Source organism: Lactuca saligna, chromosome 1 (assembly GCF_052625555.1).
Source record: "Lactuca saligna cultivar CGN05327 chromosome 1, ASM5262555v1, whole genome shotgun sequence".
NCBI classification, from domain to species: Eukaryota; Viridiplantae; Streptophyta; class Magnoliopsida; order Asterales; family Asteraceae; genus Lactuca; species Lactuca saligna.
In genome coordinates this window covers 134,725,046-134,797,134 of record NC_136417.1, presented here as the reverse complement: position 1 = coordinate 134,797,134, position 72,089 = coordinate 134,725,046, and the positions used below count along the sequence as shown (strand labels likewise).

Below are 72,089 nucleotides of genomic sequence, written 5' to 3'. Positions count from 1 at the left end.
GCAGTAAACTAAGTGTTTACGGCCGTAAACTCTCACCCACATCCAACTTAATTACTTTGAAGGCCAAGGATTACTCACAAGTGATTCAACTAATTTTTACAAGGCTTAGGGTGAGTTTAAGGCTTCAAATGGCATCCATCTAGGAGTTTACATCCCTGGAGCATATGCTCTGGCCGTAAACTCTCAATTAGAGTGTTTATGATATGTTTAAGGCCCCTAAATGATTTTTGGTTGGTTCCATAATTTATTCCAAGGCCTAAGGGGTGTGTAAGTTGCATTTTAACACCCAAAATAGGAGTTTACCATCCATTTATATGAGTTTACGGCCCAAGCATGTTCTTGATGCGTGTATGGGCTTGATTTAGTGAGTAGGGTAGTGTTTAGGTAAATTAAGAGAGAATAGCAACCACAAATGATATGTGAATGGAAAGAAATAGATAGATTAGTATAGTAACAACTCAAGACCTATTAAGTTGTATACCGATGAAAACCATCCAAGACCTATTGGATTGAGTTCGTATCAAGTCAAGAACACGTCCCAACAAGATAATTTGAGAATTATAACAATAATTCAAAGTGAAAATAATGGTTCTTTGATTAAAATTCGTGCCTTACTTTTTCCATGCATAATTTGGCTTTATATGAAGCCTTTATTACAAATTTGGTGGTTACAAGCCAACCAACCAATTATTCATTAAAACTAGTAAATAGAAATTAAGGTAACTCTTGAAAGAACACAAAAAAAACATCCATGAGACTTGTGAATGAAAAAAAAACGGCTATGCTTGCTTAAGGAGCCATAAGAAGCATTAAGGAGTCATCATAAGCATTAAAGTGTAACCCTAATCCACCAAAGAGTGTCAAAAACGGCTAGGAGGCTTTCTGAAGCAAATAGTAACGTTTTTAGCACTTATGAAGCCTTAAAAATGTTGCCCTAGTCTTCATGCAACCTTAATTCAATTTGTGGGTTACCATGCACAACCCAACCATTGAGCCCAAACCACCTTCCAGCCCACTAGTAATCACTAATCCATCACATTTTGGGCTTTCATGATCCATGCATGGATCATCCCCTCCCCCTTTGAAAGGAATTGACCTCAATTCATCAAGTCCATCATCATCAAGATAAGGTGAAAGATCTCCCACATTAAAGGTAGCATGCACTCCATGGTCTCCTCCTAAATCTACCTTGTAAGCATTATCATTGACACGCGACACCACTTTATAAGGACCTTCGGCTCTTGGCATTAACTTGTTTTTCCTATTGTTAGGAAAACGTTCTTTCCTCATATGCACCCACACCAAGTCACCATCTTGAAAGACACATGGTTTCCTATGCCTGTTTGACTTTTGTTTATACAACTCATTCACAGCTTCAATCTTCTCACGAACTTGTTGGTGTAGTTTCATCATGGCCTTCAACTTGTCATTAGCATCCTTGTGAACCAATTCATCCTTTGGCAATGGAATCAAATCCAAAGGCATGTAAGGATTCACACCATACACCACCTCAAAAGGAGAGTGACCTGTAGCATAAGTAGGAGAACGATTATAGGCAAATTCAGCATGTGCAAGTTTGATGTCCCAATCTTTTTGAGTTTTGCTAACCAGCCCTCTCAACAAAGCACCCAAAGTTCTATTAGTAACCTCCGTTTGCCCATCCGTTTGTGGATGATGGGATGTACTAAAAAGTAACTTAGTACCCACTTTCCTCCATAAAGTGTTCCAAAAGTAACTTAGAAATTTGGAATCCCTATCAGAAACAATTGTTTTAGGAATACCATGCAAACGAACCACCTCTTTAAAATACAAATCAGCCACATTAGATGCATCATTGGTTTTATGACATGGCACAAAGTGAGCCATTTTTGAAAACCTATCCACCACCACCATAATGGAATCCTTCCCCCTTTGAGTTCTAGGCAAAGCCATAATGAAATCCATGGACACATCTTCCCAAGGACGAATAGGAACCGGCAAAGGAGTGTAAACACCATGCTTGAAAGTTGTTTTCGCCATATGACATGTAACACACTTGCCGACTATGTTGGTTACATCCCCCAACATCTTCGGCCAAAAGAAATGTTCTTTAAGCACCTGCAAAGTTTTGGTAATGCCAAAATGACCAGCCAAACCACCGCCATGAGCTTCACGAATCAACAACTCCCGTATTGCATGTTTTGGGACACAAAGGCGATTGCCTTTGAATAGAAAGCCATCTTGAATCACAAATTCACCATTAGGACCACCTGCACATTTCAAAAACATATCTCCAAAGTCCATATCAGATTGATAATGGTCCTTTAGAGTTTCAAATCCCAAGAAACGAACATCCAAAGTCACCAATAATGAGTAACGCCTCGAGAGTGCATCAATCACCACATTGCTTTTGCCATCCTCGTATTTGCATGAAAAATGAAAGGATTGCAAGAACTCCACCCACTTTGCATGTCTTGTGCTCAACTTTTGTTGCCCATTGATGTACTTCAAGGATTCATGATCAGAATGCAAAATAAAATGATTTGCACGCAAATAATGACTCCAATGATCTAAAGCACGAACAATAGCATAAAACTCCTTATCATAAGTGCAATAATTCAAACGAGCACCACCCAACTTTTCAGAAAAATAAGCAATAGGACGTTTGGATTGGATCAAAACAGCCCCAATACCAACTCCACTTGCATCACACTCCACTTCAAATGGTTGAGAAAAATCTGGAAGAGCTAAAATAAGAGCATCACACAATAATGCCTTGAGTTTCTCAAATGCCTTTTGAGCTTCTTCTCCCCATGCAAAGACTCCTTTCTTCAAACAACCTGTCATGGGACTTGCAATGGTGCTAAAATCACGAACAAATCTTCTATAGAAAGAAGCAAGACCATGAAATGATCTAACTTCAGAAATGTTAGTAGGAATAAGCCATGACTTGATTGCTTCAGTTTTGGATGGGTCTATGGACACACCAGTTTTTGAAACCACAAAACCCAAAAATGCCACTTCTTCCACTAAAAACGAACATTTTTCTTGCTTTCCATAGAGTTTTTGAGCTCTAAGCATCTCGAAAACCTGTTTTAAGTGCACCAAATGATCCTCCAAGCTCTTGCTATATACCAAGATATCATCAAGGTACACAACCACAAACCTGCCCAAAAAAGATTTTAGCACTTCATTCATTAGTCGCATGAAAGTGCTAGGTGTGTTAGTTAGACCGAAAGGCATCATGGTCCATTCATACAAGCCATGTTTAGTTTTAAAGGCTGTTTTCCATTCATCCCCTTCACGCATACGAATTTGATGGTAACCACTTCTCAAATCAATTTTTGAGAACACAATAGAACCATGCAACTCGTCCAACAAATCATCAACTCTAGGAATAGGAAATCGGTATTTTATGGTGATGTTATTAACAGCCCTACTATCAACACACATCCTCCACGAACCATCTTTTTTTGGAACCAACAAAACTGTAACATCACAAGGACTTAGGTTTTCACGAACATAACCCATTTTCATGAGTTCATCAATTTGTTTTCGCAACTCTTTTGTCACCTCCGGATTACATCTATAGGCAGCTTTATTAGGCAAAGGAGCACCCGGAATAAGGTCAATTTGGTGTTCGATACCGCGGACTGGAGGCAAACCCGGTGGTAATTCGCTTGGAAACACATCTTGAAACTCCAAAAGCAAATCAGCAATAGTGTTTTCTCCATGCACCATCTTCTCCACCTTTGCATGCTCTTTGGCCACAAGCATGTAAATAACATCACCTTTGTCAAGAACTTGCTCCACCTCCCTTTCACTAGCAAACATAGAAAGATTAGGTTTTTTTTTACTTGTTTAGAAATCATGGACCTTATGGCCGTTGGGGACATGGGTTTTAACACAATTTTTTTATTATTGTGTTTCAACTCATATTCATTGCTCCTCCCTCTATGTAACACGTCCCTATCAAATTGCCAAGGATGCCCCAACAAAATATGACATGCATCCATAGGAATAACATCACACAACACTTCATCTTCATAAGACCCCATCGTTAAACCAACTCTAACCTGTTTTGTCACCTTTATTTTGCTTCCATCATCCAACCAATGAAGAACATATGGTTTTGGGTGGTTTGTTGTAGACAAACCCAATTTGGTCACCATTTCATTAGAAGCAACATTAGTACAACTTCCACCATCAATAATAAAACTACACCACTTATCTCAAACCAAACATTTGGTGTGAAACAATTGGCCTCGTTGATCCACATCAGCCACGGTTTGAACCCCTTGAGTTTTAAACACTTAAAGCTAGTGTTGGAGACCCTTAGATCCGAAAAGCTATACGCGAAATTTTCCAAATGTGAATTCTGGATATGAAAGGTAACTTTCCTCGGTCACGTGGTAAGCGAGGAGGGTATTCATGTAGATCCTTCCAAGATCAAAGCAATAGAGAATTGGTCGGCACCGAAAACACCCACAGAAATTCGTCAATTCTTGGGTCTCGCCGGCTACTATCGACGATTCATTCAGAATTTTTCAAAAATAGCCAAACCTTTAACCACTCTAACACAGAAAGGTGTACCCTTTTGTTGGAGTGATAAACAAGAAACTGCATTCCAAACGTTGAAGAAAGCCCTATGCAGCGCGCCTGTTCTGTCTCTGCCCAAAGGGACAGAGGACTTCGTTGTCTACTGCGATGCGTCTAATCAAGGTTTAGGTTGTGTGCTTATGCAAAGAGGAAAGGTGATTGCCTACGCCTCTAGACAGCTGAAAGCACACGAGGTTAACTATACTACACATGACTTGGAACTAGGAGCAGTAGTCTTTGCATTGAAGATTTGGAGACATTATCTCTACGGAACCAAGTGCACAATCTTCACTGATCACAAGAGCCTGCAGCACATCTTTAATCAGAAAGACTTAAACATGAGGCAACGACGATGGATAGAATTACTCAGTGATTATGAGTGCGAAATCCGTTACCACCCCGGCGAGGCCAATGTGGTAGCAGATGCCCTTAGCCGAAAGGATAGTGCAGGCCACAAAGTGAAGAACCAGACGATGACCATCCATTCCAACCTACCCATGCAAATCCGAGAAGCCCAGTTAGTAGCCCTCAAATCTGAGAACATATCGAATGAAGTCTTGAGAGGAATGGAAAAGAAACTTGAGATCAGAGGTGACGGAGCTCACTGTTTCATGGATCGAATCTGGATTCCCAAGTCTGGAGGATTCAGGGAAATAGTCATGGAGGAAGCACACAGAACCAAATACTCTGTTCACCCAGGTTCGGACAAGATGTACCTGGATCTTAAGAAACAATACTGGTGGCCAAACATGAAAGCTGAGATAGCTACATTCGTGGGCAAGTGTCTGACTTGCGCCAAAGTCAAAGTCGAACATCAGAAACCCTCATGTCTGCTCCAACAACCCGAGATCCCCGAGTGGAAATGCGAGATGATTACCATGGACTTCATCACCAAACTACCCAAGTGTTCTAGTGGGTACGATACCATTTGGGTAATTATCGATCGTTTAACAAAATCCGCTCACTTCATTCCGATCAAAGAATCGTACAAAATGGAGAGACTCTCGTGAATCTACATTCAGGAAGTAGTACGTTTACACGGTGTACCTGTATCCATTATCTCTGATCAAGATAGCAGGTTTACCTCCAGATTTAGGCAATCCCTTCAGAAAGCCCTTGGAACCAAACTAGATATGAGCATGGCGTATCATCCTCAGACCGATGGACAGAGTGAGAGAACAATCCAAACCCTGGAGGACATGCTTAGGACATGTGTCATTGACTTTCGAAAGTCGTGGGACACACATCTATCCTTAATCGAATTCTCATACAACAACAGTTACCACACCAGCATTAGGGCTGCTCCGTTTGAAGCCCTATACGGTCGTAAGTGCAGATCCCCTCTGTGTTGGGCCGAGGTGGGGGATACACAGTTAGCCAGGAGTCGAGTCCCCGACAGTGCTGTCACTGGTCCTGAAATCATCCGCGAAACCACCGAAAAGATCATTCAAATCCGTAACCGACTGAAAGCCTCACGTGATCGTTAAAAGAGTTACGCTGATAGTTGTTGGAAACCACTAGAATTCCAGGTTGGAGACCGTGTACTGTTAAAAGTCTCGCCCTGAAAAGGCTCTGTACGCTTTGGTAAGCGTGGGAAACTTAATCCAAGGTACATTGGACCCTTTGTGATCCTCTCCAAGATCGGTCCAGTTGCCTATAAACTTCATTTACCTCACGAACTCAGTAACATTCATCCTGTCTTCCATGTTTCCAATCTCAAAAAGTGCGTATCCGATGAAAGCCTAACAATTCCCTTAGACGAGATCGAGATCAATGAAAACCTCAACTTTGTGGAAGAACCGATCGAAATCATGGATCGAGAAGTCAAACGTACAAAACAAAGTCGCATCCCGTTATTGAAGGTTCGCTAGAATGCCAAGCTGGGACCGGAATTGACTTGGGAACGGGAAGATTCAATGAAACAGATATATCCACAACTCTTTTCTGATCCATGATTTGTATCTTGTCTTATGTTCTAAACTTTGAATTTCGGGATGAAATTCCCTTTAACGGGGGGATAATGTAACAACCCGAAATTTCCGTATCATTTATTGTAACTCTTTCGTAGTACAATTCGCGCAACCAATCGTCATTCCAAATTCGATTTCCGATCTTCCGTATAATTAAGTCATTAATTAGTACACATTTAAAATGACTTAATGGGTGTCTTAATACAATTAGAAATCATTTTAACATCCAATTCTAGTGATCGGAATATTTCTAGAAATTTACCGTATCGGGTTACGGTAACTCAATCGGGTACGACCAAAAGCCTCGTCTAACGCCGGTATCGGGTAGAATTCCACCGTGTCCAAAACTTAAACACTATATAAACGCGTTTAAGCCTTCATTTGAAGCCTTTGGTCAATTTCTCATTTAACACTCACAACCTCTCTCCTCAACCCAAAAATCAAGATCCAAAACAAAGATTTAAGGCTTGAAATCAAAGAGGTAACACCCCTAACTTGTTATTCAACCTATTTAGCCTTCAAATTTGTGTTTAAATTGTGTTTTGGGACCAAGAACATGAGTTTACGGCCAAGGAACTAGCTTGGGCCGTAAACTCCTAACAATGGGGTTTTTAAGCCCTAAAACCCTTCCTAAAGCATTGTTGGACATTAGTTATGACTTAATGGCTTAATGGAAAGGACTTATAGCATGTAAAACATTGATTTTGAGGGACAAAAGTGAGTTTACGGCCAAGACACATTCTTGGGCCATAAACTCATATTCAAGGGGTTTTTTAGCTAATTAACCCGTCCAAATCATAGTTGGGACTTAGATATGACCTAAAGGCTTGCTAATCTAGAATCGGAACACCTTAAACATGATTTTTGGGGGACAAAAGAGAGTTTACGGCCAAGACATATTCTTGGGCCGTAAACTCCTCTTAAAAGGGGATTTAAAGCCTTAAAACATGTCCAAATGCCTTGAAACTCAACCAATGGCCTTGTGGTAAAATCTAGATGCATCTAAAAATAGTTTAAGGGTTTAAAACACATAAAAAATGTCACTTATAAGAGTTTACGGCCTAGGAGCATACTCTTGGCCGTAAACTCATAAAACTATGTTAATACTGCATCAAATACTCAAATGGCTTGTATAAATTTCTAGAATCACATGTGATTGTTTTAAGCATCAAAAACTATCTTTTTCATGGGAATAGTAGAGTTTACGGCCTTAGAACATGCCTGTAGGCCGTAAACTCCAAAAAGTATGTAAAATGATGTTTTAAATTCATAACAAGGCTTGGAAAATTAACTAAAATCACATGTGATTGTCCTTTGAAGCTCAAATGAAATTTCCATGGCCATAGGTGAGTTTACGGCCGTAAACTCTTATGGTATGGCCGTAAACTACCTTTTTAGTGTTATAATATCATGCAATCCATTCCAAGGCATTTTAGAAATCCATTCCAACAATCCCCATGTCCATTTAAGCCATTAAACACCCAAAATCACACCCACATGAGTTTACGGCTGTAAACTCATGTATGTGTGTGTTCAATGGCTGTAAACTCTTTAAAATGTTTACTTTTGGGGAGTAAACTCAAGTCCCAAGTCCCTAGTGCCATTACACGTCCAAAGATGTCACCCGGGTCACTCCGAACGCTCGTTTTGAAGTGTTTAACTTCATTGGAGTGTAATGTTCCATATGATTACTGAATGTATCCCTAATTGTATATATATGGACATTATTTCATTTTACTTAGGGACATCGCGAGTAATCAAACCCCGAACCAACGTCTAGTATTCAAAACCGACGCATTTCCGAGTCCGGTGAGTTCATACCCCTACCCTTTTTCACTGTTTTCGTTGTTTTCAGGGGGGAACACAAGCAAATTACAAGGGAATTCTTGTACTCAAAACATGTTTTCAAATGTGTGTTTCATATTTCATATGCTTTCATAACTGATTACCTCAACTGATAACAGATTGAACATACAGATCACGTAACCTGTATTTGTGAAATAGGCCTTTAAACTGTTATGTTTTACATATATTTCACAAATAGTTTTCCACACTTTATCAGTTAAAAGTATGACATTAAACATTTGAACATAATACCTGAACACGGTTTTGTCCTCGGTAACACTCTACACTCATACGCGAGTGGAGGACTATCATATTATTACTAGTAAATTTGTTAATCCTGTATGATTGGAGACACGTCCTCGGAGAACACTCCACCGAGATACGCGAGTGGAGGACTACACCCATAACCAGAATCTCTGGTATTTAGAGTGACTTGAGTGTATAGATCTATACGGGGCTGACTACCCCACACCCGGCTGCTAGCTACAGCCGAACCGAAATGGTTCAAGGGTGACGAAAGTCATAAGTATGTGGACTTCTTATTGCCACATGTGGACTACTTATTGCCACAGGTATTAGTCTATTGTATGGTTATGGAACTCGCAATTAGGATAACAGAAATTTACTTATAGTAATAATGAACCACTTGATACATCTTTTACATCTTTCACGTACTGTAACTAACATTCAAGAAAGTACGGGATTCTCATGGGGAAAACATGGAACCTAATCACGATTACATCTTTAACATCGTTTACATTAGAAACCAACATGCAGGAAAGTATGGGGCTTTCCTGGGTAACACTTACATAACTAGAAAGAGTAACAAACTGGATAACATTACATCTTTTACAATTTGTAACATACAATAAGGAAAGTATGGGACTTTCCTGGTAACACATGATAAGTAACCAGAACAGTTTAACAAGTCAGATAACCAACTATACATTTTCACATGAATAAACATGTTTTCAGTGTACAAACTTACTATACTTTACATTTGTGAAACAATAACCAACTATTAAGAAAATATGGGATTTTCTTGGTGCATATAACATTTCAGAAACAGAAAGGAAACTCGAAACATTTTCACAAACAAAAACCGCTTATGAACTCACCAGCTTTATGTTGATTTTCAAACCACTTGTGTTCTCAGGTCAGCGTTAGAACAGGTACTCGAAGATCCTTTTTGCTTGAAGACGGTGTACATGAAGATCCGTTTCTTTTGCTTATATATATATATATATATATATATATATTGTATCACAACTGTACAAACTTTACTTTTGAAACAACTGTAAAACTTTATTATGTAATGTATGGTTGCTTTACTTTACTTACTATGTGCATTGGATTTGATACTCAACATGGTAGTCAACCCCGGAAATGTTTTCCGCCTTCGGTTTTCAGGGTGTGACAAAATTGAATAGACTTCTATGGTGGAACTGAAGAATTAAACAATGCTCATCAAAGCTTTGCGAAATTGCATAAACTTCAAATGTGGAACTCAAGCATGAAGTAATGCTCATCAAAGCTTTCCTTAATTTGCAAAGACTTCTATTGTAGAACTCAAGAATTAAACAATCCTCATCAAAGCTTTGCTTAAATTGCATAGAATTCTATTATGGAACTCAAGAATAAAACAATCCTCATCAAGACTTTGTATAAATTGCATAGACTTGTAATGTGGAACTCAAGAATTAAACAATGCTCATCAAATCTTTGCAAAATTGCATAGACTTCTATTGTGGAAGTCAAGAATTAAACAATGCTCACAACAGCTTTGCTTAAATTGCATAGACTTCTATTGTAGAACTTAAGAGATAAACAATGCTCATCAAAGCTTTGCTAAATTGCATAGACTTCTATTTTAGAACTCAAGAATGAAACAATGGTCATAAAAGCTTTGCTGATTGGATACACTTCTATTATGGAACTGAAGAATTAAATACTGCTCCTCAATGCTCTGCTAAATTGCAAAGACTACTTTTATTGTGGAACTAAAGAATTAAACAATGCTCATCAAAGCTTTTCTAAATTGCATAGACTTCTAATGTGGAACTCAAGAATTAAACAATGCTCATCAAAGATTTACTTAAACTGCATAGACTTCTATTGTGGAACTCAAGAATAAAACAATGCACATCAAACCTTTGTGAAATTACGAAGACTACTTATATTGTGGAACTCTAGAATCAAACAATGCTCATCAAATCTATGCTAAATTGCATAGACTTCTAATGCGGAACTCAAGAATGAAACAAAGCCCATCAAAGGTATGCTTAAATTGCATGACTTTTATAGTGGAACTCAAGAATTATACAATGCTCATCAATGCTTTGCTAAACTGCGAAGACAACTTCTATTGTGGAACTCAAGAATTAAACAATGCTCATCAAAGCTTTGTTAAATTTGATACGTGTATGAGCTTGATTTGATGAGTAGGGTAGTGTTTAGGTAAATTAAGAGAGAATAACAACCACAAATGATATGTGAACGAAAAGAAATGGATAGATTAGTAACAACTCAAGACCTATTAAGTTGTATACCGGTGAAAACAATCCAAGACTTATTGGATTGAGTTCGTATCAAGTCAAGAACACGTCCCAACAAGATAATTTGTGAATTATAACAATAATTCTAAGTGAACAAAGGTTTTGTTTCTTAAAAATTCGTCTCTTACATTTCCATGGATAAACATGGCTTTATATGAAGCCTTTATTACAAAGTTGTTGGTTACAAGCCAACTAACCAACTACTCATTAAAACTAGTAAATGAAATTTAAGGAAACTCTTGAAATAACACAAAAAAAACATCTACCACACTTAAGAATGACAAAAAAAACCTCCATGTCTTCAATTAGTCTTCAATTGCTAGTAATTGGTTATGAGAAGATGTAGAGTGTAACTCCCAAGGATTAAAGAGAACCATCAATGATAAGAGTGTGACTCCCAAAGTTTAAAGAGATCCATCAATGATAATAGTGTAACTCCCAAAGTTTAAAGAGAGTCATCAATGATACCCTTCCAAATGCTTCCATAATCACCCTAGCTTTGAGTCCATCAATAAATGAAGTCTTGGATTTATTAAACTTTTATTAATTTAATTATGAAAACCCTAATCCATCAACTATGTCACCATGCATACCCCATAGGCCATTAATCCCAAACAACTTTCGAGCCCAATATTAAGCTACCCATAACCTTTTGGGCCTTTATTATCCATATACGGATCATTCCCTCCTTCTTCGAAAGGAATTGTCCTCAATTCAGTAAGAACCAAATTATGTTGTTCCCCCATACGAACCTTCCCTGACAGCAAGTCTTGAAAACAATTTTTTATTGCATAATGTCACATTTTCTTTACTCCAACTTGGTCTTTTATCCACATACACATGTTCTTCTTCAAATAACTCACCAAATTCAATCCTAACCGTATCTACGATTGGTGGATGAAAAACCACTTCCGTACATTCCCATGAACTTGAACCTGCAAATTAACCTTGCAATAATTTAAATGGTTAATTGTAGTCATTTTAAAGAATGGGTCATGGTTTGTATTTGTAAGTTGATGAGCAGTACGCCTCAATATCATGGTTTCCCAATTTAAGGCACACCAAAAGAATATGAGTCCAAACTTCATGAGCATCCTCCCATGTAAATACTTGGGACTTAGATCTTCATATTGATTAATTCTTTCTTCTTTGCTCGTAGAAAGATGGTTTGTAGAAAGATGGATACCATCGTTCGTCTTTCTTTCACCACAAACTTCAAGCCTTCGCTCTTGGTGTTTTTGAACAACGAATGAAGAATTAATTAAGATATCTTTTGTTGTGGACAACACAAAAAATTGGCATACGAATTGTCACACAATGTCTTTTTTCGTGACTGATTGCTACCACCATGAACACATCTTGTTTTGGAAATCATCATATCGTCTTTTGGAGGGTACAAAATTCTGCCATCATCCAAAAATAATTGGTCTTGCTGTTTTTGAGTCTTGAGTGAAAAGTCTACATCTCTAATTGCACAAAACTTTTTATCAAAAGTAATATGCATGTCTTTTTTCTCCTTTTGATTAATTAACGAAGACAAAACAAAAACAACACTATCAAGATCATAATTAGTAAAATCCAACCTCTCACCATACTTCTTCTTGTCACTAAGGCCTTCAAAATGCAAAATATAAGCATTCCATGGCATCCAAAGTGTAAAAATTTCCCACACATTGAAACGAAAATAAAGATGAAAAATGGAAATCCCCCACACTTTAGAAAAGGAATTGTGTTCATAAAAGATATGAGAACCTGAATTTTTGTGGCACTTATAGTCATTGGTTCTCAAGGTTGTGAGCTCTCGGAATGATTTTAGTTGTTCAACAAAAATCACCATTTCTTCAACAATTTTGTGCATATCAACAAAATTGATTTCTTCCACAATTGCCTCAACAATTTCATCTCCGATCACAAAATTAGTTCCTTCTTCAATTTCTTCAATAAATTCCTCTTCAACCACGAAATTTATTCTTTCACAAAATTTCCCTTCTCCATCGGTGTCGTAGATGGGACCAGAATCTTCTACCTCCTCTTCTTTATCATATAGCTTACGCAACATTTTTGTACAACAACTGAATTCAAAACAAGAACTTAGTTACACCCAATCGGAACTAGGCTCTGATACCACTTATGATACGTGTATGAGCTTGATTTGATGAGTAGGCTAGTGTTTAGGTAAATTAAGAGAGAATAACAACCACAAATGATATGTGAACGAAAAGAAATGGATAGATTAGTAACAACTCAAGACCTATTAAGTTGTATACCGGTGAAAACAATCCAAGACTTATTGGATTGAGTTCGTATCAAGTCAAGAACACGTCCCAACAAGATAATTTGTGAATTATAACAATAATTCTAAGTGAACAAAGGTTTTGTTTCTTAAAAATTCGTCTCTTACATTTCCATGGATAAACATGGCTTTATATGAAGCCTTTATTACAAAGTTGGTGGTTACAAGCCAACTAACCAACTACTCATTAAAACTAGTAAATGAAATTTAAGGAAACTCTTGAAATAACACAAAAAAACATCTACCACACTTAAGAATGACAAAAAAACATCCATGTCTTCAATTAGTCTTCAATTGCTAGTAATTGGTTATGAGAAGATGTAGAGTGTAACTCCCAAGGATTAAAGAGAACCATCAATGATAAGAGTGTAACTCCTAAAGTTTAAAGAGATCCATCAATGATAATAGTGTAACTCCCAAAGTTTAAAGAGAGCCATCAATGATACCCTTCCAAATGCTTCCATAATTACCCTAGCTTTGAATCCATCAATAAATGAAGTCTTGGAGTTATTAAACTTTTATTAATTTAATTATGAAAACCCTAATCCATCAACTATGTCACCATGCATACCCCATAGGCCATTAATCCCAAACAACTTTCGAGCCCAATATTAAGCTACCCATAACCTTTTGGGCCTTCATTATCCATATACGGATCAAAATTGCACAGACTTCTTATGTGGAACTCAAGAATGAAACAATGCTCATCAAAGCTTTGCCAAATTTGCATACACTTCTATTGTGGAACTTAAGAATTAAACAATGCTCTTAAAAGCTTTGCTAAATTGCAAAGACTACTACTATTGTGGAACTCAAGAATTAAACAATGCTCATCGATGCGTTGCTAAATTGCATAGACTTCCAATGTGGAAACCAAGAATGAAACAATGCTCATCAATGCTTTGCTGAATTGAATAGACTTCTATTGTGAAACTTAAGAATCAAACATTGCTCATCAAAGCATTGCTTAAATTGCATAGACTTCTATTGTGGAATTCAAGAATCAAACAATGCTCATCAAAGCTTGGCTTAAGTTGAATAGACTTCTATTGTGGAACTTAAGAATTAAACAATGCTCATCAATGCTTTGCTAAATTGCATAGACTTCCAATGTGGAAACCAATAATGAAACAATGCTCATGTAAGCTTTGCTAAATTTGTGACAACCCAAAATTTTCCTTTGTATAAACTCCGCAATCAAGCACATCAAAGATTTGCCAAATTCACCTCAAAACATTTTTGGCCAGATTTAAGCCCGTTCGAGTATTTTATTTTATATTCGTCAAGGAAACAAAAAATAAGGAAGTATATTTTAGAGTTTACCGTATATCACGTAAGTCGCGAAACTCCAAAAGTTTGGAATTTACGGATGTAAAAATGGAGTTTACGGCATAAACCCCAAAGAGTATAAATATGACACTTAGTCATTTTTAGCTCATTTTTCACTTCCCACTTCAAGAACACCAAGAATTCTCTCTCAACTATCATAAAATCATTCCGTCAAATCTGCCAAAATGTAAGTGTTTTCTTCCTAGATTCGTTCATATAACACTTAATCTAGTGTTTTTACACGATTTCATTCATGAAATCTTGTCTTTTTCTTAGATCTTCAAGTGTTCATCAAGAACACCAAGAACACACACTAGTGTTCTTGGCCAAAATCGATCATTCAAGCTCCTAGATCGTAAGTATACTTGCCCTAGCTTCTTGTATGCTTAGTATGAACTTGTTTACACTCGAAAAGCATCAAAATCCACATGTTCATATGTGTTTACGGTTTGGGAAGACCTCCCAAAACTGGAAACACCTTCACAGGGTCTTTAAGTGCCCTTAACACCTTCCAATGCTTGTATAAATGACTAGAACCTTGCATGCTTAACCTAGAAACACCAAAACACAAAGGAAATGGGAAAACATGACTTCACGGCCGTAAACCCATGTGCTTATGACTATAAACTCCCAAGGAGTGGTCCAAGGACCGCAAACTCAAATGGAAGGTCATTTCGAGGCCCAATCAGTTCCTAAGCCCTTGATTCGAGTCTAGCATAATTGCTTGAGTGGTATAAACACCCAATCGCACCACTTCCATGAGTTTACGACCGTAAACTCATGGGGGGAGTGGTATAGAAAGTGTAAACATCTGTAACACCGTAAATTTCAAGGCAAAATGTTTGTTTAATTAATCAAATTATTATTAAATCACTTGTTTAAAATCTCATACACATTTGAATTACAAAAACATAGTTCCATTTTCGCTTAGTAGAAAACCAGGATCCTCCAGAATACAACTCTTTCTTTGGTGTGTACAATCGAGCCGGTGCCATCCCGCGTTACTGAAAGAACCTGAAACAACATAACATAAAACACTGTAAGCACGAAGCTTAGTGAGTTCCCCAATATACACCTTACGCACATACGCCTTTCTAGGCCCTGACCTTCCGGTCCACTGCACAATGCCTTCCGGCCCATGAGATAATCGCCTTCCGGCCCATAACGTGTTGCCTTCCGGCCCATAGTACATTGCCTTCCGGCCCATAACATATTGCCTTCCGGCCCATAACATATTGCCTTTCGGCCCATAACATATTGCCTTCCGGCCCAAAAACATATACGGCACATAATACATTTACTCTAACACATAAAGCACATATATCATATATCATACCTGACCTTTCTGTCACATAACACTTTGCCTTCCGGCACATATAAACATGTATATCACGCGTAGCAACTAACTTTCCATTTATAGCATATATACATAACACATAACATATTCGACCTTCCGGTCACACAATCAAACCCTTCCGGGTACAGTATAGTGAGAAGACTCACCTCGCGGATACTGGAAGTTAGCAACTCCTGAAATCCCTTGCACTTGATCCGCCGAGCTACAAGCTCCCTATAACATCATATATCTCTTATTAATAATTCTATCTTCCACGTTAACTGACCCTAAGAAATCACACAGGTCAACTCTGGTCAACGGTCCACGGTCATCTCGACTGGACTCGGCGAGTACCCTGGCAACTCGGCAAGTCCCAGTGAATCCTCAAGCTACTCGCCGAGTCTGCTCATCTGACTCGGCGAGTCCATGCCATGCAGTCGATCAAACTGCTTCCTGAGATAAATATTGTCCCGAAATACACAGGCATGGGACCCTCTGGACCTCTAAAGGTCCTAATACAAGGCTATAGTCGTTTGGGAAACAAGGGTAACCATCAATCTAACCACAAAAGGGTTCCATAAACCCTAAATCCATGCACACATTCACAATACAGGAAATAATCCAAAAGGTTACCTGAATCACGTACTCTCTATGTCCCCAAGCCTCAAAACGTGATTCCCTTGCTGTCCCATTAGCCAAAACCTTCTCCTTCTTGGACAATAACTTCTTCAAATCACCAATGATCTTCAATCCTTGCTCTGGATGCCCACAACCGATTTAGGGTTCTTCTCAGTCGGCCAAAAGATAGACAATGACGGCATAAGATCCCTTATATACGTCCCAAACTGAATGGTGATCCATGCATGGATCATGAAAGCCCAAAATGTGATGGATTAGTGATTACTAGTGGGCTAGAAGGTGGTTTGGGCTCAATGGTTGGGTTGTGCATGGTAACCCACAAATTGAATTAAGGTTGCATGAAGACTAGGGCAACATTTTTAAGGCTTCATAAGTGCTAAAAACGTTACTATTTGCTTCATAAAGCCTCCTAGCCGTTTTTGACACTCTTTGGTGGATTAGGGTTACACTTTAATGCTTATAATGACTCCTTAATGCTTCTTATGGCTCCTTAAGCAAGCATAGCCGTTTTTTTTCATTCACAAGTCTCATGGACGTTTTTTTTTGTGTTCTTTCAAGAGTTACCTTAATTTCTATTTACTAGTTTTAATGAATAATTGGTTGGTTGGCTTGTAACCACCAAATTTGTAATAAAGGCTTCATATAAAGCCAAATTATGCATGGAAAAAGCAATACACGAATTTTAATCAAAGAACCATTATTTTCACCTTGAATTATTGTTATAATTCTCAAATTATCTTGTTGGGACGTGTTCTTGACTTGATACGAACTCAATCCAATAGGTCTTGGATTGTTTTCATCGGTATACAACTTAATAGGTCTTGAGTTGTTACTATACTAATCTATCTATTTCTTTCCATTCACATATCATTTGTGGTTGCTATTCTCTCTTAATTTACCTAAACACTACCCTACTCACTAAATCAAGCCCATACACGCATCATAAGTGGTATCAGAGCGCAGAATGGATTTTGATGATCCAGAGTTCCTACAAAATCTTCGAGAAGCATTAAGAAACATCCAAGAAGGTGGAAATCGAAGGCAACCCCGCCGTGGTGAACATAGGGTTGTGGAAGAATTCAAGGTGTCTGAATTGCCTGACTTTGTTGGTGGAACTGATCCTGAACGCTACTTGGAGTGGGAAAGGAAGATTGAAAGAATGTTCGAGTTCAAAGAAGTGGATGATGAAAAAAGCTGCAAGTATGCCATTCTCAAGCTAAGTGGTGGTGCTTCATTGTGGTTTGAAGGGCTTAAGGCCAAGAGAACCCGTGAAGGCAAAGAAAAAATTTGTTCTTGGCTTTCTCTAAAACGAAAGCTAAGAAAGAGATATGTTCCTTCTACTCATAGAATTGCCACTTACAAGAAGATTGCTGATTTGAGGCAAGGAAAAATGAGTGTTGGAGAATACATTGATGAATTTGAGAAGTTGTCCTTGATGGGGGATATTGAAGAAATTGAAGAACAAAAAATGACTCGTTTTCTAAAAGGGTTGAACTACAACATTGCCAATGTTGTGGAGTTGTATCCTTATGCTGATTTTGGAACTCTTTGTGGTTTGTGTTTGAAGTTGGAGGGGCAAGCCAAAGCACGTTATGGTGGGAGTTCAAGTTCAAGTCTCGAAAATCCCAAGTCAAAGTCGTGGTCCAAGCCCGAGTCTAGCAATAGACAAAATTCTGTTTCTACTCCTTCTGGTTCTAGTAGTGTTCCCGTTGCTCCTAAACTTACTAGTGGTACCAAAGAAACTAGTTTGGCGAAAATTAGATGTTTCAAGTGTCAAGGTTTTGGTCATTACCAAAATGCTTGTCCAAACAAAAGGGTGGTGACTTTAAGGGAGGCCATTGAATGTCGTGATGAGTTGGAGGAAGAAGAGAGGTTGGCGGGTATTTTTTATGATACACAACAAGAAGAGGAAGCAGAGGAGGAGGTAGAGTATGAAGCACCGGTGTATGATACAGTTTTGGTGCTTAGAACCCTTAAAACTCAAGGGGTTCAAACCGTGGCTGATATGGATCAACGAGACCAATTGTTTCACACCAAATGTTTGGTTAGTGACAAGTGGTGTAGTTTGATTATTGATGGTGGAAGTTGTACTAATGTTGCTTCTAATGAAATGGTGACCAAATTGGGTTTGTCTACAACAAACCACCCAAAACCATATGTTCTTCATTGGTTGGATGATGGAAGCAAAATAAAGGTGACAAAACAGGTTAGAGTTGGTCTAACTATGGGGTCTTATGAAGATGAAGTGTTGTGTGATGTTATTCCTATGGATGCATGTCATATTTTGTTGGGGCGTCCTTGGCAATTTGATAGGGATGTGTTACATAGAGGGAGGAGCAATGAATATGAGTTGAAACACAATAATAAAAAAATTGTGTTAAAACCCATGTCCCCAACGGCCATAAGGTCCATGAATTCTAAACAAGTAAAAAAACCTAATCTTTCTATGTTTGCTAGTGAAAGGGAGGTGGAGCAAGTTCTTGACAAAGGTGATGTTATCTACATGCTTGTGGCCAAAGAGCATGCAAAGGTGGAGAAGATGGTGCATGGAGAAAACACTATTGCTGATTTGCTTTTGGAGTTTCAAGATGTGTTTCCAAGCGAATTACCACCGGGTTTGCCTCCAATCCGTGGTATCGAACACCAAATTGACCTTATTCCGGGTGCTCCTTTGCCCAATAAAGCTGCCTATAGATGTAATCCGGAGGTGACAAAAGAGTTGCAAAAACAAATTGATGAACTCATGAAAATGGGTTATGTTCGTGAAAGCCTAAGTCCTTGTGCTGTTCCAGTTTTGTTGGTTCCAAAAAAAGATGGTTCTTGGAGGATGTGTGTTGATAGTAGGGCCGTTAATAACATCACCATAAAATACCGATTTCCTATTCCTAGAGTTGATGATTTGTTGGACGAGTTGCATGGTTCTATTGTGTTCTCAAAAATTGATTTGAGAAGTGGTTACCATCAAATTCGTATGCGTGAAGGGGATGAATGGAAAACAGCCTTTAAAACTAAACATGGCTTGTATGAATGGACCGTAATGCCTTTCGGTCTAACTAACGCACCTAGCACTTTCATGCGACTAATGAATGAAGTGCTAAAATCTTTTTTGGGCAGGTTTGTGGTTGTGTACCTTGATGATATCTTGGTATATAGCAAGAGCTTGGAGGATCATTTGGTGCACTTAAAACAGGTTTTCAAGACGCTTAGAGCTCAAAAACTCAATGGAAAGCAAGAAAAATGTTCGTTTTTAGTGGAAGAAGTGGCATTTTTGGGTTTTGTGGTTTCAAAAAATGGCGTGTCCGTAGACCCATCCAAGACTGAAGCAATCAAGTCATGGACTATTCCTACTAATATTTCTGAAGTTAGATCATTTCATGGTCTTGCTTCTTTCTATAGAAGATTTGTTCGTGATTTTAGCACCATTGCAAGTCCCATAACAGGTTGTTTGAAGAAAGGAGTCTTTGCATGGGGAGAAGAAGCTCAAAAGGCATTTGAGAAACTCAAGGCATTGTTGTGTGATGCTCCTATTTTGGCTCTTCCTGATTTTTCTCAACCATTTGAAGTGGAGTGTGATGCAAGTGGAGTTGGTATTGGGGCTGTTTTGATCCAATCCAAACGTCCTATTGCTTATTTTTCTGAAAAGTTGGGTGGTGCTCGTTTGAATTATTGCACTTATGATAAGGAGTTTTATGCTATTGTTCGTGCTTTAGATCATTGGAGTCATTATTTGCGTGCAAATCATTTTATTTTGCATTCTGATCATGAATCCTTGAAGTACATCAATGGGCAACAAAAGTTGAGCACAAGACATGCAAAGTGGGTGGAGTTCTTGCAATCCTTTCATTTCTCATGCAAATACAAGGATGGTAAAAGCAATGTGGTGGCTGATGCACTCTCGAGGCGTTACTCATTGTTGGTGACTTTGGATGTTCGTTTCTTGGGATTTGAAACTCTAAAGGACCATTATCAATCTGATATGGACTTTAGAGATATGTTTTTGAAATGTGCAGGTGGTCCTAATGGTGAATTTGTAATTCAAGATGGCTTTCTATTCAAAGGCAATCGCCTTTGTGTCCCAAAACATGCAATACGGGAGTTGTTGATTCGTGAAGCTCATGGCGGTGGTTTGGCTGGTCATTTTGGCATTACCAAAACTTTGCAGGTGCTTAAAGAACATTTTTTTTGGCCGAAGATGTTGGGGGATGTAACCAACATAGTGGGCAAGTGTGTTACATGTCATATGGCGAAAACAACTTTCAAGCATGGTGTTTACACTCCTTTGCCGGTTCCTATTTGTCCTTGGGAAGATGTGTCCATGGATTTCATTATGGCTTTGCCTAGAACTCAAAGGGGGAAGGATTCCATTATGGTGGTGGTGGATAGGTTTTCAAAAATGGCTCACTTTGTGCCATGTCATAAAACCAATGATGCATCTAATGTGGCTGATTTGTATTTTAAAGAGGTGGTTCGTTTGCATGGTATTCCTAAAACAATTGTTTCTGATAGGGATTCCAAATTTCTAAGTTACTTTTGGAACACTTTATGGAGGAAAGTGGGTACTAAGTTACTTTTTAGTACATCCCATCATCCACAAACGGATGGGCAAACGGAGGTTACTAATAGAACTTTGGGTGCTTTGTTGAGAGGGTTGGTTAGCAAAACTCAAAAAGATTGGGACATCAAACTTGCACATGCTGAATTTGCCTATAATCGTTCTCCTACTTATGCTACAGGTCACTCTCCTTTTGAGGTGGTGTATGGTGTGAATCCTTACATGCCTTTGGATTTGATTCCATTACCAAAGGATGAATTGGTTCACAAGGATGCTAATGACAAGTTGAAGGCCATGATGAAACTACACCAACAAGTTCGTGAGAAGATTGAAGCTGTGAATGAGATGTACAAACAGAAGTCAAACAAGCATAGGAAACCACGTGTCTTTCAAGATGGTGACTTGGTGTGGGTGCATATGAGGAAAGAACGTTTTCCTAACAAAAGGAAAAACAAGTTAATGCCAAGAGCCGAAGGTCCTTATAAAGTGGTGTCGCGTGTCAATGATAATGCTTACAAGGTAGATTTAGGAGGAGACCATGGAGTGCATGCTACCTTTAATGTGGGAGATCTTTCACCTTATCTTGATGATGATGGACTTGATGAATTGAGGTCAATTCCTTTCAAAGGGGGAAGGGATGATCCATGCATGGATCATGAAAGCCCAAAATGTGATGGATTAGTGATTACTAGTGGGCTAGAAGGTGGTTTGGGCTCAATGGTTGGGTTGTGCATGGTAACCCACAAATTGAATTAAGGTTGCATGAAGACTAGGGCAACATTTTTAAGGCTTCATAAGTGCTAAAAATGTTACTATTTGCTTCATAAAGCCTCCTAGCCGTTTTTGACACTCTTTGGTGGATTAGGGTTACACTTTAATGCTTATAATGACTCCTTAATGCTTCTTATGGCTCCTTAAGCAAGCATAGCCGTTTTTTTTTCATTCACAAGTCTCATGGACGTTTTTTTTTTGTGTTCTTTCAAGAGTTACCTTAATTTCTATTTACTAGTTTTAATGAATAATTGGTTGGTTGGCTTGTAACCACCAAATTTGTAATAAAGGCTTCATATAAAGCCAAATTATGCATGGAAAAAGCAATACACGAATTTTAATCAAAGAACCATTATTTTCACCTTGAATTATTGTTATAATTCTCAAATTATCTTGTTGGGACGTGTTCTTGACTTGATACGAACTCAATCCAATAGGTCTTGGATTGTTTTCATCGGTATACAACTTAATAGGTCTTGAGTTGTTACTATACTAATCTATCTATTTCTTTCCATTCACATATCATTTGTGGTTGCTATTCTCTCTTAATTTACCTAAACACTACCCTACTCACTAAATCAAGCCCATACACGCATCAAATGGCTAGGGTTTTCCGCTGAACAGCGTCGACTCGCCGAGTCCATAACTGGACTCGTCGAGTCCAGTCGCGAACCCGCGACCAGATCTGCGATCCTACTCGGCGAGTCAAGCTCCAACTCGCCGAGTCCCCCCTTTAAGACACCCCAAAATGTGATTTAACAATACTTTGAGATTTCGGGCTGTTACAATTCTCCCCCACTAGAATCAGACTTCGCCCTCGAAGTCTCACTCTGAAAATAGACCTGGATGCTACTCCCGCATCTCACGTTCCGGCTCCCCTAGTCACTACCGATCTCTTCCGAGGTTGCCACTGAACCAATACCAGAGGTACCTCCTTGTTCCTCAGAACCTTGATCTTCCGATCCCTAACGGCCACTGGCCTCCCAGCGTAACTCATGCTCACATCCACCTAATTGTTCTCTAGTGGAACCACTGCTGACTCATCGGCTATACACTTTTTCAAATGCGACATATGAAAAGTGTCATGGATCCATCCCAATTCCGTTGGCAGCTCCAAACGGTAGGCCACCCGTCCTACCCTCGCATTTTCACTAAAAGGTCCAACATATCGGGGCCCCAATTTGCCCCTCTTCCTAAATCGAATCACCCCTTTCCAAGGAGAGACCGTCAGAAGCACGAAGTCGCCGACCTGAAACACATGCTCGTAACGGCGTCTGTCTGCATAACCTTCTTGTCAACTCTAGACGATCATTAACCTCTGATTAACCTGCTGCATCTGCACTGTCGACTAAAGCACGGCCTCAGTGCTGTCCACCACTCCCTGCAACCGAGAATTACCCAAGATGCAACTCTGCTCTAAATCTCAATGATCACTCGACCCATAAGGGTTATGAAACCCTGAATCACCGGGTCCCCGATCCAAAGCCCACTATATCCATTACGGGATGACTGAGAGACCCATTCTCACTCTCAGAGCAACTCTCACGAGTTCTCCTCTTGCAATCATGTACACATGCTGCACTAGCCCCCAACATACCTTTCTCTTCCCTTACCTAGGGAAATCCGCTTGACTACCTTGTCACCACTCCATATATCGCACCCGTTCTGGATCTGCTCGCAGGGACTCTCGGGTCCATGCGTTACCTCTCCTCAGCAAATGTGGATCCAACACCACCTCCTATGCAACAGCTCAAAGGGCGGCGTACTAATGCACTAATGATGGCTGTTGATATGGGACAACTCAACCAAGGATCAACACGTACTGCGGCTTCCTCCGAAATCTAATGCACATGCCCGAATCATGACTTCGAGCATCTGGATCGTTTACTCTCTCTAAAGTGTCCTCAGATGTCATCATGGTAAGCTCATTTCCATATTCCTCTTCAAGACTGGGTACCAGATCAACTTTTGGCTCCACGTCTGAGCCCCCAACGGTCACCCATATCACGATCCAAATATCCCACTAACTTTCTCCCCGTGACCACTATCCCGACCCAGTGACACGTAAGTCACAAAATCCTCTTTTCCTCATGCGAGAAAATACAATCCAACCGAGGATCATCTCAACTCTAATCTCTGGTTTCTGCTGCGCGTATTCCTTGCGTATCTCACCGCATCTCCCGACAGAGACGGAGACCCCCGTCTCACCCCCGACCCAATATCCAGGTTCCAAGACTCAATACTAGACTACTCAAACCTAAAACTCTTCCACATCATACACTGCTCGAAAAACATTCAAACATCGAAAATTCTCTTGCCATCTAGTGAGTACTGCGACTCCATGCAGTATCACAACACCCTCTAAATAGTGAGTACTACGACTCGAATATCCACCCCAGACTCTGGAGACAATCAACATAACAACTGCCCATCTCTGCGAATATCCACTCTCTCAAATAATCTCCCTGAATACCCATACTCGAAGGGCTCCCACTAGATCCACAGATACTTGATATGCCACACGTCGATTCAATTCAGGATTCACGAGTAACTCCGAAATAGAGATATCATACCTGAATAGCCCAGAATACTGCCACAACCACTGATCTCCTGCCCCAAGTATCATGTAGATACAATAATACATCTCCTCGGAATCCCATAAATAGATCTACATTTTCCCACATTACAACTCCGATGCATATAATTTCCCGATTGGAATACGAGAAAACGCTGACGCTACGAAATATGCTGGAAATTCTCCGAAACCCTTCTTCCGACGCTCAAAATCCAAACAAGGATGCGCATACCAACCCACACATTCTCTATCTACTTGTAACGACACCAAACACTTGCCATGGATACATTCGTTCTCCTCCTCGAGTACTTCCCGCATTAACTCACTCTGACCCTCTTCCTCGATCACCGACACCTCTGGTCTCATGGTTTCTTACGGCATATCTCTATACTTCACTTATAACCACTCTTGACAAATCCTTGCTTTCTTACATACTGCACCCGGTTCTCCCCCACTAGGGTTCGAACCATCACCAATTAGCACACACCCAACCCACAACTACTTTTCACCAGCGAAATCGTACCTGCTCCAGGAAAGTGTTACGCAACACCCGATAATTCCCCCTTAAGAAGTCAATCAACCCCCTATACTCTGAACCTCTGATGAACTCCTCAAGAACTTCTCATCACGACTGCTTCTAATCGTTCCAAATCTCATACCAATCCAACACTAAGCATCTCAACTGCTCAATAACATCACTGGCTCATAGACTGCACCGCAATCATCGTTCCTCTCACCTCAACTCATCAACCAATGCTCCAACACCGGAATTGTTCCAAGGACAGGGACCCACTCTCAACATAGACGAAAACTCTTTGCACTGCAAAACTTGGCTGAATTCCCCGCTGCTACCACTATAACGCATCCTACTATTCTCACTTAGGTGTGGCGTGGTCTTCGACTACCTCAGTCCCAACTGACTGTCTGCTCACGATAAATCACTGCCTCGCGGCACACCTGCTACCTGATACCCTGAGGGAAAACATTGTCGATAACTACCTGCAGGGTGTACTCCCAAATCCACAACTGACACATCAAGCCCCTCCTGTATTGCTCACGAACATAAATGGCACCACCCTCCTAGAAGATGGCCTCTCCCTTATTGCCTGATTGTTTGACTCATCCGAAGTTTTCCTCTGTCTTTAACTTCTTACCAAAATACTCTGATAGACACTCGCCTTTCCCCTCGGGGAACGCCTCCCCATACTCAATCGTGGTCTACAGGCCTAAAACCCATAGCGTCCGATCTCCACCTCATCGATCATGACCCGATAGCAAGATAGTCACAAGCATCATCCGCTACGAACCCTGGTACTCATCCCATGATGTCCCTTCTCAATCTATTCCGGTGTATAGTACCCGAACCATAACATTACTCCTCAATCTGCTCCGATGTATGGTACTCGAACCATAACATCTATCCTCAATCTGTTCCGATGTATGATACCCTGACCATAACATCACTCCGCAATCCGCTCCGATGTATGGTACTCGAACCACAGCATCTATCCTCAATCTGTTCCGATGTATGGTACCCTGACCATAACATCACTCCGCAATCCGCTTCGATGTATGGTACTCGAACCACAACATCTATCCTCAATCTGTTCCGATGTATGGTACCCTGACCATAACATCACTCCGCATTCCGTTCCTTAGGACCTTCAGAATGCTCCTTGTATCAAGTATGGGTCCTCTGCTTTCAGTAGTACGGGCCCATACTACCTTCCACATCTACCCATACTTTCCACACGGACCATCCCAGAGTTCCTAAGTAGCTGATCGACCTGCTCTTTTACCAATCCATCGTGCGTACTCGCTCCCCAGCGAAATCCTCTACTCTATCAGCGCACTCATCTGGCTAGGTTTACTCCCTAGTCCCTTCCGCCATCCTCCCACTTCTTTGCTATCAGCTGCTGAAGAGCTCCTAATGATGCCAACCATCTACCTCCTGAGTATCGTCATACTCACTTAGTAGCTGACTCCCATCATCGAGAATTCCACAAAGCACAAAGCAAGCAGCATTCGAGCATCGAAGAATACATAGGACTCCCTATCTGTGATAGCTCCACCTTCTCGGCTCATCCTCGGAAGTACCACTGAACTCTGTAGCTCTACCCCTCGTGCGTCCTAACTGGATACTCTCGCTCATCACATATTCAAAAGCATAACGCACATATGACAACAAATCCTAGGCTAAGGCATCACAAATCAGGCCATTCTAGTCCTAAGATATGAAATACCTAACCTATCTCTAGCATGCAATAATATCTCATAAAGTGCATAATAGATATTTCATAACACAAAAGTAAGGGTATTTTGGGAAATCACCGTTTGGCTCTGGCTGATTGTACACACTGCTCTTTCTTGCTTTCTCTTTGAACTCTTATCCACTTTTAGAAAACTATTTATTTGAAAACTTTTTCTTATTTCCTCAGTTTGAGTCCAGATTTACCCGAAGGCGCATCCGGATCCCTCAAACCAAGGCTCTGATACCAATTTGTAACACCGTAAATTTCAAGGCAAAATGTTCGTTTAATTAATCAAATTATTATTAAATCACTTGTTTAAAATCTCATACACATTTGAATTACAAAAACATAGTTCCATTTTCGCTTAGTAGAAAACCAGGATCCTCCAAAATACAACTCTTTCTTTGGTGTGTACAATCGAGCCGGTGCCATCCCGCGTTACTGAAAGAACCTGAAACAACATAACATAAAACACTGTAAGCACGAAGCTTAGTGAGTTCCCCAATATACACCTTACGCACATACGCCTTTCCAGGCCCTGACCTTCCGGTCCACTGCACAATGCCTTCCGGCCCATGAGATAATCGCCTTCCGGCCCATAGTACATTGCCTTCCGGCCCATAACATATTGCCTTCCAGCCCATAACATATTGCCTTCCGGCCCATAACATATTGCCTTCCGGCCCAAAAACATATACGGCACATAATACATTTACTCTAACACATAAAGCACATATATCATATATCATACCTGACCTTTCTGTCACATAACACTTTGCCTTCCGGCCCATATAAACATGTATATCACGCGTAGCAACTAACTTTCCATTTATAGCATATATACATAACACATAACATATTCGACCTTCCGGTCACACAATCAAACCCTTCCGGGTACAGTATAGTGAGAAGACTCACCTCGCGGATACTGGAAGTTAGCAACTCCTGAAATCCCTTGCACTTGATCCGCCAAGCTACAAGCTCCGTATAACATCATATATCTCTTATTAATAATTCTATCTTCCACGTTAACTGACCCTAAGAAATCACACAGGTCAACTCTGGTCAACGGTCCACGGTCATCTCGACTGGACTCGGCGAGTACCCTGGCGACTCGGCGAGTCTAGTCGTCCTCACAAATTCCTGGATGTTCCCTTTCTACTCGTCGAGTATCTCTCTTGACTCGACGAGTTCCTCGTGGAAGAATCGCGGGGCCACCCCGACTCCACTCGCCGAGTCTGAAGAACAACTCGGTGAGTCCTAGTGAATCCTCAAGCTACTCGCCGAGTCTGCTCATCTGACTCGGCGAGTCCATGCCATGCAGTCGATCAAACTGCTTCCTGAGATAAATATTGTCCCGAAATACACAGGCATGAGACCCTCTGGACCTCTAAAGGTCCTAATACAAGGCTATAGTCGTTTGGGAAACAAGGGTAACAATCAATCTAACCACAAAAGGGTTGCATAAACCCTAAATCCATGCACACATTCACAATACAGGAAATAATCCGAAAGGTTACCTGAATCACGTACTCTCTGTGTCCCCAAGCCTCAAAACGTGATTCCCTTGCTGTCCCATTAGCCAAAACCTTCTCCTTCTTGGACAATAACTTCTTCAAATCACCAATGATCTTCAATCCTTGCTCTGGATGCCCACAACCGATTTAGGGTTCTTCTCAGTCGGCCAAAAGACAGACAATGACGGCATAAGATCCCTTATATACGTCCCAAACTGAACGGCTAGGGTTTTCCGCTGAACAGCGTCGACTCGCCGAGTCCATAACTGGACTCATCGAGTCCAGTCGCGAACCCGCGACCAGATCTGCGATCCTACTCAGCGAGTCAAGCTCCAACTCGCAGAGTCCCCCCTTTAAGACACCCCAAAATGTGATTTAACAATACTTTGAGATTTCGGGCTGTTACAACATCCTTAAGGGCCACCATTTGAGGAGTAAACTCCAATTTGAGGCCATACTCTCTTTATATGCAACCCTTGGTACTCCTAACACTTGTAACAAAGTGTTTTCATGCTTTAGGATGTCCTTACTTGCATAATTATTTGTTAAATGACTAATTTGATACTTAAATGTATCATTACATGTTAAATAGGATTCGTGTGTGTGTTCAAGTCCTCACTTGACACTTAGCATCCTATATTGTCCGTTCATCCGAGTCACCCACGTCAGGTGAGTTCATACCCCTGAATTAACCTTTTAAATGATTTTAAATGCTTTTATGGTGGGGGGAATACAAGTTGAACTATAGAGTTATTATATCAATCACGTGTGATTAATAACTGTATAGCAAATAGATTTATGCATGTTAAACTGCTTTATCCAGCTAAAGGTTTTCAAAATAAACTGACATCAAGTCATAAATCCTTATTTATAAGTTTTTCCAAAGGTTTTACCAAAACTTCTTTTTGTACTCTTGTATTGTTAAATGCATGCATGTATATGTATAGTTATATAAGTAATGTTTAAAGGACTTAGGAAGGCTAACTCGCTTTTAATTCCTTTTCCTTGTTTGGATGTGGCTTTAGGGTATCAGTTATCCGTCCGAAGGTCGTTTAAATAGTAGTTATATATCATGTATACATATGTAGTCATAAAGGTCGGTTATAGACTTCTAATGTGGAACTCAAGAATTAAACAATCGTCATCAAAGCTTTACTTAAACCGCATAGACTTCTATTGTGGAACTCAAGAATAAAACAATGCTCGTCAAACCTTTGCGAAATGACAAAGACTACTTCTATTGTGGAACTCTAGAATCAAACAATGCTCATAAAATCTTTGCTAAATTGCATAGACTTCTAATGCGGAATTCAAGAATGAAACAAAGTCCATCAATGCTATGCTTAAATTGCATAGACTTTTATTGTCGAACTAAAGAATTAAACAATGCTCGTCAAAGCTTTCTTAAATTGCACAGACTTCTTATGTGGAACTCAAGAATGAAACAATTCTCATCAAAGCTTTGCATAATTTGCATACACTTCTATTGTCGAACTCAAGAATTAAACAATGCTCATCAATGCTTTGCTAAATTGCATAGACTTCCAATGTAGAAACCAAGAATGAAACAATGCTCATAAAAACTTTGCTAAATTGCATGGACTTCTATTATGGAACTCAAGAATCAAACAATGCTCATCAAAGCTTTGCTTAAATTGCATAGACTACTTTTGTGGAACTCAAGTATCAAACCATGCTCATCAAAGCTTTGAATAAATTGAATAGACTTCTATTATGGAACTCAAGAATCAAACGATGCTCATCAAAGCTTTGCTAAATTGCATAAACTTCAAATGTGGAACTCAAGCATGAAACAATGCTCATCAAAGGTTTCCTTAAGTTGCAAAGACTTCTATTGTGGAACTCAAGAATTAAACAATCCTCATCAAAGCTTTGCTTCAGTTGCATCGAATTCTATTGTGGAACTCAAGAATGAAACAATCCTCATCAAGGTTTTGTATAAATTGCATAGACTGTGGAACTCAAGAATTAAACAATGCTCATCAAAGCTTTGCAAAATTGCATAGACTTCTATTGTGGAACTCAAGACTTAAACAATGCTCAAAATAGCTCTGCTTAAATTGCATAGACTTCTATTGTAGAACTCAAGAGATAAACAATGCTTAACAAAGCTTTGCTAAATTGCATAGACTTCTATTTTAGAACTCAAGAATGAAACAATGCTCATCAAAGCTTTGCTTATTGCATACACTTCTATTTTGGAATTGAAGAATTAAACAATGCTCATCAATGCTTTGCTAAATTGCAAAGACTACTTTTATGGTGGAAATAAAGAATTAAACAATGCTCATCAATGCTTTGCTAAATTGCATAGACTTCTAATGTGGAACTCAAGAATTAAACAATGCTCATCAAAGCTTTACTTAAACTGCATAGACTTCTATTGTGGAACTCAAGAATAAAACAATGCTAAGAATAGCAATGTTAATGGTTGCTGCTAACTTTTTCGCTTTCTCTCTCTACTTTCTCTCTCTTCCCCTGATTCTCTCTATCGGTGGTGCGATCTAGTTTTCGGTTCATCGGTGCTGTTTTTCCGTCGAATTTCATTTTTCGGTGAAGCAATTTCTCTTCTGATTCCGTTGTCCTAATGGGTGCATCATCCAAAGCAGATCGATTGAAGGAAGTGAAAGTTAAACCTCCGGATAAAAGTGTTGTTGTCCGGTATGTTAGGACTGAAGTGAATTTGAATGAATTGGTTCCTCTTGGGGTTATTGATCAAACTTCAGCTATGGTTTATAAAGCTCGTCGTAAGCCAAGTGTGTCTGGAGCAGTTGCGTCAGGGCAATGTAAAGCTGAATGGAAAATGGAGGGGAAAGCTTTCAGATTTAAGAACAGAGTTCGGAAATTGGTGGATGGGTTATCGCCGATGGATGCTAAGGATTACGACAATGAAGAAGGTTATGAAGAGGTATCGGGAGATGAATTGGAATCTGTATCAGCCTGGGATTCGGATTCTAACATTTCTATTCATGGATCTGAGTGCAAAATGAAGGAATTGAAGTATGGAACTGCTGGGGAGGTGAAAAATGATGGTGATCAAGTTGTATCTATTCCTTCAGGTAACACTGCTAATTTGATGAAAAATTGGGATGGGTCGAAATTGAGTAATGATTTACAGGATACTAATTTGGAATTGAAGAATGTTACGAGTGAAATGATTAGGGTGAATCCTAACATTGAGGTGATTGATGTCAATAAACATGATAGTTCTAAGTTGGTTGAAAATGAAGTTGTGAAGTCTAGAGCTGATGGGGATAAGATTGTTATCAGTAATGAAGAATTTATTCCGGGGGTTGGCTTTCAATTTCTTAGTGATCTGAAGGTGGAGAAGTCTATGGGGAAGGATATAGACAGTGAGAAGAATCAGGAAATGGATGTCGATATGTCAAATTTGGAAAAGAAAGTCAAGGAGATAGAAAGTAATATTAATGATGATGGTTCTACTGAAGAAGAAGGGGGAAAATGATTCAAGTGAGGATGATACTAGTGTGGATGAGGAAATTAAGATAGAAGAAGAGGTTAATGCTATGATTAATATGGATACTAGTTGCAAAGAGAAGTCAGGTACTGTTATTAATAGCATTAATTTGCTTCCTTCTATTTTGGGAGATGCTAAGAATAGCAAAAAGGTTGAAGGTGAAATGCAGGGGAATTTGTTGAACTCTTATGCAGGTGTGCTAAAGGGTAATAGACATAAGGGTAAGATTGATGTTAGATTCATTATAGGGGAAAATGGAGAAGAGGATGGACCTGTAATTATTCCGATTGAGAATCTAAAGAATGCGAGTATTCCTTTTACTAATACTCTTTATGGATATATGATTGATAAGAAGTTGGCGTTTCCTATGAGTCAGAAAGAAGTTAGAAGGTTGTGGAAGAATGTGGGTCTGGAAGAGGTTTTCATGAACAACAAAGGATTTTTCTTTTTTAAATTCAGTGATGAGCAGGGGATGTTGTCTATTTTGGAGGGCAGTCCTTGGTTAATGTTTAATAATATGCCACTGTTTCTTCAAAGGTGGAGGCCAGGTTTGACATTAACTAAGAACAAGCATGATAAAATCCCGGTTTGGATTAAAATATTTGACTTGCCTTTGGAAGTATGGAGTGGTGAAAATTTATGTAGAATTGCTAGTAAGATAGGGATTCCTTTGGCTTTTGATTCATTTACGGAGGAAATGTGTTTGGAACATAAAGGAAGGAATGCTTATGCTAGAATTCTTATTGAAATGGTAGCTGGGAAGGAATGGAGAAAGAAGATTGATATTTCTACATGGGATTTTGTTTCTAATTCTGCTGTGATACAAAGTTTTGATGTTGAATATGCTTGGATTCCTTCTAGATGTAACCATTGTAAAGTTTATGGGCATATGGATAAAGTTTGTGCTGCTGCTATGAACGTTGAGAAAGAGGCTAGAAATGGGGATGTGAGAAATTTAAAAAACAATAAAGGGAAGGAAGTAGTTAATGGGGATGGATTCACAGAAGTTAAATATAAGAAAGTGATAGGTAACAATAATGGTGAAGGCACTAGCAAGGCTCAGGAGGGTTATAATCAATCGAATAGTCTGAAGAATAATGGGAAGAATGGGAATTGGAGAAGGGGCAATTATTCAAAAGGCAATAATAGGAATAAAGGTGGAAATGGTAAAGGGCAAAATTGGAATTGGAACAATAAAGGAGTAAGTCATTGGAATTTAGAAAAGAACAGAAATTATGAGAAGTTTGCTAATGGGCAGGATTTGATTGGTAGTCAGGGGTTGAAGGAGAATAATATGCAGGAGCATGTAATTAAAAAGGATAATAAGAGAGAGGGGGGAAATCACAGTCTTGTTAGTGTGACAAAAACAGGAGAAGGATTTAGTAATAAAAATAGTTTTGAAATTTTAGGAGAGATTGAAGAGGAAGCTTTGGATAAAATGGAAGAGGATGCTAAAATTGAGAAGGTAGTTATTCATCAGAATGAAGATTGTGGTAGTGCTGATATGGGTTCTAATGAAAGTAAGAATGATAAAACGATCTCATCAATTAAGGGAGAGGGGAAGAAAAAAGAAAATGAAAGTAATAAAATAAAGATAGACAGGATGGTATTGGATAACAATAACAGCAAGATGGGGAGTTCTCAAGCATTTGAGGAGGTAAATGCCAAAAATTCTATTTTTTCCCAATGATGTCTATAGGTGCTTGGAATGTTAGGGGCTTGAATAAATCTGTCAAGCAGAAGGAGGTTATTGATGTTTTTAGGAGTAATAATCTTGGTATTTGTGTTGTGGTTGAATCTCATGTCAAAGTCTTAAATCTTAAAAATATTTGTGTTAAGACTTTTGGGCAGTGGGATTGGATTTCTAATAATAGAAGCTGTGAGGGTGGTACTAGAATTATAGTGGGGTGGAATCCTAGACTTTTTGATGTGATAATTCTTTCTCAATCTAAACAGGTTATCCATTGTTATGTTAAAGTTTGTAATTCTGATGTTGGCATGTATTTATCTTTTATATATGCTGCTTCGAATTACATTGAAAGAAGATTGCTTTGGGATAATTTGAAGAAACATAGTTTGGTTGTTAAGAAGCAAGCTTGGGGTTTATTAGGCTGTTCTAGAACCATCGGAATATTCTGAAGGCTGTTCTAGAACTCCTAAAGGAGTTGAAGATTTTGTTGATTGTTTAAGTTTTATTGAAGTGGAGGATTTGAAGTATTATGGGTTTCAGTTTACATGGAACAAAACTCCTGCTGGGAATATGGGGCTTTTGAAGAAGCTCGATAGAGTTATGGTCAATTTAAAATTTATTTCGGACCACCCTCTTGCCCATGCTGTTTTTAAGCCATATAGAAATTCGGATCATTGCCCTGCTATTTTAAATTTTCCTGGTGATAAAGTGAAGTGGAAGCCTTCTTTTAGATTTGCTAATTTTATTTCTGAGAAGGAGGAGTTTCTTCCTTTGGTTAAGGAGGTTTGGGATAAGAATATTGATGGTTTTTTTATGTTTAAAGTGACTCAAAAGTTGAAGATTCTCAAGAAACATTGCAGGGAGCTGTGTAATAAACATTGGGGTGCTGGGAAAAGAATTCAGAAGTTAAGAATGGAGTTGGAATGTAAACAACAAGAAATTGATAGTAATCCTTTTGATTGCTAGATTAGGGAAGAGCATGCTAATATTCTCTTAGATTTTAATGTTGCTTGTAATGATGAAGAAAAACTTCTTGCTCAGCATGCTAAAATCAAATGGTTACAGGATGGGGATAATAATTCTAAATTCTTTCATAGGATTGTTAAAAGCAGGGGTAACAATAATTGTATTCAGATGGTTCTAAATGAAGATGGCCGATGGGTGAGTGGGAAGGCTATGAAAGAAAAGTTTGTATCTCATTTTAATAAGTTCTTGGGTTGTAAGGAAGATACTGATCTGTCAGGATTAAGTGATGATTTTTTTTCCTAAAAAATTGGATAGGAGGGTGGCTGTTAATATGATTAGAGTGGTTTCTGATTAAGAAATTAAAATGGCGATGTTTGATATAGATGACAATCGTGCCCCTGGCCCTGATGGGTATTCTTCAAAAAAATTTAAAAGTACTTGGAGCATTGTTGGTCCAGAGGTATGTAAGGCTGTGAGAGAATTCTTTTGGACTGGTAAATTGTTGAAGGGGATCAATGCTACGAGAATAGTTCTGGTACCTAAAGTGGAGGTTCCGAGGAAAGTTTCTGATTTTAGACCTATAGCTTGCTGTAATAATTTTTATAAATGTATCAGTAAGATTATAGTGAACAGGATTAGAAATTGTTTGGGTGATATTGTTAGCAATAATCAGTCAGCTTTTATTCCTGGTAGATCTATATTGGACAATATTCTTCTTGCTCAGGAGCTGATGGTGGGGTACAAAAAAAAGAGAGGAGCCCCTAAATGTACGATAAAGATTGATATACAAAAGGCTTATGATACGGTGGATTGGAGTTTTCTTAATAGAATTTTGCAGGGATTTGGGTTCCATCCAGTCATGGTTAAATGGATTATGGCTTGTGTTTCTTCCCCGTGGTTCATGCTTAATTTTAATGGTGAAGATCATGGGTATTTTGAAGGAAAGTGTGGGCTTAGGCAGGGAGATCCTTTATCTCCTTACCTATTTACTATAGTTATGGAGGTATTCAATATTATTATGGGCAAGCTTATTGAAGATCCTCTGAATTTTAAGTTCCATAGTAAGTGTTTGGGCCTCAATATTTCCCATTTATGTTTTGCTGATGATCTGTTGGTTTTCTCTTATGGTAATGGGAATTCGGTCAGAATTATAAGGGATGCTCTTGATGAATTCAAAAAGGTTTCGGGGCTGAAGGTGAGTATGGAAAAAAGTCAGATTTATTTCTGTTGTGTTAAGCCTAATATGAGAAGGATTATTTTGGGTATTCTTCCTTTTGATGTTGGGAGATTTCCGTTTAAATATTTGGGGGTTCCTATGTGTGTTACTAAGTTGTTTGATAGAGATTGTAAAAAGTTGATTGATAAGATTAAGATGAGAATTTTCAAATGGAAATGTAAAACCTTATCGTTTGCTGGCTGATTGCAACTCATTAACTCGGTCTTAACTTCTATTCATGTTTATTGGGCATCGATTTTTAAAATTCCAATTACTACTATTAATGAGATTGAAAAGATGTGTAGAAGTTTTTTATGGGCCAATGGTGAGATAGTCCAAGGGAAAGCTAAAGTAAAGTGGCAAGATATTTGTAAACCTAAGGAGTATGGCGGGCTGGGAATCAAGAATTTAAGGAGATGGAATGATGCTTTGCTTGCTAAACATGTTTGGAATGTGATCAATAACAAAAATTCCTTGTGGGTGTAGTGGGTGAGAACCAATTATATAGGAAGAAGGAATTTTTGGGATATTTTGTAGAAAAAAAGTATGAATTGGACATGGAAGAGGTTTTTGGAAATAAGGAAAACTGTTAGGCCTCATGTTGTTTCGTGTGTGGGAAATGGAAGGAGCACTGCTTTATGGCATGATTGGTGGCATCCAATTGGTATTCTTTGTACTATTATTCCTAGAAGAGATTGGGTTAGTAATGGTCTTAGTGATTCTTCTTTAGTCTGTGATGTTCTTGATTTTGATACTTATTCATGGCCGGTTGAATGGGTTAATAAGTTCCCTGGACTGACTCAAGCTCCCATGTTTTGTATTGATTCTAATATGAATGATGTTGTTGGATGGAGGGATAAGAAAGGTATATGCAGAAAATTCTCATGTAAACAGGTGTGGAGTGATTTAAATAACTTTGGAGACATTGTTCCTTGGTACGATATTGTTTGCTACAATAATTGCTTTCCTCGCAATTCCTTTATTTTGTGGATGGCTGTCCTGAACAGATTAAAAACTCAGGATAGGGTTAGAGGTTGGGAAGTGGCTGGTAAATTGTTGTGTCCATTCTGTGAAATTGTGCCTGATTCGCATAACCATTTATTCTTTAATTGCGATTATACCTCTAGAATTTGGAGGTATTTCTGCATTAAGGTGGGGTTAAATTTGAAGACGGTAGAATGGAATGATCTGATTTTAATGTTAAGCAGAATCCTTAATTTGAAGACTGGTGAGAATTTGATCATCAAATGTATGATTGCTAGCTGTGTTTCTCATATTTGGAGGGAGAGAAACTCTAGACTTTTTGGCTCTAGAAGAACTTCAGTTGAGGGGGTTATAGCTAGTATTGAGAATGAGATTCGTTTGAAGCTGATGGGATTAAGGAAAAGAGCTAAATTAATCAATAATAAGGTTTATTTGATCTGGGGTATTTCGGGAATTAAGAAAGTTAAATAATGGAGGTCATTTTCTGGTTTATCATTTTGGTGTGTGGTTGGTTTAGGTTTTGGGTTTGGCAGTGGTGGCAGATTAATAAGGAAGATGTTATTAATGGAATATGGTAGGGGTATTTTGGGAATAAAAACTTGCACAAAGGAATAGACGGAATATGTCACTGGTTAGAGAGTTTTCTCTCAAATCATGTGACTTGTACCTATGGGATTTTCTGTTTGGATATGATCATAATTGAGATTACCCAAATAGAGAATCCTAGACATGTGATTGATGCCATGTCTAGTATGAAACTTAATCTGACTCACTGGTGTTTTGGTGTTATTTTCTTGTGTTTCATTTTGAGTTTGTGGTGCAGAAAAGTGAAGCAATGGATGGTGGTGGGCAATAGCTATAGGGAGATAGTGGAATCCCTGATGAAGACTTTGAAGAAGGTGGAGGAAAAGGATTGTGACAGGAGATTTGGGAAAAGTTGTTTTGAGGGGGTTTTTTTGTTATTTCTATTTTGTGAGGTTTATTTGTGTAATCTTTTATTGGTTTTACCTAGTGTTTTGTGTTATGTGGGTTATGGGTTTGAGGGGTTTTTTCTTAAAGGATAGCTTATGGACTGAGGGTTTTTTTAAGGTTCTTACCCCTTGCTTTGGTTTTTTTATTATTATTTGGGGTTGTGGTTGGTGCAAGGGGGTGAAGTTACCTTTTTTCCCTCTTTTAATAAGTCTTTGGGCTACCTTTAAGGATTTTAGGGTTTTTGGGGTTTGTGAGTGGTTATTTCTTATTATTAGGAAGTGGTTTGGTAGTTGGTTATGGATAGGTTGGTTATATTTGTATTTTGTTTGAATTTTTGGTGCTTGTATTCTTTTATTCCTTTTAATAAAGTTTGCTGAGCTTTGGCTCTTTCAAAAAAAAAAAAAAAAGTTTCCATCAGCCAGATTATCACCCTTTGGGTAGCAAAGGCATCTAGATAACTTCTCAAGTAAACTATAATAGGTATAAACAACCATAACATTCATGAAAGAGAACTTAGTTATATCTATATTCTAAAACATATACTTTTTAGTAAAAGGAAAGGTTTATAGAAATCAAAACACGAGATACATCCTCATGACGCGGATTCCACCGTTGTTAAGTTGGTAACCAGAGTCTACTGGAGGGAGAGCGGGCATTGTGTGTATAGATGTATACGGGACAGACACTCCCACATCTTGACTGCTAGCTACAGTCCCGGGCGACCAAGCCAAGGGGTGATAAATGTCACATTTATTCCGACGCCAACAGGTCGTCAAGTATTCGATTGTCAATCAGTATGGTTACGGATATCTTTATGTTTACCTTATAATTCATGGGTTTAAGGTAATAAGTATTATCACGGTATTTCTGTATATGAAACCATCATAACCTATTTTCCTAGTTATATACTAGGTCACATTATAACCCTTTAAACTAACCCACATAGGATTAAAGGCTAATTTAGACTCTCCGAGACGTATTGTTCACTTAATACTTCCTGGAGTCTGTATTTTTTCTTTTAGACTCTCCACGGCGTATTGTTCACTTACTACTTCCTGGAGTCTGTATTTAAATCTTATAGACTCTCTGAGGTGTATTGTTCACTTAATACTTCCTGGAGTCTATATTTCCTTCTTTTAGACTCTCCGAGGCGTCCCGCCTGGAGTCTGTGTTTTAAATTACCTTATCAAACTTTGCCAGGCGTCCCGCCTGGAGTCTATGTTTTATATACCTTTAGACTTTGCTAGGCGTGTTGTTCATTCAATACCACCTGGAGTCTATGTTTTATTTTACTTTTAGCCAGCAGTGTTACTGCTGAGGTAAAATATTATTTTTCCCTATTACTTTGCTTGTGATTTCCTCACATATTCCTTAAAGTAAAATCTATATTTTGATAAAGATAGTACCTTTAAGGGGAAAATGTTTCTTAAACATAAATCAGATGGGTCTTGGTAGAAGACTGCTTATAATAGAGATACTCCTTGGTTTAAACATAAAACAATTGGGTCTTGGTAGAAGACTACTTTTATTAGAAAATATAGGATTTTCTGGAAGGGATTATAATACTCAGTAAACTCAAATCACCATCATTATGTGAAATTATTTTTGAAGTAAAACATGTATTTATACCAATGTCATTAAATACTTATGAACTCACCAGCATTTAAAAATGCTGATACTCGCTTTCAAAATAACTTGTATTCTCAGGTCATCCATAGACAGGTACACTCCGGGAGCTTTTGTGAAGACAGTCTTGTACCGAGCTGCATTATATGTTTTTATCTGTATTTACTTTGATGTTACTGTTAAATGTAACCTATGTAATAATTATTACTATTAATGCAATGGTTGTTGTACTTAGATTACTATACTGCATATGTTGTGATACTTGACATGACGTCCTCCACCCGAGAATGTTTTCGCCGTTCCGGTTTTGGGGTATGACAGATTGGTATCAGAGCATTGTTTATAGTAAGCTCAGTATATCTAATCATAAAAGATATACAACCTATAAATACATTGGGATAAAAACTCTAACGAAGAATTATACTTTAAAATATAACCATATTTTACAAAAGTATAAGAGCATCCAGAATCTAAACACCCGAACAAAGTATCAAAAGAAGAATAAGAATAAAAGTCTTTGGATGTTGACCACTACTTACAAACCTGGGCAGTTATGTAATCGTGAGCTGGAATAAATGTAACTTGATCAACTACATTTATTCGAGATGCGACTAACATGTGCTTGTGAGTGATGGTGATGTTGCAACAAGTCTGAAACTTACCAAATAGGAATGCTAGAGCCAAACATAAAGTTTAAAATACTATAGGAGTATTTTAGGAACCATAGATAACCTTGTGTGAAAAACCAAAAAGATCCTTATTGATATACCTATGATTACAGAGTGTATAGTCCCAAGGTTAAATATAGTAAGGATCTCATAGGCTAAGAATGTGTAGTTTCGTTCTACTTCCTTTTCCTTGTTTGGATGTGGATACAGGGTAGTATCACATATTCGAAGACCTATCACCCAGTGAAATGTTTTAATAATCTCTTAGGATTCTTTAGACATTTCTATTCTCGCACGAACCCTTTAGAAAACCTTATCCACTTCAGCGATCGGCAGAAGAGACGATTCGGACCCAGAAGAGGTTCATTGCGAAGGTTTCCAATTAGGAAATAAATGAACAGGGACGAGACAGTGGAAATCACCATGTGCCTATACCTTTTAGGGACATTAGTGGGAAATTTGCTTGAACTTCCGAGATTCCAGTCATCCACCATAAAGTGATGACACTTAGAGTCAGAATCAGAAGTAAGGCGGAGCAGAAATTCAATAAGTCTACAGGAGAAGAGAACCTTAGATAAGTACCCGAAGAAAGCCAATGCCTGTTCCAGTCAGGGATAAGAGGTGGACAGAGGGAGCCAGTGTGTGGCACCCAAGAAGTGTCCTTTTCCTCCTTGTCGTCACGCTAATAAAGCATAAAATAATACAAGTTAGTGAGTTAGTGATTACACTACTCACACTATGTATTAGGCAAATCGTCTTTCCTATCGCAAGTAATACGAATAGATCGGATCTCAAAACCTCGATTTAGAGTGTTTAGACATAAGTTTTCATGAGTCTTTTTCTTCTGTGGCCTTCGTTCCGAACTCCTCTCAAATATTTTTAAAGCCGGAGAGTGAACCTCTCCAATTTAAAGATAACTCAATAGGAACGACACCCATTTTATGGCTTTCCGATACACTTACTCATGTTCTGTTACCTAGATTGCATCATAGGTATGTAGGTTGACACTTAGATAACCATAATTTGAGGCGTGGGAAAATTTATGCCTATCATAGTAAAGAAAGATACATCTAAGGTTAACCATCGTCTCTCATCAGCTTGCGTTCCTTTTCGTGTAGGAAAAACCATGCCTCCGAAGAAGCGTAACCAACCCGTTAGTAAGACACTGGTCCTTCAATTCGATGAAGCTACATTCCGAGCTATAGTTTCGGCGGCCGTAGTGGTTGTCATGGCTCATCTGAATGCTAACAACGTCGGTGTTAGCAAGAGCCCTATGGGAATCCCGATCAAAGCAATGGATAGCAGCAACCAACACCGGTGTGTACAGCCACCAAAGAACCCCAACCAAACCCACTGAAAAGAAAGTTTAAGAACGAGGAGGGAAGTACCTTGACTCAAGGACCTTCCGAAGGGCAACGAGCTAAAGTGGTCAATGCCTCTGTCAACCTTCCCGTCTCGACTCCAAGAAGGCCATACCTAGGAAACCTTCCCCGCTGCAGCAAGTGTGACTTCCATCATCATGGTATATGTCGGGAACCCTTTTGTGTTAGGTGCAACATGAAGGGGCATACCGCTTGCAGCTGCAGAACCCCGGTTGAGTTCATTACACCAACCACAAATGTGGGGACTAGTCCAATATGCCATCTATGTGGTGAGATTGGGCACCTCAAGAGGAACTGCCCAACTGAAAGAAATGACAAGGACGTAGGAGGAGTCTAACCCTAATGCCTAAAGGAGCATCAAGGAACCCAATAGAATTTTGGTACGTCTCTCAATCCTAAGTAGCTAACCGAGAACTTTGATAAAACAATTGTAATTGTAATTACTTCCTTGGTAAGGCGAAAGTTGCAGCATTGTTGTAACACTCAAAAACCCATCAGGTTAAGCTATGATGGCTTGATATATACGTTACGGCCATGTATAATTAAGATTGATAAACCACGAGTGAGTGATACTGCCTTATCTCCCGTTCCTTGTTGGGTTGTGGATTTAGGGCGTAGCCGCTCAGTCAACAATCCTTTTAATCTTAAATTATACATGACTAGTGTATTAGTTAGGCGATTATGGAGATGCCTCGTGAGAGATCCATTCATGAAAAGTACATTATTCCAAAACATCAGGACCCCCCCCCCCCCCCCCCCAGAGTTACGCGTCAATTCTATCAGTCCAAGTATCCACGATAGTGATACCATGGACGAAACCCGAGACGTTGATAACTTGTGTGCCCTGTTCAGCACATGGTCCTATCGATCTTCATCCCATATCATGTCGATGTTTGTTAAATTTGACACTACCATCAATCATGGTTCGACTTGGTGTGACCATGTGACAATTCCTAGTGTTGTGTAAAGAGAACTTTCACCATAGCTTGTGCGTCAAATAAAGGTTCTTTCGAACCTAATAAGAAAACCTAATGCGAACCGTCAGTCGTCTCTCTTATCCAACCTTCAGAAGTACCCAGGGGAAAGGGTACCGCGAGCTGTTAACCAACCCCTCCTTAGACATGTAGAACCAGAAGTGAAAGGCACTGCAGGTATCCCTCAGAAAGACCAGTTGCATCGCGCGACCAGGTTCGTGAATCAAGAGAAAGAACTCATAGGATTAACTTACTACTATTGAGTACATGCATTAGAGTGGTATATAATTTAAATCAATAAGATTTAAGATGTGTGCTTCCTCCCTACCCCATGTTCCCTGTTTGGTTGTGGGTCTGGGGTGGGGCCACACATCTGAACACCCATCGATATCAATTATATACGACTTGCATACACTGAGTATTAGTGATTAAGCCGAGTATGAGGTCGATTACGAACCGTATAATAAGACCCTTCATCCTATCCTATAGAAAAGGAGCTGGAGTCGAGCTACTAAAATGACTAACAAATTCGAAATTTGTTGTTATCCCGGTTAAGCCAACATAGTAGCTAACACCCTCGGTCAGAAAAAGTAACTCAAGTCGTAAGAGTCAAAAACATTGACTACGACCATCCATTCGCACTTAATCCCACAAATTAAGCATCTCAGCAGTAGACCCAAAAACCTGCAACCTGTGACAGGTTAAAATTTGAGAGAAGTGGATGAGAAAAATCAATGGTTCTGAATGACGGAACTCTGTGCTATCTGGATACGGTTTCCAGTGTTAAAAGCATACAGAATATGAAACATTTCAAATGAAATAATAAGTTTGAGTACAAGATTTTCTTGTACTTTTGCATGTATTCCCCCTGAAAACATTGAAAACACGGAAAAAGGTGTAGGGGTATGAACTCACCAGCAAGAAATGTGTCGGTTAGGATGCTAAGTGTCAGTTCAGGGCTTCAACACACACGAGGTCCTTATGTAATATGAAGAGATACATAATTGTATCTAATTAGACCTTGAACCATTAATTAAATAAGAATATACACTCTGAGGCGCGAAAACACTTCAATTCAAGTGTTAGGAGTGGTCCAGGTTGCATCTAAGGAGGTGTAAGGCCTAGATATGGAGTTTGCTCTTCAAGATTAAACTCCTAAAGTAGATTACGGCCCAATGACCATATACCCATGATTTTACGGCCGTAAACTCATGGGTGGTGTGTTCTTGGACGCTTAATGGTCTTACAACACTTGTGGAATTAGGCTAGAGTTTACGGCCGTAAACTCTTACTTACCCTTTTCTTTTGTGTTTTGGTGGTCCTAGGTTAAGCACAAGTGGTTCTAGTCTAAAGTACAAGCCATGGAAGGAAGTTAGGGCACCATTTGACCATTATAGAGGAGTTTACAGCCCAGGAACCATTCCTTGGGGGGTTTACGGCCATAATCTCCTAAGGAGGTGGTTTCTCTTATGTTTAAGGTCCCTAACACAAAGGTCGTTGATTCTAGACATTATTCCAAGGCATAGGAGGTGTTTAAGGAGCATTTTAACACCTTAAAAGGTGTTTACGGCCTTAGAAGGTGTGTTTACGGTCCAATCATTCTCTTGGGCCATAAACTCATGTATACTCCCCAAATATCAAAATTTTGGTGTTCTAAGTCCTTTTCATGTAAGCCCCTAAGTCATAACTAAGCCCCATAAGTGGTTTGGAAGGGTTTTGGGGCTCCAAAACCCCATTTAAGGGTGTTTGAGGTTTTGGGATAGTTCCTGGACCGTAAACACATGTCTTTGGTCCTTTTGGATGATTTAGACACAGATTTGAAAGCTAAACATGCTAAACTATAAGCTAGGATAGATCACTTACCAAAGTGGAGCTTGAAAAGGATGGTTTTGGATCAAAACTTGGATTGTAGATAGAGAGAGATTAGAGAGAGAGAGAGAGAGTGAAAAAGCTTCAAATGAGATCCTCTCAACTTTATATATGGTTTGAGTTTGAGACCCGGTGGAAATCTACCCGATACTGACGTTAAACGAGGCTTATGGTCGTACTCGATTAAGTGTTTGTAACCCGACGTGGTCGCAACTAAAAACTTTCTAAATAAATTTTGGGGTGTTTTAACGTGTTTCAAATGGGTTTGGACACTCACGAGATCATAATAAAGGACTCAATTTAATTAACTTAACCCAAAAGTTAACAGAAAAATTGGAGTACAAACGGTTTTATTAACGGGAACGGTTTCAAGTGACGGAATAAATTACGGGTTATCACATTATCTCCCCGTTAAAGAAAATTTCGTCCCGAAATTTAGAATTAAGATACAAATCATGGAATTGGAAAGAGACGCAGATATTTCTGCTTCATCGAGTCTTCTTGCTCCCAAGTGAACTCGGGTCCCCGCTTGGCATTCCAACGAACCTTCACTATCGGGATGCGGCTTTGTTTCGTACGTTTGATCTCTCGGTCCATGATTTCGATTGGTTCTTCCACAAAGTTCAGGTTTTCATTGATCTCGATCTCATCAAGAGGGATCACGAGGGTTTCATCGGATAGACACTTTTTAAGATTTGAGACGTGGAAGACAGGATGGATGTTGCTAAGTTCTAGAGGTAGTCGGAGTTTATAGGCTACGGGACCAATCCTAGCGAGGATCTCGAAAGGTCCTATGTACCTCGAGTTAAATTTTCCGCGCTTTCCAAAGCGTATCATGCCTTTCCAGGGTGAGACTTTCAACAGAACACTATCTCCAACCTGGAATTCTAGAGATTTCCGTCGTTTATCGGCGTAACTCTTCTATCTGTCTCGCGAAGCTTTCAGTCGATCTCGGATTTGGATGATCTTCTTGGTGGTTTCGCGGATGATTTCAGGTCCAGTGAGAGCACTATCGGAGACTCAACTTTTAGCTAGCTGCATGTCCCCTACCTCGGCCTAGCACAGAGGGGATCTGCACTTGCGACCGTAGAGGGCTTCGAACGGGGCAGCCATGATACTAGTGTGGTAGCTGTTGTTATACGAGAACTTGATCAACGGTAAATGGGTGTCCCACAACTTTTCGAAATCGATGGCACATGCTTGCAGCATGTCTTCTAGGGTCTGGATAGTTCTCTCACTCTGTCCATCTGTCTGAGGATGATAAGTTGTACTCATATCCAGCTTAGTTCCAAGAGCTTTCTGAAGGGATTGCCAAAACCTTGAGGTAAACCTGCTATCTCGATCGGAGATAATGGACACAGGTACACCGTGCAACCAAACTATCTCTTGGATGTAGGTTCGTGTAAGTCTTTCCATCTTGAATGATTCTTTAATCGGAAGGAAGTGAGCGGATTTTGTCAAACAATCGACAATTACCCAAATGGTATCGTACCCACTCGGAGATTTGGGTAACTTGGTGATGAAATTCATGGTAATCATCTCCTATTTCCACTCAGGTATCTCGGGCTGCTGAAGCAGACCCGAGGGCTTCTGATACTCAAATTTTACCTTGGCGCAAGTCAGACACTTGCCCACGAAGGTAGCGATCTCGGCTTTCATGTTTGGCCACCAGTATTGTTTCTTGAGATCCAAGTACATCTTGTTCGAACCCGGGTGAACAGAGTATTTGGTCTTATGAGCTTCGTTCATGACAACTTCCCTGAAACCTCCGAACTTTGGGGTCCAGATTCGATCCATGAAACAGTAGACTCTGTCACTTCCGATCTCAAGTTTCTTATCCATTCCCCTTAAAGTTTCGTTCAACACGTTCTCTGGTTTTAGGGCTTCCAACTGGGCTTCTCGGATCTGTACGGATAAGTGGGAATGGATGGTCATTGTCAATGTCTTCGCCTTGTTGCTTGAGCTTTCCTTTCGGCTAAGGGCATCTGCTACCATATTGGCCTTACCGGGATGGTAGCGGATTTCGCACTCGTAATCACTGAGCAGCTCTACCCATCGCCATTGCTTCATGTTTAAGTCTTTCTAATTAAAGATATGCTGCAAGCTTTTATGGTCAGTGAAGATTCTGCACTTGGTTACGTAAAGATAATGTCTCCAAATCTTCAGTGCGAAGACCGCTGCTCCTAACTCCATGTCGTGAGTTGTGTAGTTAACTTCATGTGCCTTCAGCTGTCTCGAGGCATAAGCGATAACTTTTCCTCTCTGCATAAGCATACAGCCTAAGCCCTGATTGGACGCATCGCAATAAACAACGAAGTCCTCTGTCCCTTCGGGTAGGGACAGGATAGGCGCGCTGCACAAGGCTTGCTTCAATGTTTGGAAATCAGTGTCTTACTCTTCACTCCAACAAAAGGGTACACCTTTCTGTGTTAGAGTGGTTAGGGGTTTGGCGATTCTGGAAAAATTCTGGACGAACCTGCGATAGTAGCCAGCAAAACCCAAGAATTGACGGATTTCTATGGGTGTTTTCAGTGCCGACCAATTCTCTATCGCCTTGATTTTGGACGGGTCCACATGTATACCCTCCTCTCTTACCATGTGACTAAGGAAAGTTACCTTCCGAATCCAGAATTCGCACTTGAAGAATTTCGCATACAGCTTCTCTGATCTAAGCGTTTCCAACACTAACCTCAAGTGTTGTTTGTGATCTTCTTCGCTTTTGGAATAGACAAGTATGTCATCAATGAATGCGATAATGAACCTGTCCAAAAAGGGGCGACACACTAGGTTCATCAAGTCCATGAACACAGCCGGTGCATTAGTTAGACCAAAGGGCATCACTACGAACTCGTAGTGACCATATCGAGTCATGAATGTTGTCTTGGAAACATCATTCTCGTGAACTCGTAGTTGATGGTACCCTGATCTAAGGTTTATCTTTGAGAAGTAAATGGCCCCCTGAAGTTGATCGAAGAGGTCATCTATTCGAGGAAGAGGATAACGGTTTTTGACAGTCAATTTGTTCAACACGCGGTAGTCTATACACATTCGAAAGGATCCATCTTTCTTCTTCACAAACAATATCGGGGCTCCCCAGGGTGAGGACCTCGGTCTGATGAACCCTTTACTAAGTAGCTCATTGAGCTGACTGGATAACTCCTGCATTTCTGCTGGAGCTAAGCGATATGGAGACTTAGCTACGGGGTTAGCTACATGAATTAGGTTGATGCGAAACTCGACTTGACATTCAGGAGGAATTCCTGGGAGCTCTTCAGGAAAGACATAAGGAAAGTTTCAGACTTTGGGGATGCTCTCAAGGTCTTTAACTTCCTGTTTCTTGTTGATTACATGAGCTAGGAATGCGTAACACTCCTTTCTCAAGAGCTTTTGAGCTTTGATGCATGAAATGATGCGAAGATTGGAACTAAGTTTATCGTCGTGGATCATAAGAGTTTGGCCAGCGGGGAGATTGAGACCGATGGCTTTTTCATAACAAAGGATATCAGCATGATTGGGACTCAACCACTCCATGCCAATGATAACATCAAGCTCTTTATGGAAACTGGCATTAGGTCAATGGGAAAAGAGTGATCATTTAGGGTAAGGGTACAGCCTATGAATATATCGTTAGCGTTCTCTTTCTCACCGTTAGCCATCTCGACGGTAAACGTTTCGGTTAATGGTTGGGGATTGTGTTTAAGAAGATGTTTGAATGAATGGCTAATAAAACTTCGTTCAGCACCGGAATCGAAAAGGATACTAGCATAAGAGTTGTCGAGAAGGAACGTACCCGAGACAATGGTGGGATCGGCGACTGCCTCCTCTCGTCCGATTGCTAGGACTCTCCCGGTGTTGCCAACTGTTGCTGCGGTGGGGCAGTTTCGCTTAAAATGCCCGACTTCCCCGCAACCATAGCAGGCCTGACCGACACCTGCTCTGGAAGATTGATTCGTTGATTGGGTTGGAGTTTTGTAGAATCGGATCGTATGCCCCTTTTTACCACAGTTGGAGCATGACAGTTTGTGGCTTGGACCGGGGTTATGGTGGAAGTTACACTTGTCGCATCGGGGAAGGGTACCAACATACCTACTGGTAGATGCTTGAGCTGTAGAACCGACGACAGAAACAGCAGCAGGGGCAGTAGCAGCGTGGACTGCCACAGTTTTCTGCTTCTTCGAGGACTCCTGTGAAGGCTGACTCTTCTTCTTCTTCCAAAATTTTCTTTTCTCACCACTCCTCTTTGTCGGTTCAAGAGTGGTGGCTGCTTCCTCAAGGTCATCACTATGGTCAATCAGAGTTTGCGCTAGGCATTTGGCGCTGTCGTAGGTATCTGGCTTCGCAGCTAAGAAATTACCCTTGGTTGGCTGGGTCAACCCCCAGATGAACCTCTCAATCTTTTCACTCTCCGGGGTAACCATTCCCGGACAGTGAAGTGCCAAGTCATCAAATCTGGAAGTGTAAGCAACGATATCAGAACCCTTCATCTTTAGGTTCCAGAGTTCATGCTCTAGTTTCTGCATTTCACCCCGAGGGCAATACTCCGCAAGAAAAAGCTCCTTCATGACCTCCCAACCCATAGCATTAGCTACAGGTAGGGTTAGGGATTTGACTCGGCCATTCCACCAAGTTAGGGCTTTATCGGTGAACGTGCAGGTGGCGAATTTCACCTTATCAGTTTCTGAACAAGCACAGATTTCGAAAATAGATTCGGTTTTCTCGAACCATCGAGTTAGGGTAATGACACCTCCAGTGCCATTGAAGGGTGTGGGTTTCGCGTTCATAAAGTCCTTGTAGGAACACTCCTTCCGGTGTCCCTGACTACTTTCCTGGTTTTGAGGCTGAGTACCACCTCCTGGCCCGTCTGAACCACCGGGGTTCACTTGTGACATAGCAGCAACCACAACATCAGTAACGGTTGTTTGGAACATGGCGGGATCAAATGGAGAGGGAGGTGGTGGTGGAGGAGGATTGTTGTTCTTGGAGCTAGGTCTTTTCCTCGGAGGTATCTTGGTCTAAAATTATCAGGAAAGAGAGGATTATAAGTCCTCTGGATTGAATCAAGAGATATGGAACAAGATATATCTCATTATGGCAGATAAAGTGTTCTACTGAGCGATAAGCAGGAAACAGTTATCAAAGCAGGTAAACTATCGCTAAGGAAAGAATAAGTAGCAACACTCGGAACGAATTTCTACAACGTATTCGGCTTTGGCTAAAATACTCCTATAGTATTTTATGTATCGTTGCGATGATGACTCGTTGTTTGGATATTAGGTAAGTTTTAGGCATGCTGCACACCACAGTCACTCCCAAGCACATGTTGGTCGTGTGTCGAATGAATATAGTTGATCAGGCTATATTGACCCTAGACACGACTACATAACTGCTCAGGTTTATCCACAATGTACAACACCCAATTACTTATGTTTTGTTCTACTCGTAGTTACGGTTTCTGGTGGTTAGGTATTCTTGTATACTTTTGAAAAATACTTATATTTTAAAGTATACTTTTAGTTCAGAGCACTTCGACCCCTTAGTGTTTATAGTCTTATACCATGTAAGGTTCGGTATACTAAGTTCACTATAAACAAGGGCTCTGATACCAATCTGTCACACCCCGAAACCGATGGCTGAAACGTTCCGGGGCGGAGCATGTCATGTAAAGTATCACAACCAATGTACATTGTAAGCATAGTAAACACAACCATTACATTACATAGAAGTATTTACATTTATTTGAAAGCGAAGTAATACATGTTTTACATATGCATTAGTAACAAAATTAAAGACGGGACTTCTATACGCTCCATCTTCTCCAAAAGATTGCGGGATACCTATCTAATGAGGACCTGAGAATACAAGCAGTTTTAAAATATCTGCATAAAGCTGGTGAGTTCATAAGCGGTTTGTTTCAGTAAAAGAACAAGTTTTCTTTGGTTTTCTGAAAAAGTTGCTATCCAAGAAAATCCCATATCTTCTTACAAGAAAAGTCTAGCTATCCATTGGTTACACAGCCTGGTTAAGAAAGTCAAGTTATCCTAGGATAACCCTTATTTTCCTTAAAAGTTGGTTATCGATCCGGAATGAAGTGTACAAGTATCTACCATACTTGTAGCGTTAAGGGAAGTATTCTGAAAGCCTGGTTATCCTTGTAAAGTACATTAGTGATACATGTGTGGAAGTGACAAATTTTGAAAATGATAATGGTTACAATGTAGATTTGGGAGGAGACCATGGAATGCTTATATTTTACATTTTGAAGACCTTGACGAGAGGAGGAAGTATGGTGAGAGGTTGGATTTTACTGATTATGATCTTACCAATGATTTTTTTGTTTTGTCTTCATTCATTGATCAAAAGGAGAAAAAATACTTGCATATTACTTTTTTGATAAAAAGTTTTGTGCAATTGGAGATGGAGACTTTTCATTCGTGACTAAAAAACAGCAAGACCAATTATTTTTGGATGATGGCAGAATTTTGTACCCTCCAAAAGATGATATGAAGATTTCCAAAACAAGATGTGTTTATGGTGGTAGCAATCAGTCACGAAAAAAGATTGCATGGCAATTCTTATGCCAAATTTTTGTGTTGGCCACAAACAAAAGATAGTTTTATTAATTCTTCATTTGTTTTTCAAAAACACGAGGAGCGAAGCCTTGAAGTTTGTGGTGAAAGAAAGAAGAAGGATTGTATCCATCTTTTTACAAACCATCTTTCTAAGAGTAAAGAAGAAACAATTAATAAATATGAAGATCCAAGTCCCAAGTATTTAACGTAGGAGGGAGCTCATGATGTTGGGACTCATATTCTTTTGGTGTGCCTTAAATTGGGAAGCCATCATATTGGGGCGTGCTGCTCATCAACTTACAAATACAAATGATGTTCCATTTGTTAAAATGAATGCAATTAACCATTTAAATTATTGCAAAGTTAATTTGCAGGGTCGAGTTCATGGGAAGCTACAAAAATGGTTTTTGATCCACAAATGGAAGATACGGTTAGGATTCAATTCTATGAGTTCTTTGAGTTGTTTGAAGAACATGTGTATGTGGAGAAAAGACCAGCTTGGAGTAAATAAAATGTCACATTCTACAATAAAAAATTGTTTTGAAGACCTGTTGTCATGGAAGGTTTGCATGGGAGAACAACATAATTTGGTTCTTACTGAATTGAGGACAATTCCTTTCGAAGAATGAGGGAATGATACGTGTGTGGAAGGGACAAATTTTGAAAATGATAATGGTTACAATGTGGATTTGGGAGGAGACCATGGAATGCATGCTACCTTTAATGTAGGAGATCTTTCACCTTATCTTGATGATGATGGACTTGATGAATTGAGGTCAATTCCTTTCAAAGGGGGAGGGGATGATCCATGCATGGATTATGAAAGCCCAAAAGGTGATGGATTAGTGATTACTAGTGGGCTAGAAGGTGGCTTGGGCTCAATGGTTGGGTTATGCACGGTAACCCACAGATTGAATTAGGGTTGCATGAAGGCTAGGACAACATTTTTAAGGATTCATAAGTGCTACAAACGTTACTTTTTGCTTCATAAAGCCTCCTAGCCGTTTTTATCACTCTTTGGTGCATTAGGGTTACACTTTAATGCTTCTCATGGCTCATTAATGCTTCTTATGGCTCCTTAATGAAGCATAGACTTTTTTTCTTCATCCTCAAGTGTCTTGGACGTTTTTTTTGTGTTATTTCAAGAGTTTCCTTAAATTTCATTTACTAGTTTTAATGAATAATTGGTTGGTTGGCTTGTAACCACCAAGTTTGTAATAAAGGCTTCATATAAAGCCAAGTTTATGCATGGGAAAGATAATAGACGAATTTTTAAGAAAAAAACCTTTGTTTAATTGGAATTATTGTTATAATTGACAAATTATCTTGTTAGGACGTGTTCTTGACTTGATACGAACTCAATCCAATAGGTCTTGGATTGTTTTCACCGATTTTCAGGTTATAGGTCTAACTTGATCATCATACTATCCTTGTTTCTTGTTCGTGTTATTCCCTCGCAAAACCGTTCCAAATATAACCAAAAGCATCCCCATTTGCATTGTTTCTTCTCTATTTGTTATCATTTCGCTGCAATCAGAAACACTCCAAAACAAAACCTCCCATACACGTATCAATTAGTTTTAACATGTATATAAAACTAATAAAAGATAGTAAACTAATTACTAGGTTATTAGTTCACTAGGTTCATTATTACTAACAAGTAAATCTCCGTTATCTGAATTGCGAGTTTCATAACCATACGATAGACTAGATATGGCAATAAGAAGTCCAGTATCATCTTATGACTTTTGTCACCCGTAGACCTTCCGGTCCCACTGTAGCTAGCAGCGAGGTGTGGGGTAGTCAACCCCGTATAGATCTATACACTCAAGTCACGCTCTCCGTCCAGGAGATTCTGGTTACAAGGGCGGTCCTCCACTCGCATATCTATGTGGAGTGATTCAGAGGACGTGTCTCCAATTTTTATGATTAATGAATTTACAAGTAATACAAAGGTGGTCCTCCACTCGCGTATCTCTGTGGAGTGTTACCGAGGACGAATCAAACGTACTAAGCTAATGCTTTTAACAATAATGATGTGGAAAAATCATTTATGAAATATAAAATATAACATTTTATAATGAGTTTCACAAACAGTTTGAAAACTAACTCTACAAGTTAAACGGCTGGGTAATACGATTTCCATTGTTAAAAGCATACAGAATATGAAACATTTCAAATGAAATAATAAGTTGGACTACAAGATTTTCTTGTACTTTTGCTTGTATTCCCCCTAAAAACATTGAAAACACAGAAAAAGGTGTAGGGGTATGAACTCACCAGTCAAGAAATGTGTCGGTTAGGATGCTAAGTGTCAGTTCAGGGCTTGAATACACGCGAGGTTCCTATGTAATATGAAGAGATACATAATTGTATCTAATTAGACTTTGAACCATTAATTAAATAAGAATATACACTCTGAGGTGCGAAAACACTTCAATTCAAGTGTTAGGAGTGGTCCGGGTTGCATCTATGGAGGTGTAAGGCCTAGATATGGAGTTTGCTCTTCAAGATTAAACTCCTAAAGGAGATTATGGCCCAATGACCATGGCCGTAAACTCATGGGTGGTGTGTTCTTGGATGCTTAATGGTTTTACAACACTTGTGGAATTAGGCTAGGATCAATTCTAAGGCATTGGAAGGAATTAAACCATCAAATGGACCATTACGGGGAGTTTACGACATAAACATAGAGTTTGCGGCCATAAACTCTTACTTACCCTTTTCTTTTGTGTTTTGGTGGTCCTAGGTTAAGCACAAGTGGTTCTAGTCCAAAGTACAAGCCATGGAAGGAAGTTAGGCCACCATTCGACCACTATAGAGGAGTTTACGGCCCAGGAACCATTCCTTGGGGGGTTTACGGCCATAATCTCCTAAGGACGTGGTTTCTATCATGTTTAAGGTCCCTAACACAAAGGTGGTTGATTCTAGACATTATTCCAAGGCATAGGAGGTGTTTAAGGAGCATTTTAACACCTTAAAAGGTGTTTACGGTCTTAGAAGGGGTGTTTATGGTCCAAGCATTCTCTTGGGTCGTAACTCATTTTTACTCCCCAAATATCAAGATTTTGGTGTTCTAAGTCCTTTCATGTAAGCCCCTAAGTCATAACTAAGCTCCATAAGTGGTTTGGAAGGGTTTTGGGGCTCCAAAACCCCATTTAAGGGTGTTTGCGGTTTTGGGATAGTTCCTGGACCGTAAACACATGTCTTTGGTCCTTTTGGATGATTTAGACACAAATTTGAAAGCTAAACATGCTAAACTATAAGCTAGGATAGATCACTTACCAAAGTGGAGCTTGAAAAGGATGGTTTTGGATCAAAACTTGGATTGTAGAGAGAGAGAGAGAGAGTAGAGAGAGAGTGAAAAAGCTTCAAATGAGACCCTCCCAACTTTATATATGGTTTGAGTTTGAGAACCGGTGGAAATCTACCCGATACTTACGTTAAACGAGGCTTATGGTCGTACTCGATTAAGTGTTTGTAACCCGACGTGGTCGTAACAAAAAATTTTCTAAATAAATTTTGGGGTGTTTTAACGTGTTTCAAATGGGTTTGGACACTCACGAGATCATAATAAAGGTCTCAATTTAATTAACTTAACCCAAAAGTTAACGTAAAAATTGGAATACGAACGGTTTTATTAATGGGAACGGTTTCAAGTGACGGAATAAATTACGGGTTGTCACATAAAGAATGAAACAATGACCATCAAAGCTTTGCTTAAATTGCATAGACTTTTATAGTGGAAGTCAAGAATTAAACAATGTTCATCAATGCTTTGCTAAATTGCGAAGACTACTTCTATTGTGGAACTCAAGAACTAAACAATGCTCATTAAAGCTTTGCTAAATTGCATAGACTTCTATTGTGTAACTCAAGAATGAAACTATGCTCATCAAAGCTTTGCCTAATTTGCATACACTTCTATTATGGAACTCAAGAATTAAACAATGCTCATCAATGGTTTGCTAAATTGCATAAACTTCCAATGTGGAAACCAAGAATGAAACAATGCTCATAAAAACTTTGCTAAATTGCATGGATTTCTATTATGGAACTCAAGAATCAAACAATGCTCATCAAAGCTTTGCTTAAATTGCATAGACTTCTTTTGTGGAACTCAAGAATCAAACAATGCTCATCAAAGCTTTGAATAAATTGAATAGACTTCTATTGTGGAACTCAAGAATTAAACGATGCTCATCAAAGCTTTGCTAAATTGCATAAACTTCAAATGTGGAACTCAAGCATGAATCAATGCTCATCAAAGCTTTCCTTAAATTGCAAAGACTTCTGTTGTGGAACTCAAGAATTAAACAATCCTCATCAAAGCTTTGCTTAAATTGCATAGAATTCTATTGTGGAACTCAAGAATGAAACAATCCTCATCAAGGCTTTGTATAAATTGCATAAACTTGTAATGTGGAACTCAAGAATTAAACAATGCTCATCAAAGCTTTGCAAAATTGCATAGACATGTATTGTGGAACTCAGGAATTAAACAATGCTCAAAATAGCTTTGCTTAAATTGCATAGACTTCTATTGTAAAACTCAAGAGATAAACAATGATCATCAAAGCTTTGCTAAATTGTATAGACTTCTATTTTTGAACTCGAGAATGAAACAATGCTCATCAAAGCTTTGCTTATTGCATACACTTCTATTATGGGACTGAAGAATTAAAAATGTGTGACAACCCGAAATTTCCATTCTGTACGAACATTATCAAGTCAATAGAAGTTAGATCAGTGCAGTGAATTTCAGACTTTTCCGAATAAGTTTGAGTATTTCAGGGTTTACATTTAATGAGATATCAGGAGAATGGATGCACATGGGTTTCTGCAACTCGGGTATTTCAAAAACGTATGATATTAGAGTCCATATCTTAAATAAAAATATTTTCTGCCAAAAATCCCAGGACTATATATATGATTCTTAACCAAATTATTTTATTAGTTACATTTCCAACTAGAGAAAAGCCATTTTCTCTCTCTCGGATCTTCGGGTTTTCATCCCAAATCATGAGTACCTCTCTCTAGTTGTGTTATATGGCTAATGATGTGTTTAATAACATAGATTACATAGCAAAACTGTGAGATTCGAGAGTTTACTGCCCAAGAACGTTCTTGGAGAGTAAACTCTTATTTGAGGCTTAAATGCTACCTAGTCCTTTCCCCTTGTTAAGTAACTGTCTTAGGCTTATATGTAGGTGTATTTGAGACTAGAAATCATTCAGGAACACCAAAATTTAGGTGTTCACGGCCCAAGAAGTTCTTGGATCGTGAACTCCAAATTCAAAGGCCAAAGAGTGCCTTAAGCACTCCTAAAGCCTTGGACAATAGCCTCTAATTATTCCTAGTTAATTTGTGGACCTTAAAACATCAAAAACCCATCCCCATGAGAGATTACGGCCGTAATCTCTAAGGGAAATGGTTCTTGGGCCCTGAACATCAAGGAAGGGTACCCAAGTGTACGTAATGCCTTCACTAGCCTTAGATAATTGTCTAGAACCTATCCTAAATGAGTATAGGACATGAAAACATAAAAATACCCATTTCCATATGAGTTTACGGTAGTAAAATCAAAAGGAAATGGCCTTAGGGCCGAAAACTCCTAAAAGGAGTGTCTTAATGCCCTAAACTAGTCCAAGGATTAAACCACCAAGTAGAATTGCTACTAGGAATCAAGTAACACTTCAAAACACATAATATCATTAAGCTTGATAGCTTACGACTGTAAACTCAAGGGTTTACGACCGTAAACTCCTTGTGTGGGGTTTAATGAAGAGTAAACACTTATATAAGGTCTTTTGGAACCCCAAACCCCTTTAGCCTTGTCCCACAACAACTTAGATGCAACCCTTAGGACTTATAACACTTATACAAAGTGTTTTCATGTTCTAGAGTGTCCCAACTTAACTTATTAGTTATTATTTGGCTAATTATATATATATATATATATATGTGTGTGTTCATTATATGATAACTAGGCTCGTGCGTGTCTACAAGTCTCCATACCCCTTTAGTTAACCTTTGAAATACTTTTAAATGTTTTGAATGCTTTTATGGGGGGGAATTCAAGTTGAATAATTATAGTTATTACATCAATCACATGTGATTAATAACTACAAAACCAATGATTTTATTTCCGTTCAAATTGTTTATCAAACTGTTTTACTTCCAACTGCTTTACAAACTCTTTTACTTATCAAATACTTTTACTTAAACTTTGTTATACTTATAATAAATTGCATGCCCGTATATGTATAGTTATTATATAAGCAATGTTTAAAAGGCTTAGGAAGGCCGTCCACCGTGTTTCCTTTTCCTCGATTTGGATGTGGTCTGGTGCGATATCGGGTAGTCGTCCGAAGGTTGTTTTAATATTGATTATATATCATGTGTACATATATAGACATAAAATTGCTTCCATATTCATGTGTACTAGTTACATCATTAGTAAGCTACCATCGGGGTAGCACAGGATCATACTTATACTATTGCTAGATCAATGAGTCAGTTCATTTATGAGTCAATACTTATTACTATGAGAACATATACTACTATGAGAACATATACATTACATTACTATGAGTACATATACAACTATACTAGGAGAAGAACATATACAACTATACTAGAAAGAGAACATATACAACTATACTAGAAAAAGAACATATACAACCATACTAGAAAGAGAACATATACAACGATACTAGAATGAGTAACAATACATTACATATACATATATACATTGATAGAATTGTGATCCACTGTATCGGAGCATGCCTTAAATGTCATGACCCGAGTTGTAGCCAGAGTCTCTTGGAGGAAGAGCATAAGTTTGCGTATAGATCTATACTAGATTGACTATCCTACACCTTGCTGCTAGCTACAGCCGGACCTGCATGTCTGCGGGTGCCAAACATCATTTCTTTTTATGAGCATACCTTTGTCGTTGTTTCTAGTCGATAGTATGGTACAATTAATCACATGGTACCTTAATATAAATCCGGTTTAAGGTAGTTAGTACAGCAGTAGTTCCTATAATACAACACTACAGTACTACAGTAATTTATCCTTTATATACATTTAGTGATCATTTCAGTTAAACATTAATGTACAAACTATATTTTGTTAATGATAGTTACACTTGGGAAAATTACACACTTTTACGATAAACGAACGTACAAAACAGTTACGCCTTGGTAGAGGGCTACTTTTAATAGAAAATATAGGTTTTTGTAAGAGATTCAAACTTTTACAAACGCTTACAAACATTCACATACTTTTATCACCAATGTTTACAAACTCATACTTTAGAACCATGTTCAAACGTTTTGATACAAACACCGACACTAAATTACCTATGAACTCACCAGCTTAATGCTGATAAACTCTTTCAAAATAACTTGTATTCTCAGGTCGTCAGTAGATAGGTACCGAGGCCGGCTTTTGAGAAGATGGAGCGCATCCATGACTCATCTTATTATTTTGATTTACATTTTTGGTGTCTATAACTGTACAGAACATATTTGTATTAAAATTATATATTTAATGTAATAGATGATGTTGTTTGCTTATTTACTATTATACCGTGTTGTGATACTTTACATGACGTCCTCCGCCCCAGAACGTTTCCGCTGTTCTTGGTTTTGGGGTGTGACACAATGCTCATCAATGCTTTGCTAAATTGCAAAGTCTACTTTTATGGTGGAAATAAAGAATTAAACAATGCTCATCAATGCTTTGCTAAATTGCACAGACTTCTAATGTGGAACTCAAGAATTAAACAATGCTCATCAATCCTTTATTTAAACTGCATAGACTTCTATTGTGGAACTCAAGAATAAAACAATGCTCATCAAACCTTTGCGAAATTACAAAGACTACTTCTATTGTGGAACTCTAGAATCAAACAATGCTCATCAAATCTTTGCTAAATTGCATAGACTTCTAATGCGGAAGTCAAGAATGAAACAAAGCCCACCAATGCTATCCTTAAATTGCATAGACTTTTATTGTGGAACTCAAGAATTAAACAACGCTCATCAAAACTTTCTTAAATTGCACAGACTTCTTATGTGGAACTCAAGAACGAAACTATGTGCTGCTAAACTTTTTCACTTTCTCTCTCTACTTTCTCTCTCTTCCCCTGTTTCTCTCTAACGGTGGTGCGATCTAGTTTTTTATTCATCGGTGCTGCTTTTCCGGCATTTATTCCTAATCGGTGAAGCAATTTCTCTTCTATTTCCGTTGTCCTAATGGGAGCATCATCTAAAGCGGATCGAGTGAAGGAAGTGAAGGTTAAACCACCGGATAAAAGTGTTGATATGCGGTATACTAAGACTGAAGTGGATGTGAAGGAGCTTGTTCCTCCTCAAATTATTGAGCAATCTTCAACTACCATCTATAAAGCTCGTCGTAAGCCTAGTGCATCTGGAGGTGTTGCATCAAGAATTGGTAAAGCTGAGTGGAAAATGGAGGGGAAAGCTTTCAGAGTTAAGAATAGAGCTCGGAAAATTGTGGATGGGATATCTCCGATGGATGCTGAGGAATACTATGATAAGGAAGCTACAGAAGAAGAAACTGAAGACGAATTGGATTCTGTAAAAGCGTGGGAGGCGGATTCTAAGATCTCATTGACTGGAAATGATGTTCTATAAAGGGAATGAAGAATGGAGGTCCTGAAGAGATGAAGACAATTGGATCGATCATGGATAATATTCCTTCAGGTAATACAGCTAACCTAATGAAAAACTGGGATGGATCAAAAGTGAATGAAGAATTATTGAACCCTGTTTCAGATTTGAAGAATGTCACAGATGAAATGTTGAGAGTTAATTCTAAAATTGTTGTTAGTGATGATTCTAATCAGTTTAGTTCTGTGCTGAATGTCAAAAAAATTAGGGAATCTAGATCTGATGTTGATAAGTGTATCATTAATAATGAAGAGTTTATTCCAGGGGTTGGGTTTCATTTTCTTAGTAAATTGAAGGAGGATATGGTTGTGGGGAAAGAAGCTGATAATGGGATGAATCAGAGTATGGATATGGATATTTCAAAATTGATTAAGAAGAATGATATGGAAAAAGGTATTAATGAAGATGATAGCTCTACTGAAGTGGAAGGGGAAGTTGAATCAAGTGAAGAGGAATCTAGTGAAGATGAGGAAATAATGATGGAAGAGGAGACTAATGAGAAGAGTAATATTGAAGCTAAAGGGAAGTTGGAATCTGGTACTGTAATCAATAGTATTAGTACTATGCCTTCTATTTTGGGAGCTGCAAATAATGGCAAAAAGGTGGAAAGTGGTATGCAAGGGAAATTAGAGAATTCTTATGCTGGGGTTTTAGAAGGTAATAGGCATAGAGGTAAAATTGATGTCAGATATATGCCTGGGGAAATAGGTAAAGAAGATGATCCTGTTATTATTCCAATCGAAAATTTAAAGAATGCTAGTATTCCTTACATGAACACTTTATATGGTTATATGATTGATAAGAAATTGGCTTTCCCAGTGATACAAAAAGAAGTCAGAAGATTATGGAAGAATGTGGGACTTGAAGAGGTGTTTATGAACAATAAAGGATTTTTTTTCTTTAAATTTAGTGATGAGCAGGGGATGTTGTCTATTTTGGAGGAAAGTCCATGGCTAATGTTCTATAAGATGCCTCTTTTTCTTCAAAGATGGAGACCAGGGTTGACTTTAACCAAAAATAGTCACGATAAGATTCCTGTTTGGGTTAAAATCTATGATTTACCTTTGGAAGTATGGAGTGGAGATAATCTGTGTATTATTGCTAGTAAACTGGGAATTCCTCTTGCTTTTGATTCATTTACTGAAGAGATGTGTTTGGAACATAAGGGAAGGAATGCCTATGCTAGAATCTTAATTGAAATGTCAGCTGAAAAAGAATGGAAGAGAAGTATTGATGTTTCAACTTGGGATTTTGTAACTAATTCGGCTGTTATTCAAAAATTTGAAGTGGAGTATGCTTGGATGCCTTCTAGATGCAGCCATTGTAAGGTTTATGGACACATGGATAAGATATGTATGGCAAGCATGAAGGGTAGTAATCAAGTGCAAAATGGGGATAATGGAATTAATAAGGAAGAAAAAGGGAAATATGTGATTGATAATGAAGGGTATATTGAAGTTGTTAATAAGAAAAATAAGAATGCCAATGATGGATAAGGTACTAGTAAATCATTGGTGAATTCAACTAATAATGTTAATCAAAACTACAATGGAAGGAGTAATTTTTCAAGAGTGGGAAACAAATTCAGGGGACAAAATTGGAATAGAGGTGGAAATGGTCGGGGGCAAAATGGGAGTTGGAATAATAAAGGGGTAAGTCACTGGAATATGGAGAAAAATAAAAGATATGAGAAGGTTTCTGGGCAATACGATAATAATGATAGGAGCTGTAAGGGAGAAAATAAGCAGAGGGAAAATGAAAAGAAGGTAAGCGGAAAAGAGGAAAATAAGAAGATGGATAAGAAAAATGATAAATGCAATAAAAACAGTTTTGAAGTATTGGGGTTGATTGATGAGGATGTTATAATTGGAATGGAAGAGGATGATAAAGGTGATAAGATTGGTATTCTTTCTGATAATATGATTTGTTTTCAATCAACTATTGATGATAGCAGATTGAATAAAGATTTGATTCATTCTACGGGAATTAGAAAAGAAGATTTAGATATGGGTAACAATGAAAATAAAGTGGATAACACAAGGAATGATAATAGCAACAGCAAGGATGGTTCTTCTCAGGCATTTGAGATGGTAAATGCCAAGAATAATGTTGTTATCCAATGATGTCGATTGGTGTTTGGAATGTTAGGGGGCTGAATAAAACTGTTAAGCAAAAAGAGGTTATTGATGTTATTAAGGATAATAACCTGGGGATATGTGTTGTGGTTGAATCCCATGTCAATTGTTTAAATTTAAAGAATGTGTGTTACAGAACTTTTGGGAAATGGGATTGGATTTCTAATAGCAGTTCTTGTGAAGGTGGCACAAGAATAATTGTTGGATGGGATCCAAAATTATTTGAAATTATGGTCATTTCTCAATCTAAACAGGTGATTCATTGTTTCGTTAAATTCATGGATTCTGGGTATAGTATGTTTCTTTCATTTATCTATGCTGCTTCTAGATATATTGAAAGAAGGGTATTATGGGAAGATTTGAAAAAATTTAGCCTAACTGTGAAAAAAGAAGCTTGGTGTTTATTGGGTGATTTTAATGTTGCTTTAAAAGAGTCTGATTATTCAGAAGGATGTTCTAAAATGCTAAAGGGTGTTGATGAATTTTCTGATTGCATCAATTTTATTGAAGTTGAAGATTTGAATAGTACAGGTTTTCAGTTCACTTGGAATAAAGCTCCAGCTGGTAACAAAGGTATTTTGAAGAAGTTGGATAGGGTTATGGCTAATTTGAAGTTCATGTCTGATCATCCTCTAGCTCATGCAGCTTTCAAACCGTACAGAATTTCTGATCATTATCCTGCTGTTTTAATAATCCCTAATTGTAAATTGAGATGGAAATCTTCATTCAGATTTGCCAATTTTATTACGGATAAAGATGAATTTTTGCCTATGGTTAAGGATATTTGGTCTTCAAATATTGAAGGTTTTTTTATGTTCAAAGTTACTCAATAGCTGAAACTGTTGAAAAAGTGTTGTAGACAGTTGTGTAACAAATTTAGAGGTTCGGGATTGAAAATTAAAGAGTTGAGGAAGGAGTTGGGGAATATTCAAATGAAAATTCATCAAGAGCCTTATAATGCTAAATATAGGGAGGAGCATGCTAATATTCTTTTTGAATATAGTGTTGCTTGTAATGATGAAGAAAAGTTGCTTTCTCAAAGATCAAAGATCAAATGGTTAGTTGAGGGGGATAATAATACGAAGTATTTTCACAATTGTTTGAAAAGCAGGAATAACAAGAATCGAATTTTGATGGTGCTTGATGAGGATGGAAGATGGATTAGGGGGAATACGATGAAGGAAAATTTTGTTAATCATTTTAAGAATTTCTTGGGATGTGAAGATGACACAGATTTATCTATTCTTAATGATATTTCTTTTCATTATAAGCTGGATAGAAATGTGGCGATGAATATGATAAGGGTAGTTACTGATGATGAAGTTAAAATGGCTATGTTCGATATTGCTGATAACCATGCCCCTGGACCTAATGGGTTTTCTTCTAAATTCTATAAGAGTGCTTGGAATATTGTTGGGCCAGATATATGCAAAGCTATGAGGGAATTTTTCTGGATTGGGAAATTATTGAAGGGTATTAATGCCACTAGGATTGTGCTAATTCCTAAAGTGGATAGTCCAAGAAAAGTCACTGAATTTAGGCCTATTGCTTGTTGCAACACTTTTTATAAGTGTATCAGCAAGATAATTGTTAACAGAATAAGGAACAACTTAGGTGATATTGTTAGCAAAAATCAATCCGCTTTTATTCAAGGGAGATCAATTCTTGATAATATTCTGCTTGCTCAAGAATTGATGGTGGGGTATAAAAATAAGAAAGGAAGGCCGAAATGCACCTTAAAGATTGATATTCAAAAGGCGTACGACACTGTGGATTGGAAATTTCTTAAGAGGATCCTGTTGGAATTTGGATTTCATCCGATCATGGTTAATTGGATCATGGCATGTACTTCTTCCCCTTGGTTTATGCTGAATTTTAATGGAGAAGACCATGGATACTTTGAAGGAAAAAGGGGGCTGAGGCAGGGAGATCCTTTATCTCCTTACTTGTTCACTTTGGTTATGGAGGTTTTCAATTTAATATTGCTGAAGAAAATAGATGATAGCAATAGATTCAAATAACATTGCAAATGTGAAAATCAGAAAATTACTCATTTATGTTTTGTAGATGATCTTGTAGTGTTTGCTTATGGCAATGGGAATTCTGCGAGAGTGATAAAGTCTGCTCTTGACGATTTTAAGATTGTTTGGGGGCTGAAAGCGAGTATGGAGAAGAGCCAGATTTACTTTAGTTGTGTGAATCCAAACATGAGAAGGATTATTTTGGGTATTTTACCTTTTGATATTGGTAAAATTCCCTTTAAATATCTTGGAATACCCATGTGTGTGAATACTCTGTTCAAAAAAGATTGTAAAGCTCTTGTCGATAAGATTAAATTGAAACTGTATAATTGGAAAAACAAGATGCTTTCTTTTGCTAGAAGGTTACAGCTCATAAATTCTGCTTTGGCTTCAACTCATGTTTATTGGGCTTCTATTTTCAAAATTCCTATTGCTACAACTAAGGAGATTGAATCGATTTGCAGAAGTTTCCTGTGGGCTAAAGGAGAAGTGGTCAAAGGGAAAGCCAAGGTTAAATGGAGTGATGTTTGTAAACCAAAGATTAATGGAGGTCTTGGAATTAAGAATTTGAGATTCTGGAATGATGCTTTGTTAACCAAACATGTTTGGAATTTGATTAATAACAAAAACTCTCTGTGGGTTCAATGGGTGAGAGAAAATTATATTGGTAAAAGGAATTTTTGGGATATATGGCAAAAGAAAAGTATGAATTGGACTTGGAAGAGATTTTTGGATTTGAGGAAAACTATTAGATCTCATGTTGCTTCATGTATTGGTAATGGGAGGAATACTTCATTGTGGCATGATTGGTGGCATCCAATTGGTATTTTAAGTACAATTATTGCTAGGAGGGATTGGATTAGAAATGGATTTAATGATAATTCTTTAGTCAGTGATGTTATGACTAATGATCTGCTGTTAAGCGTGCTCGGGCGGGAGTAGCACCGGGATGGGTGACCACTTGGGAAGTTCTCGTGCCGAGTGGCCCAAAGCGGACAATATTGTGATACGTGCCAGAGGGGGTGTTACAAATGGTATCAGAGCCAGGGCACGGGTCGATGTGTTCGACGGGGACGTCGAACCCTATAATGGGGGGTGAAGGTGGGTTGCACCTGATCCTACATCGGCTTGGAAGGAGAACGAAACATCTACTTATAAGGGGTGTAGATACCTTCCTTATCACAACGCATTTTAAAGCCGTGAGGGCAGCAGATCCCATAAGAACTCTGCAGTTAAGCGTGCTCGGGCGGGAGTAGTACCGGGATGGGTGACCCCCTGGGAAGTTCTCGTGCCGAGTGGCCCAAAGCGGACAATATTGTGATACGTGCCAGAGGGGGGTGTTAGAAATGGTATCAGAGCCAGGGCACGGGTCGATGTGTTCGACGGGGACGTCGAACCCTATAATGGGGGGTGAAGGTGGGTTGCACCTGATCCTACATCGGCTTGGAAGGAGAACGAAACATCTAGTTATAAGGGGTGTGGATACCTTCCTTATCACAACGCGTTTTAAAGCCGTGAGGGCAGCAGATCCCATAAGAACTCTGCAGTTAAGCGTGCTCGGGCGGGAGTAGTACCGGGATGGGTGACCCCCTGGGAAGTTCTCGTGTCGAGTGGCCCAAAGCGGACAATATTGTGATACGTGCCAGAGTGTCACACCCCGAAAACCTAAGGCGGAAACGTCTCCGGGGTTGACTCCAAGTTGTGTATCAAATCCAATGTACATAGTAATCACAGTAAACAAACATTACATTACATATATATGAAAGTTTACATTTGTTTCAAAAGTAAAGTTATACAAGATATACATATGCATCATATTAACAAAAGTTGAGACGAGTCTTCTACGCACTCCGTCTTCATCAAAAGAGATCACCGGGTACCTGTCTAACTTGGACCTGAGAATACAAGCGGTTTGAAAATCAGCATAAAGCTGGTGAGTTCATAAGCGGTTTTGGTTTATGAAAATGTATCGATTTCCTTTAGTTTCCGAAAATACTTGTTATCCAAGAAAATCCCATATTTTCTTATGTGAAGTTGGTTAAGTTATCACTTGTTACCAATTTGATTATGTATTGTATTTTACCCCAGGAAAATCCCATATTTTCCTAATTGTAAGATCGGTTGTATAACACAAAGTATAGTTTAACACACAAAACTATATAATGAAAATCTTGGGATCACTATCCCGAAAGACATATAAGATAGTTTGACACATTTGAAAGTACAGGTTTAAGATCATGGGACTATCATCCCGGACTAAACACGAGATAAGTTGATGTATATATGTAAATATAGATTTAAAACCATGGGATCACTATCCCGAATAAGATACAAATTTGGAAAACCATGGGAATCACTATCCCGTATAAGTTATAGATACAAAAACATGGGATCACTATCCCGTATAAGATATAGATTTAGAAAACCATGGGATAACTATCCCGTATAAGTTATAGATACAAAACCATGGGATCACTATCCCATATAAGATATAGTCACAAAACCATGGGATCACTATCCCGTATAAGATATAGTTAAAGACCATGGGGAAAGACATCCCGTATAAGTTATAAGCATAAACGAGGAACGTGGGATCACTAAACTTTAGATGTTCGAATGAAATTCCCGGAAACTCTTCGGGACAGACATTTAGTAGAAAGAGCTACTAACTTCTCGTTTCTCAATGATCACAGAAACGAGGAACGTGGTAATTCGTACCAGGAAAACTCTTGAGTTTTAAAGCATGAAACAATACGAAAGTTCGATGCCGAAGATCATGAGAGTTAGGTCGAGGAAAAGATATAGACAGGCGACCCTCTCGAAACCAGGATAACAACATGAATGAGACTCCGTCATTCCATGTTAAACGTAGCATCAAAGTATTTTCGTGAAAGGTTTCTCATTTAACCAAATGGAATAGAATAGTCCTCCGGACCGAGGATTCAATCTATAGGCGCGAAGTTAGTGTTCTCAATCTCATTGGTTAGTCGTCTCGATGATGCACATTTCGATCACATACGAGGAATTGAGCTTAGAAAACGTTCGAATAGATAGATAACATGTTTCCCTCTAAACACGGGAATCGAAAAGAGTTGCAGGTATAAGAGTTATCAAAGAGAGGATTACCTGCGGCGACAGAGGGATCAGTGGTGGTAGCTGCTTTGGGACAGTTCCTTTTGAAGTGTCCTGTTTCACCACAATTGTAGCAGGCCGGACTGATTCCTGCTCCCGATGATTGGTTCGTTGATTCGGCTGGTTTTCTACAGGTTCGAGACAGATGGCCCTTCTTGCCACAGTTGTCGCAGCTCCTTTCGCGACATGGACCAGGGATGCGGTGATGGTAGTTGCACTTACCACACCATGGAAGGGTACCAGTGTATCCACTGGTGGGAGTTTGGGCTGTAGAACCGACAGCTGAGACAGCAACAGGGGCAGTAGCAGCATGGACTGCTACCGTTTGTTGTTTCTTCGAAGACCCTCTCGTACTCTGGGCCTTTCGCTTGTTCCGAGATTTCTTTTTACTTTCACCTCCACTTGTGTCCGATTCAGGAGTGGTAGTTTCCTCATCAGAGTTGTCTTCGTGATCGATCAAGATTTTCGCAAGGCATTTAGCGCTGTCGTACGTGTCCGGCTTCGCAGCTAAGACATTCCCTTTGTTGGTTGGGTCAATCTCCAAATGAATCTCTCGATCTTTTTACTCTCCGGGGTAACCATTCCCGGACAGAGTAATGCCAGGTCATCGAATCTTGAAGTATAAGCTGTTATGTTGGAACCCTTCATCTTAAGGTTCCAAAGTTCGTGTTCTAATTTCTGAATTTCGCCCCGAGGGCAGTACTCTGCGAGAAGAAGCTCCTTCATAACTTCCCAACCCATGGCGTTTGCTACAGGTAAGGTTAAGGATTTGACTCGGCCGTTCCACCAAGTCAGGGCTTTGTCAAGGAACGTGCAGGCGGCAAACTTGACTTTGTCAGACTCCGAACAGGCACATATTTCGAAAATTGACTCGATTTTCTCGAACCATCGAGTCAGGGAAATGACACCTCCAGTGTCATCAAAGGTTGTGGGTTTCGCGTTCATGAAGTCTTTGTAGGAACCCCCTCTTCGGTGTTCCTGGCTGCCTTCTGGGTTTTGTGGCTGGGGACCACCTCCGGAGCCACCGGGATTCATTTGAGACATAGCTGCCACCATTGCAGCAGTCAGAACTGTTTGAAGTGATGCGAGATCAAATTGAGGAGAAGGTGGTGGCGGAGGAGGATTATCATTGTTCTTCGAGCTGGGTCTCTTTCTCGGAGGCATCTTGATCTAAAAAGATCAGGAAAGAGAGGATTATAAGTCCTCTGAATTGAATCAAGAGATATGGAACAGGGGATATCTCATCAAGACAAATATAGCATCATACTAAGCGATAAAGCAGGAAAGAGTTATCAAGACATAACATTTTATCGCTAGCGGAATGATCAAGTAACATCGCGTATACGAGGATTTTCTATGAAGGATTTGGCTCGAGGAATACTCCCATAGTATTTCATGGTTCGCTGTAGTGGTGATTTGTTGTTTGAGATATTAGGTAAGTTTTAGGCATGCGGCGTACCACAGTCACTCCCAAGCACATGTTGGCCGTGTCTCGAATGAATATAGTTGGCCAGGCTATATTGACCCTAGACACGACTACATAACTGCCCAGGTTTAACCGCAGTGTACAACACCCATTTACTTATGTTTTGTTCTACTTGAAGTTACGGATTTCGACGATTCGGTATACTTGTATACTTTTGAAAATACTTGTAGTTTTGAAGATACTTTTAATTCAGAGCACTGAGGCCCTTTAGTGTTTATAGTTTTATACCATGTAAGGTTTGGTATACTCTGTTCACTATAAACAAGGGCTCTGATACCAATCTCTCACACCCCGAAAACCAAAGGCGGAAACGTCTCCGGGGTTGACTCCAAGTTGTGTATCAAATCCAATGTACATAGTAATCACAGTAAACAAACATTACATTACATATATATGAAAGTTTACATTTGTTTCAAAAGTAAAGTTATACAAGATATACATATGCATCATATTAACAAAAGTTGAGACGAGTCTTCTACGCACTCCGTCTTCATCAAAAGAGATCACCGGGTACCTGTCTAACTTGGACCTGAGAATACAAGCGGTTTGAAAATCAGCATAAAGCTGGTGAGTTCATAAGCGGTTTTGGTTTATGAAAATGTATCGATTTCCTTTAGTTTCCGAAAATACTTGTTATCCAAGAAAATCCCATATTTTCTTATGTGAAGTTGGTTAAGTTATCACTTGTTACCAATTTGATTATGTATTGTATTTTACCCCAGGAAAATCCCATATTTTCCTAATTGTAAGATCGGTTGTATAACACAAAGTATAGTTTAACACACAAAACTATATAATGAAAATCTTGGGATCACTATCTCGAAAGACATATAAGATAGTTTGACACATTTGAAAGTACAGGTTTAAGATCATGGGACTATCATCCCGGACTAAACACGAGATAAGTTGATGTATATATGTAAATATAGATTTAAAACCATGGGATCACTATCCCGAATAAGATACAAATTTGGAAAACCATGGGAATCACTATCCCGTATAAGTTATAGATACAAAAACATGGGATCACTATCCCGTATAAGATATAGATTTAGAAAACCATGGGATCACTATCCCGTATAAGTTATAGATACAAAACCATGGGATCGCTATCCCGTATAAGATATAGTCACAAAACCATGGGATCACTATCCCGTATAAGATATAGTTAAAGACCATGGGGAAAGACATCCCGTATAAGTTATAAGCATAAAACCATGGGATCACTATCCCGAACTAGATACAAAATAGTTTGGTTCATGGGATCACCATCCCGAAAGAAATATAAAATATAGATGCAAAACCATGGGATCACTATCCCGAACGAGATATAGTTCTAAACCCAAACTGTGAATAAGCTGATATTACTACATGTTGTGAGTCGGGTAACCATACTAATACGACAACGTGACCTCCTTGATGTTTGTCAGACGTCGAAATGATATCCAGAAATTTGTCACCCCAGGCGTGCCCGCCTAACTGTAGCTAGCAGTTAAGGTGTGGGATTGTCAGTCCCGAATAGATCTATTCACAAATTCCGCGCTCTCCCTCCAGGAGACTCTGGTTACACTTCCGGGGAGGATTTACTGATCATCCATAAAAGGGTAGTGACTATCTCACAAACCAGTACTAAACTATTCACAGGGTTCTCATAAGATATCGACATACAGTAGATTATGAAACATAGTACAGTAACTATAGATACATACATGAAATTATCTGATAATATATTCAAATGATACGGAGATAAACTGAATCAGACATAGTTTATCTAATAACTTGGTATAGATATCTGTATACGATAGAAAGAACAGTAAAGACCCCCAAATTATTCCCATAATAATTTGATTAGTTTGATTGTTTCCTTAACTAAAATCCATTTAGTTGAAATCGAATAGTCATTCCTTATGCTCAGCATAATACATAAGGAGTAAAAGAGTTTATAAGTTTGTCAGATATTGTTTGAAACATATCAATGTTGTCATTGGAAAACAGTTATAGTTTGCTTGTATTCCCCCCTGAAAACATTGAAAACAGTGAAAAAGCCGTAGGGGTATGAACTCACCGGACGAGGTATGAGACGGTTTGGATGCTAAGAGTTGATCTGGAACTTGTAAACACACGAGGTTCCTAATTATGATGTAAAGATACACATTTGTATCTAATTAGGACTTAGATTGATTGTTGGATAGGGACAAATGCTTCAAGTCGCGTTAACACTCCGATACAAGTGTTTTGAGGGACCCGGGTGGTGTTTAGGGACATGAATGAAGCAAGGGACTTGGGAAATGAGTTGGGACATCAAAGAAACATCCCCCCTTAGGGAGTTTATGGCCAAAACACCCATTCCCCATGAGTTTACGGCCGTAAACTCATGATGAGTGGTTTATGGTGCAATTTGGACTTCCAACACTTAGGGGATAATTTCTAAACTTGGTTTAAGGACTTGGAATGATTACAAAACATCAAATAGACCCCCTTTATGGGAGTTGACGGCCTAGCATGGCTCCATGGCCGTAAACCCCTATTTTTCCATGAAAATGATGTTAAATGGTTCCATAACAAATCACATGTGATTGGTAGAATCAATCCAAGGCCTATCATGAGTTTGCAAGGGACATTTGGGGTGTTTATGGAGTTTACGGCCCATGAGACCCCCCTCATGGCCGTAAACTCTTCTATAGGGTGCTACAAAGTGTTTCAAGGTCTAAAACTTGCATAGAAGGACTTCTAAAATTCATCTAAGGGCCTTAGGGGTGTTTAGTTTGCATTCTAACACCAAAAATATTGGAGTTTATGGCCCAAGAACAAGCCTTGGCCGTAAACTCTTAGAAATCCTACAAATGATGTGTTTTAGGCCCTTAAAGTATTTTTGGTTGGTCCCTTGATTTATTCCAACGCTTTTGCTGGTGTTGGATGGCTTTCTAACACCTTAGAATTGGATTTATGTCAAGTTTTGGGGAGTTTATGGCCCAAGCACTCACCTTGGCCGTAAACTCATCTACATCCCCCAAAATTCATGTTTCAAGTGTCCAAATGCTAAAACCAAGGTCCTATAATTCATATCTAAGCCATAGAAGTGATTTGGAAGGGTTTAAGGGCATGAAAACCCTAATTATATGAGTTTACGGCCCAAGAATGATCCTTGGCCGTAAACTCCTTCAAACATCACAAAAATTATGTTTTACATGTTTAGAGTCCATATCTTGAAGTCCCATAGCCATATCTAAAGTCCAAACTAGTCAAGGAGGGGTTTAAGGGCTCAAAACCCATCATTTTTGGTGTTTACGGCCTAGGCACCTTCCTGGGCCGTAAACTCATACATTGTGTCCCATTTCATGTTTAAATCTCGAATTTGGAAGCCAAACATGCTTTAGATTAAGGATAGAAAGGTACCTTAAGGTTTTGAAGCCTTAAAATTGAGTTTTGGACCCTTAATCTTTGGATTTTTGGAGAGAGGTTAGAGAGAGAGTAGTGAGAGAAGGAAAAGCTTCAAATGAAAGCTAAAGCACGTTTATATAGTTCCTAAAATTTGCACGCAGTGGAATTCTACCCGATACCGACGTTAAACGCGACTTTTGGTCGTACCCGATTGAGTTTCCGTCACACGACGGGAACATTTTTAAAACTTATGAAATAAATGTTTTTGGGCTAATAACATAAGTTCCTGAGTGATTTAGACACCCATTAGAATAAAATAAACATATAAGTTTATACAATTAACTCCAAAGAGAAAACGGAACGAATCCGATAACGGCGACTTTCCGGGTAGAACGGGTTTTGGCGACGAACAAATTTCGGGTTGTTACATGATGCCATGTCTAGTCTGCAACTGGTTCTAATTTTATGGTGGGTTTGGTGCTCCATCTATTTCTTGTTTTTTGACTGCAGGATGATCTTATTGCTGTTGATCGACAAGCTTGTTGAAGTTAGCATTGCGTATAGCAGGAGGTTCAATTTGAGGAGTTATATTATGATGATAAAGG

General features: G+C 38.9%; 3 protein-coding genes and 1 pseudogene across 3 annotated transcripts; all 4 read left to right on the top strand.

Moving 5' to 3' along the window:
* Positions 1-17,509: 17,509 nt before the first annotated feature.
* Positions 17,510-31,699, top strand: LOC145011633 (uncharacterized). The gene is made up of 4 exons (XM_078970372.1): positions 17,510-19,655; positions 19,806-19,906; positions 20,321-21,381; positions 30,793-31,699. Exons 1-4 carry the CDS (start codon positions 17,510-17,512, stop codon positions 31,697-31,699), a joined length of 4,215 nt encoding a protein of 1,404 aa, XP_078826498.1.
* Positions 31,700-31,769: 70 nt separating this feature from the next.
* On the top strand, positions 31,770-34,722 carry LOC145011623 (uncharacterized). Its single transcript, XM_078970366.1, has 5 exons — positions 31,770-33,291; positions 33,411-33,667; positions 33,822-34,347; positions 34,426-34,588; positions 34,683-34,722. The coding sequence occupies exons 1-5, from the start codon at positions 31,770-31,772 to the stop codon at positions 34,720-34,722; spliced, it is 2,508 nt and encodes an 835-aa protein (XP_078826492.1).
* A 1,407-nt stretch (positions 34,723-36,129) lies between these two features.
* On the top strand, positions 36,130-37,114 carry LOC145011603 (uncharacterized). Its single transcript, XM_078970347.1, has 2 exons — positions 36,130-36,993; positions 37,085-37,114. The coding sequence occupies exons 1-2, from the start codon at positions 36,130-36,132 to the stop codon at positions 37,112-37,114; spliced, it is 894 nt and encodes a 297-aa protein (XP_078826473.1).
* A 27,868-nt stretch (positions 37,115-64,982) lies between these two features.
* On the top strand, positions 64,983-65,100 carry LOC145027790 (5S ribosomal RNA; annotated as a pseudogene).
* The last annotated feature ends 6,989 nt before the right edge of the window (positions 65,101-72,089 follow it).

Bases quoted from the DNA above. Each gene is read 5' to 3' on its own strand.
- LOC145011603 (XM_078970347.1), top strand. From the start codon at position 36,130: ATGAATTGGACATGGAAGAGGTTTTTGGAAATAAGGAAAACTGTTAGG. The intron at 36,994-37,084 runs GTTTATTTGATC...TGGTTGGTTTAG, and splicing joins CTAAATTAATCAATAATAAG to GTTTTGGGTTTGGCAGTGGT.
- LOC145011633 (XM_078970372.1), top strand. From the start codon at position 17,510: ATGGATTTTGATGATCCAGAGTTCCTACAAAATCTTCGAGAAGCATTA. The intron at 19,656-19,805 runs GCAGGTTTGTGG...TAGTGGAAGAAG, and splicing joins AGTGCTAAAATCTTTTTTGG to TGGCATTTTTGGGTTTTGTG. The intron at 19,907-20,320 runs GTTAGATCATTT...GAATCCTTGAAG, and splicing joins TTCCTACTAATATTTCTGAA to TACATCAATGGGCAACAAAA.
- LOC145011623 (XM_078970366.1), top strand. From the start codon at position 31,770: ATGGATACTAGTTGCAAAGAGAAGTCAGGTACTGTTATTAATAGCATT. The intron at 34,348-34,425 runs GTAATCCTTTTG...GTAATGATGAAG, and splicing joins TAAACAACAAGAAATTGATA to AAAAACTTCTTGCTCAGCAT. The intron at 34,589-34,682 runs GTTTGTATCTCA...AAAATTGGATAG, and splicing joins GGGAAGGCTATGAAAGAAAA to GAGGGTGGCTGTTAATATGA.